Raw genomic sequence first — 72,089 nt, forward strand, 5'->3', positions numbered from 1 at the left:
GCATTATCAGTCGGTCAAACAGAAGGGTTACTAGCTTCATTTCAAGTATGTCCTACGCTCGTAGAAGACATTCTACGTGAACAGTTAAAGGATTCTAATCTTCAGAAGTTAGCTGAAGAAGTGGATAAAGGATTGAGGACGGATTATCAATTAAGAGCTGACTAAGTGCTACTAAATGAGGGTAGAATATGCGTACCTAAAAATCTACCCAGGAAGGTAAGTGTGAATTTAAGTTATTCTCATTTAGTATTTAAGATACAAATGTTTATGTGGTAGATAGTTTGGTTCAACATCTAGCTTAGAGATAGCTAGGTGAGGTATCATTGGATAAACTAAGGAATTGATATCAGAGTAGCACAGTGGAAGCGTGGTAATAGACAAGGTTATAGGAGGTTACAACAGTGGTTGTTGTGAAACCTTAAACCAGAGTTAGTTCGAGTAAATTTCGAGGACGAAATTTTCTTAAGGGGGAAGTAAATGTGAAACCCGGATTTCTATTTTCCTTACTTAAGGAAGTGATAAAAGGAATTAACTAAGTGAAAGTTAAATCCTAAGTTAAAGGAGGGAAATTTCTAAGTGTTAAGTAGATTTTCCTTGAATAAATTAAGTTGAGCTTTAATTGGTAAAATCGTGATGAAATTTGTATAATAAGTAGGTTGATGAGAAAGTTAGTGTGAAATGGTGAAGAAGAAATGAGGATTTGAAAAGAAAAATATGGAATTGAGTTGGGAAAGTTGGGGGAAAATAATAAGTAGGTTGAGCTAGTGTGGAATAATATGGAAATTAAGTTTGGAAAATTTGGGGAAATTTTGGCTAAGTATAGAGAAGTTATGTGAAATGCGTTATGGCTGAAGGACCGAGAAAAATATGGAAGTTATGTGTAATGTGTGTTGTGCACAAAGCAGTGGAAGGCAAGTGACTAGTGGCACAATCGTGTAGAAATTGCATGGAGACAAACAATGTTCGCAATAGCTAAGAGCGAGATCGTTGAGAGTGAGATCAGTGAGATCGTTGAGAGCGAGATCATTGAGATCGAGACCAACGAGATCATTAAGAGCGAGATTTTGAGCGAGAAAGTGGGAGAGAGCGAGAGTGGAGAAAAGTTGGAGAGAAATCTGGAGAGAGTGAGAACGAGAGCGAGATTGAGGAGAGAGCAAGGCCAGTGAGAAAGTTGGAGAGAGCGAGACCAACGAGAAAGCTGGAGAGAACGAGAGTGGAAAGAAAAGTGGGAGAAAAAGTTGGAGAGAGCGACACTGCCGAGAGCGGAAAGAGCGAGAGCGCCTATGCGTTAGCCTTGCTTTGTCCTATTCAAACGTCACGCCCACACCTCGCCTATGCATTGAACGGCCGAGCAAGCTTCTGGGCGATGTATTTAGACGCGTTGGGGTGGATTATGCATGTAAAAACCCTAATTTGAATACAAACAAAGCTTGAAGATGTAAGGAAAAACGTCAATTAAAATTTAGGTGTTCGATTAAGAGAAATTCTTAAACCCTAAGAAACTGTGTTGGATGCGTTTGGGAAGAACACATTGAACCAAGGTGAAGTCAGCTTACGTTGATAAAGGGAGGATTAAACATTAGGCCATGCAACCAAGTAGGTGTTATCAATCCCATGAACAATTTGAATGCCTATAAATAGGGAGTTGGGATTTCATTTTCAAATCACACAAAAATCATAAATTATGTAGAGAAAGTAGAGGGCAGTGAGGGTTCAGAGGAATGTGTCAAATTTGGACGAGGAGATCTTCCAATCTACTCATGCGTTTGGAGTGATTCCAAAGTCATCTGAAAACTCTGGAAGTCTAGTTTTCAGACGAGGGCTGCTGGAGGAAAAGGCTCAAAGGAACTGGGCTGGAGGTTGAGAAGAAGGCATAAGGGTCAAACTGTCGGATCAGTCTGAGCCAGTCTTGAAGATTTTGAGATTCCGGCCAAACCACGAGAAATTCTGAGCTGAAAGTTTAGGGTAAGATTCCTAAGACATTCTAGAATAAGTTTGTGGAAGGAAGTATTTCCAAATAAGGTTCAGAACTATGAGCAATCTAAGTTGTAAATTGAATATGGATTCTAGGGGTGAAAAAGGGACCCGAGTAGCTACTAGAGTGAAAAGTTCCTAAGAGTTCGAGGTGAGTGGCTAAAATGTTTTCGAACTAAAATGTTTTTAAATTGTTTTGAATACAACATTTACAGAAAGCATGTTTGCGAAAATAATTCTCATGCCTACTAGTTTTACAAAGTGGTTTCCAAACAAGTTTGAATTGTGATTTGAACGCATGCATATTGTTGAAAAACTATTTACATATGTATATGTATTGATTTTATCCAGCATGTGTTACCATCTTTAAAGCCATGTTGTATATGTGTTATATTGTACATGCTTTAAAGAGAAAAGTTGTTTATAAATAGTTTTGGTAAAATGCGATGCCGAAGTACAAGGTGAAGGCATCCACCCAACTAGATACTGAAGTACAAGGAGAAGGTATCTATTGGTACTGAAGTACGTTTGAGAAGGTATCAAGCCAACGGGATACTAAAGTACGTTGGAGAAACTATCATAGTAGCTCGATACTGAAGTATAAGGAGAAGGTATCTGAGCAGTAGTACCTAATGTGGCCACAGGTGAATAAAGTCAGAGATTGAGCAAAAGGGTTCTCTCTGGACTAGTAGTTGGTGTTGGGATTATTTTACCAGTTATACAGTACTTTGATTTGAGAAATGATTTTACTGTTTTATGTTTAAAACAGTTTTATATACATTACGCTTGGAAATTGTTTATGCTGCATTAAATTATATTTAAGATAAAACTATCTTATGAAATTATGCATGAGAATTTACAATGTTTGGGCATAAGCTCACCCCATTTTCAAATGTTTTGTTTTTTCCCCCCATAGGTAGTGGTCAAATCCTCTGAAGACAGCTCAGTATCTACTCTGCCACTAAAGAACTAAAAGACTTATAACCATTTGCTAGGTGGTTACTGTTAATATTGTACACATGTTACTATTGTTCATATAGGAACTAGGGTTTATGGGTTTTGGGACTTGTAAATCTAGTGTTGTAATGACTCTAAACATATTATGTTTCTAAGTTAATAAATTGTGGGCCTAAAGACGTCCCGTTGCATATGAATTATAATTGGTATCAGAGTTATTCCGCAAGAGTCATTAGGCAGTAAGTGTCAGCCCAAGGGTTGGTAACTGCTGCAGTCATGCCTTTCTCTAGGCTAAGAAGGTGGTCTGGGGCGGGGTGTGATAAACCCTATGTTGAAAGCTCTGTAAATATGCAAGGTATAGAGCCAGAACCACGTATGTCAGTTCAAGCTAACCTAATAGAGCCGGAACCACGTTGGCAACAAAAGTCCTCAAGAAATTGTCATTCCAAACCATACAAGATTCTTAGTGAGGAAATTAGAAAAGTTCGCAAAGATTTGGCGAACTTGACTACCATGGTTCGTCAGATGGTAGATACATTTACTATCCAACATCATCTGATGGCCCAATAATTGAACAAAATAAATATAATGGTCCATATTCTGAATGAGGTATGCATTTCTAGATGATAAGTTAAATATTCTTTAACGATCGTTTAGATCATATTAAACGATCGTTTTGATAGTCTTAAACGACCATTTAGATTTTTTAGACGATCGCTTTGATTTTCTAGACAATCCTTTAGATTTTATAGACGATCATTTAAGTTTTCTAGACGATCGTTTACATATTCTTAAACGATCGATTAACTTCCTTGGCAGAATAGTTCGTTTGATTTGTTCAAGATAGTAATAATACAAGGACTCATCATGATGAGTGGTACAATAATGACGGACCTCATAATGATAATAATGGTGATGGTAAAAATAATGAGGGACCTCGTAATAGTGATAATCCCCCTCGTACCCCCTAAGAAATCCACAGTGTAGAAGATCCCCCTTAAACCGATGCAAAAGAACATGTCAGTGAACATGTCAGTGAACAACTAGTCAATGAACAACTAGTTGGGACGATCAGTGAAGTCAATGAACTCCCCACTTAAGCGTTCAGCCTTAGGGGTCATTTCATTGCGGATTCAACCAAGGTTGTGGAGACGTCAACTCAGAAGGATGCTACTGGAGTCGAGGTATGACTATTGCATGAATTAGTCTTCTTAATATTGTACTATCACTAATTTATAGTTTAAATATAGGGGGGAAAATGATCGAGAGCGTCGGAAAAGGAAAAAACCAGTCAAGTTCACACCCGAGTTGGTGAAAATGGGGAAGAAGGGAGATTCTCAGCCCCAGTAGGCCAAAATCAATCCCAACCCCTTGGTCCCTGTACCTGACTTTCTTATAAGGACCGTTAGTTCTTATGACCCATGCTTCCCAATACCAGATGTTTCGTGGAATGCATACAAAAGATGGAAAAGCCATCATTAAACCAAAAACGAGGAGCGGACAGTCGTATATACCTTCAAGACCAATGATTTCTTCAAAACGCTTGAACATAACACATGAGTGCTTGGAGACGTGAGGAGTTCTATTTATTCATTAACCAAGATCGACCGTTCATAAGTTTCTTGAGCTATCACACAGACAACTTATACTTTTCTTTGTTGGACCAGACTATGGATCTTCTTTTGATGCACGTGCATCAGAAGTTGCACTCGAAACATGACCTATGCACGTATCGATTCACTGTGATTGACTCGTATACATGCCAGAGTTTCATTGACTGAGTTAAAGAGATTTTTTTCCCTAAGAATCAGAAAACTTTGATAAAGATTGAGGATAAGGGGGGAAGCCCCTAAATTGAAGGCTTCGCTCGCTCACTTTAACGTCGTTTATACGACAATGAAGCTTCACGGTATGGAAATTTTACTTGTTTGTTGAAACTACTCTTCACTCAACCATGTATTTACATCTTGCCTGTCCCAGGATGCTTTGATGGAGTTAGAGAGTATTGCTTCTAAGATCCGGTCAGGAGGTATTGAAATGGAGGGTGGCAAAGTGGCAAGCTGGTTGGATCATGAAGCACACCTGAGGTTTTGGGCAGACTCTCACTTCTTTATTGACTACGTGCTTGGATAGTATAAAGAATACAAGCCAGCGTGGATGGATGTTGACTTCGAATTTGGGCTGATCAACATCAAACAACATTGGCTTTGCTGGCCATCAATTTAGAGAGGTGCACAATCTTTGTATTTGACTCAATGCCGAACTACATCAATAGCGACATACTTGATGGTTATCTCAAGTAGCAAGCACACACTCAACGGTAAACCATTTTGCACGTAATATTTGAACATTAATGTTTCTAAGGGTTATTGTTGATATTGCTTGGGAGCACAGGATCTCGATGCAATTAAACTCCATAAAAGTACATGTCCGTTAACGAAGATCAACCAACCCCCCCAAATATCCATTGTCTACATTAATTATATGTTATCTACCAGGAAAACACGATATGTTCTAGACATCAATTTAGATTTCTTAAGAACATCATTGCGTAATCAGTTATAATGTTTGTGCATACCATTGCATGTATACGTTGGACATAAAACCAACCTTGTAACCACTCGCGGATATGCTCTAATAGCTTCATGATTGGTAGTTCTCGTGCATCTTTCAATACTCCATTGAGGCATTCTACTATATTTTTCGTCATCTTGTCATACCTACAATTGACTTGATATACCCTTGCCCACTGTTGTAATCCAACCTCCTCAAGATAGGCCGTCACACCCAAATATTGATGGAGCTTAGCCTAATACATCTTAAACTCAGACATTCTATAAACTTTTGTTGCTAGGTAGAAGTGTGGGATTGTGTCCTTATTTCTGAATTTGTCAACCAAATTGTTCTGAATATGGTATATACATAGAGCATGAAATGCATCAGGGAATATACTTGCAACAGCCTTTGCAATTGAGATGTGGCGATATGATATAATCACTCAATTCAGAACATCTCTTATTGAAGCCTTCAAATGAGTAATGAACCAAATCTAGGATACATCGTTCTCACCATCTACAATACTGAAGGCGATAGGATATATGTTATTATTGCCATCGATACACGTTCTTATTAACAATACACCTTTGTATTTCTCGTGCAAATGGGTCTCATCGACAACGATTACCGGGCGGATGTAGTTAAAAAAACCCCTGATACACGGACCAAGTGTCATGAAGACGTACTTAAAGTATTGCCCAACCTCTACTTCAACCTCAAATATCGTACCTGGATTTGCAAGCTTAAGTGCCTCGCCATATGCCCTAAAATTAGCATATGATCCTTCCAACAACCCTCGTGTGAACACCAATTTGTACTTTTTAGTGCGATAAGCCTGCCTGTAACTTATGTTCACTCCGTAATCTCGTCGGACGTCCTTAATTATATCCCTCAGATGGTATGTTCGACCAACTTATTCGTATTTGGACTTGATTAAGTGTCCAATAACCCAACTTTTTGCTTGTCGATGATTACCCATTCTTATTTCAAGAGAACATGTATGTTCGCTTGGATATTTCGTCACTTTGAAGGAATCACTTTCTTTCATTTTTTTCCACACGGACCCTCCACTTGCATTCCTCCACCGAACACTGGATAGTTAGCTAGCTCTTTGTTGATTTTTTTACACAATAGTCAAAGTTCTTTCTTATTGCAAACATCAATAATTTAACTGACAAATCATATTTTGAAAATAAATTTTGACCAACCTTTATATCCTCGTCATTCAAACAGTCATGAGGTATTGTGATGAGGTCGTCATACGATGGGACCTTTGATGGTCTGGGTATATCTACAAATGGTTGGGTTGGAATGGTGGAATGCATTTAAATCGAAGGCATCACAACTTGTGGGATGAAAGTAGGTGGGGTTGGAACATGGATGTAAGGTGTTGGAGAAGTTTATGGTCCTAAAGTTGTCCATATCCATGTTCGGTATCGAATTGTGAAGTACACCTGGGTTCATTGTTGTGACTAAACCAAGTTTCACTTCGGTCACCTCCAAAGTTACATGGTTCAATATGACCATCCAATGAAGACATGGTGTGAATATTACGTGTTGAAATGGTTGCAAATCCACAGTTTTGATTGGTGGAAATGGGTTGATTGGCTGGATTGCAATGCTGGTACACATTGTCTGTGTGTACTCAATGACTTTCATAAGGTATAACTGATACAAATAACGACATCTGGGATGCATCACTGCCTTCTAAAAAAAAGCTAAGGTCTTCATCGCTGATCATGTCGATTGGGGGAGCTGGGACCAATAAATTGTAACAATATTTGATGTGTATATCAAACATATTTAGATCGATATTTAGTTGTTGGTGCATCATACTCATTAATTCACTTACTGTTATATCATTTATGACTTTCAGATCTTTCATATGACCTCCAACATAATTCCTCCCGGACTCATCCTAATCCCCACCAAATTGTACAAAGATGTGAAGTAGTGTCATCGATCTACAATAGGATAAGCAAATCTTAAGCAAATATTGTAATTTATGACCACCGTTTATATATATATATATACACAATCGTATACTAAGTTATAATCGATCATATACTAAGTTATAAACAATCATGTAGTAATAAACTTTCGTGTAGTACTGTATAGACGATCTTTCAGAAATTTTATTTCTTAAAAGGATTTAAATACAGTACTACACGATCGTTTATAAATTATTACAAGATCGTTTATAACTTAGTATACGATCGTCTAGTAATTTATGACCGACCGTTTATATTGTAATGAATGATTGTGTATATATTACTATATGATTGTTCATTTAATGTTAAACAATACTTATTATGAAAGCGATTTGGGAAAAGAAATATTGTAGAATATCACTTACATTCTCTCCTTTCTGAATCTGACGATGAAAGCAATCAACAAAGATGTTAGACTAAAACTTTGAGAGAACACTCTGAAAGAACAATGGGAGAATTTCGTGGGGAGTTCAATAGAAAGTGAATACTAAGAGTACCTTCTATTCTGTTCATACTAATGTATTGTTATTTAATGCTATTGGTAGAATATTAACAGGAAATAAATACTTTGGTAGAATATTGGTGAATACACATTTAATTATTGAAAGAATATGGAAGACTTTGATCTAAAGGCTTTTTTAAATTGGAGTAATTTTGGAATTTCGCTGGAGTAAAATGTCAGCTATAGAAAAGAGTTTTTAGGAAGAGTTTTTGGTTTTGGCCCTTTTGTGAATTTTTAAGGTTGAAGGGAAACTCCAATATCCATAGCCGTCTTGGTGGGTGGCTTCTCGCGTTCATAAATCGAACAGCTGCTGGAGTTTGAAGGCCGACGAGTCTCCTGCCGAAGGAGGGCAAATAGCGGCAAAGCACTAGATTCAGCAGCCAATCTTCATCTGCTCAAGAGCCCCACTCAATTTTGGGTTCTCGAGATGGCGGAGGTGGCGAGCTCAGTGGTGCACGAGGTCCTTGGACACAGAACACAGGACGTGGATCAGCCCATCATCGACTACATCGTCAATGTTCTAGCGGATGAGGATTTCGAGTTCGGCGAGGATGGCGAAGGAGCTTTTGACGCTCTTGGTGAGCTCCTTGTTGGTGCCGGCTGCGTTTCCGACTTTGCCGAGTGCCGCACGGTTAGTTGAGCAGTGGTTTGTTTGATCAAGCAATTACCTTGTCCATAGAACGAAGGAAAAGTGAGATAAATATGTTCAAAATTCTAATGCATTTTGGATTATGTGGTTGAAGGAAACACTTCATCTATAAAGGTTAATTAAGAATTCAATATAGCTATCTGCCTTGAGATAATAATTTCCACCAAATAATGGTTACTTCGATGGTTATCATGTTGGTAACTTGAAACGTTTGTATCTTTGAAAATATATATTGATCTGACACCTGGGAATTATGCAGGTTTGTAGTAAAATCTCAGAAAAGTTTGGGAAGCATGGACTGGTCAAGACTAAACCAACCGTGCGCAGTCTTGTAACACCCATGAGAATGAATGAAGGAATGGATGAAGAGGAGGTTCCAAAGAAGAAGCCTGAAGTTACTGATGGTCCTGTACTGACTGAGCGTGACCGATTAAAACTAGAGAGGAGAAAGAGGAAGGAGGAACGTCAAAGAGAGGTGAAGAATTACTGATGTTTTATGGTTACCTTTTCAAATATGTTATTGCTACTTTTTAAAGAATATTATGTCATTACTACTCTGAAATATTTGCTAGCCATGGGCAACACAGATTGATTTATTCATTATACTGCCAGATGAGAAAATAATAAAAATAAAAACAAAAGGGTGTAGAACCTTTTCACTTGGACTGGATTTTCTAAATGGTCGAATAGATTGATTCCTTAACTAGCTTCCAATGCTTTCTTTCTTTCATCAGGCGCAATACCAAATGCATTTAGCTGAAATGGAAGCAGCCAGGGCAGGAATGCCTGTAGTATGTGTTAATCACAACAGTGGCTCTGGACCTGCAGTCAAAGATATTCATATGGAGAATTTCAATATTTCTGTTGGTGGTCGTGATCTCATTGTGGATGGTACAGTCACACTATCATTTGGAAGGCATTATGGTGAGTTTAGTTTTTCCACTCTGTTTGGTTGGATATATATGTAACGCCAAAAGGTAGAAAAGTTACTTGAAAGAAATTTCTGCATCTCAACTGCTGTTAAATAAACACGTGAAAAACAAAACCAAAATGAAAACAAAAATTTCAGATTTTTTAGAAAACAAGGACAGGGAGAACTGAGAATTTTAAAAAGCTGGACATACTAGTTGCTTCGATGTGGTTTGGTTTCATTTCTCAGGTTTTTTGCACACACACACTAAAGAACAGGCCCTTTGAATAAGACAGGATCTTAAGCCCATTAACACCCATGATGTTACACCACTAAAGGCCTTGTCACCCTTACCATCTTTGCTGCAATCAGATTTCTCATAGATGATGGTGGGTTGCAAGTTGATTGGCTCTCTCTGATGCCTTAGGTTGATCACTTTTTTTTTTTTTTTTTTTTTTTTTTTTTGTGGTATAAGATAGTTTGATCACTTTGTGGTTCCTACGTTTGCCCTTTTAGTGGGTTGGAATGATGCATAAGTCCATAACTTCAACAATGAAGAGATGCTTTATAGATTAATGCTACTCACCAACCTGTTTTTCTTAGTAGGATCTTCATTATCTAGAAAGGAGGCTTTGTTTGGGGGAGGATTAAGATATTGGGAAAGGAGGTTTTCCTTAAAGGAAATCATTTCTTACCCTGATTGGCATTTGGTTTTGGGGTATTGGTATTAAGCCACTTCTGATGATATTTTGTCTACTCGAAAGATGTAAATGTAAGCTTCACTTTTAGATTATTTAAAAATTTTGTCGTTGAGGGGAGGAATGATACTGTAGCTGTCAAGCAAGCAAGCTCCAACATATGTGAAAGCAGAAAGAGTTTTATTTAATGGTTTTGGTTATCCTAGCTCTACTACCTCTTTCAATGGTAAAAGGATTTCTTTTCAACATAGCAGATTAATGGTTGTTTCCATTTTCAGAAAAAAAACATACTAATGGTTGTAGTTCATGCCATTGAAGGGAGGGGACGATCAAGTGTTGGTGGCATGGAGAACTGGGAGGGAGGCATGTGGTGAGATTTCAGTTGAGGATGAGGTAGATGCCAGTGTTGAGGGTGGGGAGAAGAGGCGAGAGGGGGAGCATCATTAGAAAAGAGAAAAATGTTATCTGACCAAGAAAGTTGAAAACCTACAAATTCACCAGTAATTTAAATGCAAGCATTATTTGCACATACACACTCACTCAAATCATTTGTAATTAGTAACTATCTTGGAGGATATTAATGTACTAGAATCCACGGTCTCTGAGTGCAGGTCTTATAGGCAGAAATGGTACAGGGAAAACGACTTTTCTTAGGTATATGGCTATGCATGCCATTGATGGTATTCCTAAGAATTGCCAGATATTACATGTAGAGCAGGAAGTTGTTGGTGATGATACTTCAGCATTGCAATGTGTTTTAAATTCAGATATTGAAAGAACCCAACTTTTGGGAGAGGAAGCTCGTCTTCTAGCCCTACAGGTTAATAAATATCTCTTTTGAGTGTTGGGTTTTGCTTTTATGGTTCCCTCCATTTTCTTTCAATGGATTGATGTAATTAAATTCTAATTTTTTGAAGAGAGAGGTGGAGTTTGATGATGGAAAAAGCAATGCAGCTATTGACAAAGATGGGATTGCTCAAAGACTTGAAGAGATATACAAAAGACTTGAGTTTATTGATGCCTACTCTGCAGAGGCACGTGCTGCTTCCATTCTTGCGGTGAGTGCAAGACATTTGCCTTTATGCGTCCCTCAAGGAACTTCTCATCAATTGGACCATTCCCCCACCTTGGTTGAGTGCATAGATCAGCTCCTGTGCACCTGTTAATAAATTCAAGAAAAGATTTTCTGTACCAACGTGATTAAGGCTACTCTTTTGTTGATTTGATTGAAATAAAACGAAGAATGTTCGATGATAGTTGTAGAGATTGGGTCATTTCTTTCCTCATGCTAGGTTCCGTGCTTCTTCAACTTGTTATGTAACCATAGCCCTTTTTCAACTATTTCTAGCTGTAGTAGTTGTTCTAAGCTTGGCGTCTGGGCTATTTTATGCAATTAATTCTTGGTGGAAAGGTTTGCTGTAAATCACCTTTGTATCTTCTTCTTCTTTTCTTCTCTCTCTCTCCTTTTTTCTTTTTCTTTTTATTGTCTTGTATGTTCTAATTATATATTTAGGGCTTCCTGTCTTTGACTTACTTGCTTCCTTGTACAGTGATACACTGTGCGTGTAAATTTGCATATTTGTCTTAACTGATGCATCTTTTGAATCCTTTTAAGGGCCTGAGTTTCTCCCCAGAAATGCAGCGGAAAGCAACCAAAACGTTTTCCGGAGGTTGGAGAATGCGTATTGCTCTTGCACGTGCATTGTTCATAGAGCCGGATTTGTTGCTACTTGATGAACCCACAGTATGTGGTGCATCTTAATTTTCAATGTGGAAGCAACCCCTCCGAACCTTTTTTCAATGTTTCAATTATTTTGTCATCTTTTCCTTGCACAGAACCATCTTGATCTTCATGCTGTTCTTTGGTTGGAATCCTACCTTGTGAAATGGCCTAAAACATTCATAGTTGTTTCTCATGCTAGAGAATTTTTGAACACGGTAAAGTTGTTCCTTTACCTTATTTCTTGCTTTACATCTTAAAACACTACTTTTGGTTTTCAATATTACTTGCTTTCAGATAACCAACCAACCAACCTTATTTTTTATATATTTTTTCTTTTTTAGGTAGTCACAGACATCCTTCATCTTCAAGGGCAAAAATTAACGACCTATAAAGGTAACTATGATACATTTGAGAGAACAAGAGAAGAGCAACTTAAGAACCAACAGAAAGCATTTGAGGCAAACGAACGGACACGATCGCATATGCAGGTCCCATAGACATGACAGCTCGATTGACTCTCTTCTATCTCTTGATATTTTTTAATTTTCTACAATTGCGATGGTTTCTAACTGCATGGCTATATGGATAGCTTATGTCGTTAAAAGTCTGCTTATTTCTAATTTACCACATAATGCTGCTTTGAACAAACTTCCGTGTGCAAGCATGCTTCTTTCTCTCTGTGTGTAACAATTGATGAAAAACAACTTCTATTGAGAAAAATAAAGGATGCACAGGCATAAAAAGAAACTAAACCTATAAAAGGGAGCACCCTAAAGGAAGGGGCTCTAATCAAGCAAATTAAGTCCTAACGAACAATTACAGGAGAAATTCATCATTGGTACCCCAAGAGAAACATATAACCTAATTAAGGACCCAACATCATTAGTATCCCTCTCCACTCCTCTTCGTGAATTCTAATTCAATAATACATTTTTTTTAAACTCTAAAGGTAGTTTCTTAGTTTGCTGTTACTTTATATCAATAAAATCTTAAAAGGTAAAAGGCTATTGAGGTTAACCACATAAAAACTTCCGGTGGTTGAGTTCTAACCTAGATATATATGTGTGTGTGTATTTAAAAAATTAATATTTAAAATAAACAATGATTCAGAGAATGTTATAGGGGAATATAGAAATTTGGATCTTATTATGCCAGACACCAGTCGTCATAAGATGAGATTTGCTTTGCCTGATAGTGTTTTCCATCTCTGTGGACCCAGTTTTTGTTCATTGCTTTTGCTCACCACTTCATCTTTTCATACGAATTTCTTGATCTGGCTTTTTTTGTTTGTTTGTTCGTTTATTATTTAGACTTTTTCATTTTTTTTAAAGAAGGATGTGATAGCGGCTATCTTCTTCCATTATTAAATAGAGGCCTGCTTGAATTGAATGAATTTTGTGCTAAACTGATTCATTTACTTGGTTCTTTCAGCTAATGTTCTTCCTTTTTCAATCGATTCTTCACTTTGTCGGCTTGTCTTAACATTGTGTTCAAAGATTTGTGCATGGTACCCGGAAATGAATGTGTTGAATTATGAACTTTTCTTGACCTTATTTACTCTGTTTGACCACCTACTAAAATATACTTCTTTTTTCTTTTTCTCATTTATGACTCGTGAGATGTCTGCTCTGCCGATTGTTTGAAGAATGATATTAACCTTTGTAATTCCTGAATGTATATTTTACACTGCAGTCGTTTATCGATAAGTTCAGATACAATGCAAAGAGGGCATCTCTTGTTCAATCAAGGATCAAGGTACTCTACCTTTGAATTTGAAGGGTTTAATGTGAGATCATCACTACTTCGTTTATTACTTTTTAGGTTCATGACCTCCGAAGGTGGACTGTTATGCATTGATTTACCAATAAACTTTATCATTTTAAAATTCCGAGGAATTCTTATGGTATATTGAAGTTAACAACATCTCGTGCTTTAATAGTTTCTGACTCTAATCTCTCTCAGGCTTTAGAGCGAATTGGTCATGTGGATGAAGTTATAAATGATCCAGAGTACGTATTAATTTCAATTAGCGATCAACTTACTAGAGCAATGAATTTTTTTCTCTCTTTTTAACGATGGCCGTAATGTAAGTAACCGACTTTCTGAACTCCAGCTACAAATTTGAGTTCCCAACTCCAGATGACAGGCCAGGCCCTCCTATAATAAGTTTCAGGTCAGATAGTTTATGCTGCCTATTGTTGACCTTTGACATTAATTTGTCAAGTTATGGCACTGTTAAACTGCATCCATTTATTATTCTTGTTCAATGTACCAATCGAAAGCATTACACTATTACTTTTGATTATATTTCTAGATGACTCTTATGTGTTGGCTACATCTTCACTCTCAGAAGGAGGAAGGATTATATTTAAAGTTGATTTTGAGAAAGCCTGAAAGGCTTTGGGTGGAAATAGTGATCTTGGATATGGAACTATATAGGTCAGTTAATTTATCTATATTAGTTACAAGGAGATTGGGAGGTAAGATTTTGCTATCTAGAGGCCTTAGGCAAGTAGACCCTCTCTCTCTCGCTCTTCCATTTCCATTTTCTTCGAGTAATCTATGATTGGAATTTCTTCTAGTTGCCCTTTTTTTTTAGGGAATAATACCTTTTTGGTCTCTAGGTTTTATCTCTAGTTTCTATTTCATCCTTAGGTTTTAAAATGTACACATTTAGTCCTTAGGTTTTGGGGTTTTGTTTCAATTTAGTCCCTTAGTTTCAAAATTCTACAATTTTACCCTTGAGATTTGAGTTTTGTTTCAATTTGGTCACTGGTTTTCAAGATTTTACATTTTTAATCTTAATTTTTCATTAAATACTCACTCTCAATAATTGACATCGATTTCTATTAATTAATTAAAAATAATCATGAAGTGAAATTTTAAATTTAATTTTATAAGTGATAAAAGTAGTGAAACTTAATTATAATTCTTTTGACAGTTTTAAATTTATTAACATAAATTAACTCTAAAGACGGAAAGTGGGTATTTAGTGAAAAAGTCGAGGTTAAAAGTGTAAATCTTGAAACACAGGGACCAAATTGAAGCAAAACTCAAATGTCAAAGGTAAAATTGTAGCATTTTGAAACTTAGGGACTAAATTGAAACCAAACTCAAAACTTAAGGACTAAATGTGTAACATTTTGAAACCTTGGGACTAAATAGAAATTAGACCCAAAACCTAGGGACCAAAAAGGTATTTTTCCCTTTTTATATTTATTATTATTGATATTAGTTTTGAAATATTTTGCTGGAGAAAGCTCACAGGTTTCTGAGAGGACTGGTGGGTTGGGGAATCTTCCTTGTGTGCTTTATTTTCTTGTCTCTATCACATTTTTGATAAGATATTTCATTCAGTTACTCCTTCTTCAGATCCCATTTATGTGCTTTTTGGCCTTCCGTTGGGATCCTTTTGAGAGAGAGACCTCGAATGTGTTGTCCTTGCCTAGCATTATGTCCTCCATAACGATCAGCTTAGTTTGGGGAGAAGAAGTGTTAAGGTTTGGACTCCTAGTTGTGTTACCGACTCCATTTGGATGCACCTACTTTTTTCCCTCTTTGGAAGAGTAAAATTCCTAACAAAACCAAATTCTTGGGGCAGGTTTTACTTGGTAGAATTAATTCCTTGAACTGTATTTACAGAAAATCTCCAAGGTCTCCTTTACTGTTAGGCCCACAATGGTTTTTTTTTAGGAGGCATGAGGAGGGTTATCGATCACTTGTTGTGGGGATGCCAATTTGCTCATGCTTCGTGGAGGAAATGCATGATTTTGTTTGGGTTATGATTGGCTTGACTCCTGAGGCAAGGGTTGCGATGTACTGATGAGGAGGCGCTCCTTAATCCCTTCTTTGGAGATCACAGAACTTTGTGGCAGTCGTGTTTCTCTACTATGTTCTCAGAAGTTTGGCTAGAGAAAAATAGTAGAATTTTTAGGTGGGGTTGAGAGATCGTGGAGGTGGTCTAAGAGATTGCTAGGTTTAAAATGTCCTTATGAGCTTCTGTTATCCGGCCTTTTTGTAGTTATGAGCTTGATTTGATTCTCTTCGGTTAGAGACATTTTCTGTGGTTAATGGGTAGACTCCTCTCTTTGTGGGCTATGTTTGCTTTATGCCCTTATAGATTCTTTCTTTTTTCTCAATGAAACTTGGTGTCTTACTGGAGAAAAATCTTTACTATACTCTATAGGAGTCCTGCAGAGGAACATGTTAGTCTGTGGAAGTTCCATTTAATTAAATGGAAAATGAAGTCCCGCACTTGAATGCTAAAAATATAAACAGTTAGGTACTGTTGGTGGTTGAACTTGAAAATTTTCAAAATTCTGATTGTATCTGCTACTGGAGTCAATCTAATACCCAATCCTAGAAATGTGATTGAATTCTTGAACCTGTGTATGGTTATTTCCCCTCATGCATCTTAGAAGATTAGAAAATTATAGAAGAGGAATCAATAACAGGCCGGGTGTTGGGTATTAGATATTAGGGTACCCAACATTTCTAGTTGTCCGGGGCCCGGATGCTCGTGACCTTTGAAATTTGACATCCTTGGTCAATTATGTTTGTTTTGCAAGAAATTTAATGAGGATGCTCGGGAGTGCTGGTATAACTATGTTTGTTTTGAGAATTTCTGCATATGAGACATTAAAATTACATGCAATGACAAAATGTTCGAACGCTTGTGTGATCTTATGCAGCTTAATGAGATATGAGATGGTGTAATTATCCTTGCTTAGAAAATTGTTGCATATAAGTAAATATTTTTTAAAATCCTTTTAATGTCTCTTCTTCGTGACTGCAGTGATGCATCATTTGGCTATCCAGGTGGACCCATATTGTTTAAGAATCTGAATTTTGGGATTGATCTTGATAGTCGAATAGCAAGTAAGGGAATCTGAATTTTAGATTGTTTCACATGTCTAGGACTTTTGGGTTGTTCAGTATTTAAAGCTGTTGAAATTCTGCTTCTGTGTCTTTGCTTTCATGTTCCTATTATTTATATGCCCCTGTTATTTTAAATTCTAGCATTTGATATGTTCTATATCATAGCTGCACCAAACTTCTCATTAGTTTTCCAAATTCTTCTGCAGTGGTTGGTCCAAATGGCATTGGTAAATCTACCATACTCAAATTAATTGCAGGGGAACTTCAACCTACCTCTGGAACGGTTTTTCGTTCAGCTAAGGTACTTTTTCCTTGGGTTTCAGTGGTGGCTGCTATTGAAAAGAGTAAATGTTGATGCTTTTAAGTGAAATAATTAACTTTGATGCTTCTATGTCATATTTAAATACCACCCTGCCCTTTGATTTTTATTGGAGACTTTAGATAAGATTCTACTCTTTTATTGATGTTTACTCAATTTCATACTCGAGTATTCTTCTAGCGGAAGAAGCATCTATATACTGATAATGCATAAGTCTCCAACTTGTCTAGATAAGATAGCCTTACAACTCAGATGTTTTTTGTGTGTGTGCACAGATGCACGCATATGCGTTCTGTTTTCTTGTGTGTTTATACTTCCATTTTCAAATTTTTGAAAACTTTCTTGGCCTCGAGTGCTAATTTAATCATTTAAAATTTTAATAGAACGGAATGGGGCTTTGATATTTCAACTTTTATGGTAATGGAACTATGGTATAATTCATTTATACATTTTTTCGTCATTAATGTTTGGACATTACAGGGCTGTTCTTTTACCCTAAATTATTCTTAAATAAGTTACTTTACGCACTCATTTATTTTCAATGCACCCCAAATGGTGTCATTTTTCTGTCACTTCTCCCCTTAAGGTGATAGAGTGCTTGTCACTTTTGTGTGCCTCCGACAAAAATAGGTTAAATTACAAGTTTAATCTCTGATTTTTAGCTTCGTGTCTATTCGGTCCAGCAACTTTAAAAAGTGTTTAATACGTTTTAGAACTTTCAATATTGTTGTCCTGAACTTTAAAAGTGTGTAATGAGTTCTTAAACTCACAATTTTGTGTCCAATAGATCCTTAAGTTTTTAATTTTGTGTCAAATAGGTTCTTGACCTATCCAACATTTTTTAAAATTCATGGACAAATTAGGCACAAAACGAAAAATTTAAGACCGAAAAGTTTAGGGTCTTATTAGAAATGAAATTCAATTTTATATTGATTAAATCAATAAATGTATTAAAATTTTGAATATATCAATGACTTATTGGACATTCTTAAATTTGGAGTCTTGTTAAACACAAAATAATAAGTACAAGGATCAATTGGACATTTTTTAATGTACAAAGAGCAAATAAAATACAAACTCCTAAAAATATCGATAAAAATTATAAGATAAAGTTATTTATAATGTTTTCAAGATGGTTGCATGTCATCAATAATGATGTGCAAGAGCCATCTATATTAGTGCTGCGGTATCATTGCACTCTTTTCCATTCTTTGGCTTTTGGATCTGCAGTAATGACTTTTGAGTTTTGAGGATTAAGTTAAAAATGCAGAGAAAATTATATATATAGTTTGTTTCGAAAATGTTATAAATTTCATGGATATGTGTTGACTAATTTATTGTCTACAGGTTCGAATAGCTGTCTTTAGTCAGCACCATGTTGATGGGTTAGACTTGTCTTCAAATCCACTTCTGTACATGATGCGTTGCTTCCCAGTGAGTTCATTTCTCACGTCTATCTTATTTTCTATTGGTTGTTTTTCTTTTTATACAGACAATATTTTAAGTAACATTTATATCATGAAAAGGTTTGATTACAAATTAGTAAATTTGATGTACTATATTCAGTATTGATTCTAGCTTCCTGATGGACTTTGACCTTCTTGATACTTTTCTCTATAAAAAAAAAATTGGTCATGCTCCAGCACCCTCTATTCTCTATGTATAATGGTTTAAGCATTGTGAGAAATAGCTATACTACAAATTTGCTTGGCAAATTTCCTAGTCATCCCTTTTCCTGGAGCTGAAACCTTGCTTTTGGTGATATTCGACTCATTTAGTTTGCAATGTAAACCATTCTTGAAAATATCATCATTGCTGGATGTGAACAATGCTTGTAAGTAATAATGATTATATCATCATTGATTGATGTTTCAACGGCCTGACAGAAATGCTTACACTCAAATACCTTTGAGGATGAGGGTTTAAATTATGGTGTCTAACTACTCCAGATATTATCTTATTGTTTATATTATGACATTAACTATTATTTGATAGTTGTCTGCAAGATTAGTTGAGATACTATGGTCATCCATGGTCATTAAAAGAAAAATAAATAAAAATAATAATATAAGGACTAGTATGGAGACTGAATGACCATGCTGGAGAGATATTGGGACGTTTTCTTTTTAATACTTAATTCATCTGGTTTGCAAGGGAAGTGATTTAACTAATTCATCATATCTTCTTGCAGGGCGTGCCAGAACAGAAGCTTCGAGCTCACTTAGGTTCATTTGGTGTAACCGGAAATCTTGCTCTTCAGCCTATGTACACGCTATCTGGTATTTTCCTTGACAATTGGATGTAGTACATTCTAGCCTCGAAGCTTCTATTGCTTAGAAACCCAAAATTATTCTTGGTACTTGAGCAAGTTCAATTTTCTTGGGGGAAAATTAGTAACTCTACAATCTAGATGCCATGGAATATTCATGTATCATAACAAATCATGTAGGTGGTCAGAAAAGCAGAGTTGCTTTTGCGAAGATCACATTCAAGAAGCCACACATAATATTACTTGACGAGCCATCCAATCATCTGGTGACTTCTCGTTCTCTTTTCTTTTTGCATGCTGATTATTCGTTTGTATGAAAGTTTGTAACTTGCGATTGTTGATACATAAAAAATATACTAGGTGACATCTAGTAAGAAAAAAAATTTCCCCACCATTATTTTGTTAAATGTTGTCATGATGTGTAGGATCTGGATGCGGTGGAGGCTCTGATTCAAGGCCTTGTTTTGTTCCAAGGAGGCATTCTCATGGTATGTTCGTTTCCCCTTCCTTGCCCTTCTTATCCATGATCGGTTCATTTCAGTCGATCTAAGTTATCTAACCACAAAACTCGACATTGAGACCTTAAGGTCATATCTCTATTTTAACTTTATATCGATCGATATCTGTTTACAGGTTAGTCATGATGAGCATCTGATATCGGGAAGTGTTGAGGAGTTGTGGGCAGTATCAGAAGGTAAAGTAAATCCATTCCGTGGCACATTCCAAGATTACAAGAAGATACTGCAGTCTTCGTAGAGGAACTTAGTGGTTGGTTTTAAAATGAATTGAGTTCCATCTGGTTGTGAGAGAGTTTTAATATATAATCCGTGCGCTTGAAGAGTTCCAACAGTTTTGGAATTTTATATATGTATAAAAAATTCAGGCATGAAATTTTCCGGGAAAAAATGCCATTTTGAAAGTGTAACTGAAACAGGCATGAAATTTTACTCATTTTTGGCAATTCAATACATAATCATTCTGACTGTTTTCATTTCGATTATTGGAGGTATAGGGATTTGAACCTCCAACATCAAAGAAAGGAGCATATACCAAACATCGGTTCAAATATGCTCACTTTAAATTGATATTTGATATGAGAAGTAACATTACTGTTTCTTATATTTCTCAAGTATAATAATAATTTCTATTTAAAGTTGCATTAACCTATGTCAGAGGAGATAATGTCAGAGGAAGTTTATCTCATATTATTGTTACTACAGAAAATGTTGTATTTTAGCTCTTCAGAAGGTTTGTTTCTTTTTTATTATAGTCTTGAAGTAGCTTGATGCTCTCGTCTCCATCCTTTTCATTTTGATTCACGATTGAATGGGGAAAGTGAATGTTTTTAATATTTATATAAAGTTTCAATTATATTTTGGAAGTTTTAATTTAAAATGTATAAAACGAATAAAACAAAGTAAAAGGGTTAAACAATCACAAATTAAAATTATGTTATAAATTTACTTCATTCATTGTAATATGATAAATGATTCATTTTTATTACATTGTCTCATAGTATTTATGTGTAGAACTAAAGTATAGTTCAAACTCATTAACGTTTCTATAAATCTAAGGTACATTTAACAACTATTTAGTTTTTTATTCTTTGCTTTTAAAAATTAAGTTTAACGAGGGTTTTTTTATCTCTTTCTATCTAGCTCTAAGTATTAAAAAAAAAAAAAAAAAGAGAAAGAAAAAGAAAAGAAAAGGAAGGAATTAAAAAGGTTAAACTACACATTTAAGTCATGAATTTTGGTATTTTTTACATTTCACACATTTAATAAAAACAAAAATGAAAATTCAGGGTAACATTAGGCATAAAATTCAAATATGCATATATCCAATAGAACAATTTAATTTTAAAAATTTCAAATGTGTCAAAAATCTAGACATAAAAATGAAAGTTTAAGGATTAATTAATCATTAAAGCGAAAACTTAGAGACATATAGACACGTTTGAAAATTTAGGGACAAAAAAATCACAACCCTCAAACTTAAATATTCATAAACTAAACTTGAGCTTAACTTTTAAACAACTTGTTTTTGTTTTGTTTTGTTTTTGTTTTTTTTTTTTTTTTTTTTTTTTTTTTTTTTTTTTTAGTTAAGATTTAAAAAGTTTCGTGAAGACTACAAAGTTAAAAAAAAAAAAAAAAAAAATAATTGAATACAATTTTTAATAATAGGAAACTAAAAATGAAATTGCTATCCAAAATAAAATCATCACTTTCAAATCCATAATACATGCACACCTAACTAGGATGGATCTCTATTTGGTTTGTTAGTTTAGTAGTTAGTCTTACTCTATAAACCCCTAGAATTTGAAAATGTCTTATCCTTTTTGGGGCTGAAACTTAGAAAGTAAAATAAAAATAAAAAAATCCAAAGAGTTGGGAAGTGGAGGGAACCAGAAGCGAAGTATATATTTGATTTTAGCTACGAAAGATGCCATTTTTGCTAATTGTGGCGGGAGAATGCCGTAAGAGTCCCTCCTCTTCCAAACCCATTTCCATTACTATCCCTCTCTCTCTCCTCGGAGAAAAAATCTCTCCCTCAATCGATTCTTTTTGTTCTGTGCTTCAATTTGATCGCCTTCAGGTCTCTCAAAACTCCATATGAGGTACTTTTCTTCTCTGCAAGTTTGGTGGGATCGCACCCTTTTGTTCTAGGGCATCATCCACCGCTGTTTTTGGGCATTTTCGTAAAGGGGTTTTTAGTGTAACTTCTGTTTTTTGGTCTTTTGTTCTTCAGATTTGGATTCTGAGAACTGGGTTTGGACTATCAGAAGTGGAGTGTTGTTCGAAGTTACTACAGGGTTTGATTTGTAATGGCTGAAGTTTTCGATGATGAAACTGAACAGACAATTTCTATTCAGGAGTATCTGAAGGAAGTTGAGGAACAGGAGCTGGTAATTCTCTCTCTCTCTCTCTTTCCCTCTTTGAATTAGGGTGTCTGATTATTGGTTGGCTTTCCAGAAATCTAGCGATATAATGGCCTGGTAACGTACTGGGGTTTCTATAATTAGGGTTCATGGTTCGTTCATGGCCGCAAAACTTATCAAAATTCTTTAAATCGATTGGAGCGTTCGGTTTGTGTGTGTCCGTAGTGTTAGTAGGGGATGTAGTTACGTACTCGAAAGTCAGAACACGTGTAATCTTTACTGTTCTAAAGTTTGCAATTATCGAAAATCATTCTAGCTTTGTACACGGTACACAGAATATGATACATCTCTAATGTCTTCTTTTCTTGTTTCTGTATCTTCTTTTTGCGTGGACGCTATCTGATTATTATTATTATTTTATTAATCAAGGAAGCGGATTTAGTTTTGGGAGGTGACGAAGGAAAGGAATGTACTTACAGCAAGGGTTATATGAAGAGACAAGCCATTTTCTCATGTCTAACTTGTACCCCTGATGGAAATGCTGGAGTTTGCACAGCTTGTAGCTTGTCATGCCATGATGGACATGAGGTATACATGTTATGAGAAAGAACTCTGTTTAGAGTACGCAGCGATTTAAGTTTCTTTGTTCAATGTATGGTGCTGATTTATTTATGACACAGGATACAGCTCGGATTGCTTTTGAGCTGTATAATCCTAAGGATATAAAAGATGAAGTTTTTCACCATATTTAACTGAACCCTTTTTGGACAAGTATTTGGAGAAGATCCAGCTTGTTGTGTGTGGTTCATGTTGTAAATCTAGGTTATTGATTCATGAACATACCATTTACTCACTGATTGTTGATATTTCTAAGTTGCATAAATGAATATTGTAATTTCTTTCGATTGTTTTCTTCATTCCAATTATGTTAAACTCTCCAAGTACTTTGCTTTCTAATCCCCACTATCTGATTATGATCATTGTTCTCTTGGGCAAGATTGTGGAACTATGGACCAAAAGGAACTTCAGGTGCGACTGTGGAAATTCAAAATTTGGAGACTTTGTCTGCAAGCTGTTCTCAAACAAAGATGTAGAAAATTCCAACAATTCGTATAATCATAATTTTAAAGGATCATACTGCATATGCAATCGCCCTTATCCTGATCCAGATGTTGAAGAGCAGGTGGAGATGATTCAGTGCTGTATGTGTGAGGATTGGTTTCATGAGGAACATCTTGGTCTCAGTACCATAGATGAGGTGTGTTATCACACAAGCCTTTCATGGGTTTTCAAGATTTCTCATTTCTCCATTTTTATTGTTATACAATGATTTGTTGCTCATCATGATTTAGTGAATCTTGCAATAACCTGGATAATTAAACAAAGTTTGCAAATAGTAATCTCTTAAATGTAAAGTGAGTAAAGTTTTATCTTCACAACATAATTACCTTGCCTTTTGTCTATGACGGTGGAACTTTCTTCCAGCATATTTTATCATACCACTTGTTAATGGTTATTGAACTTGCATCATATCATGTACTTGTTTGCTCTGCAGATTCCAAGAGACGAAGAAGGGGAGCCCCTATACGAGGACTTCATATGCTCAGCATGTTCAGCAGTTTGTTCTTTTCTGAGTCAATATCCTTTGTCTATTTGGTCTGTGGGAAGGCAGTCTGATATCTCCTTGGATGCTAGCAACAAAAATGATGCTCCAGAACACACACTTCCAGCTAGTACATCTGTGAAGCATGATGATGTTAATCCTCACGATTCTGCCAATGTGGATTTTACAGTAGCTACTGACAAATCTGCAGGAAAAGACAGCATGCTTAGCGAACTTCCTGAGCACAATTCTAGTTCTAGCGAATCAATTAAAGATAACAATCAAACTGATAGTTGTGTGCTTGGAACTTCTTCATCTGCTTCCATAATCGTTGAAAACAAGCCAATGTTTCTTTTAAAGAATTGGAGGGGTGCCTTGTGCAGATGTGAAAAATGCATCAATAATTACAAGCTGAAGAATATTAGTTTCCTGCTAGATGAAGAGGACTCCATTGCTGAGTATGAGAAAATGGCAAAACAGAAGAGGGAAGAGAAATTACTGCAACAAGAGGGTGCCGAGTCAAAGTTATTTGATAACCTTGGCCATGTGGAGAAAATTGAGATTCTAAATGGCATTGCAGATATGAAGAATGAGATTCATACATTCCTGGTATTTTCGTGTCTATAACAAATAATACGTGTCATTGTATGTTTGTTTGTTTTCCTATTTAGTTCGGTTGTATATATGTTTTGTTCTTCTTTACAGGAATCATTCGATTCGTCGAAGCCTATTACATCTGCAGATATACACCAGGTTTTTGAGAATCTAGCTAAAAAGAGACGTCGTACTGAATGAATTCTCTTAGAAGCTTCAATATATTTCAGGATATATAAAGGGAGTAATCTGCCGCTGGTCTAGGAGTTCTGAAGTTGTGCTGACTACTGAATATACGTATTTGGGGTGGTTTCTTTTAGAATTCTGTATGGTAAAACTGTTAACTATGAAACTTAATTTTCTTTGAGATCTAGATTATGCTTTCAGAAACGACTTGTTTTCGGAAACCTTGTTAACTACCGGAGGTGCCGACCCCTGTGGTTTAAGCTGTAAAATTAACTTAGTTTCAGACCTTTTTCTAATATATGTCAGACCTGTTTCTGATGTATTGTATTGTGTCCCTTACTCTCTAGCCATATCTGATCTTTTTTCCAATTGAGCAATACTTGGGTGGTGCAGTGTGGACTGCATTCATTTCTATGCCTACCTTTCAATCACAGAGGGGAAAAAATCTAAAAAATATATCTTTTAAGAAAGAAAAGTTTGCTATGTGTTAACCTGAAATTGGGTACTTGAGTGTGATTCACAAAGATAGGTGTAATTTGGGATGTATTCAAGCATTTTTTATTTTGATTTTAGTGATTGCTTCGCTATTTGTGAATGTTATCACGAGTGTCTTTACGTGTACAGTGCACGTTCAAAAAATTTGAGAAGTTAATTTGTAGATGACTATCATTGAGCTGGTCGAGAGAGTTGGACGAGTTAAATTTAATGGGGTAAAAATTTCCATCAAATTTTGTGGAGATTATGTGGGAATTCCTTGTGAATTAGGTTTCTTGTGGGGATTTTTTTCCCTATTTACTAAATATTCTTTTAAATGATTTTTTATGAGGAAAATTTGTAATTCATTAGACAGGTGTTTAGTTCTAATGTTGACGATCTAATAATTATTTTGCATTTCAGTCCAAATATCTCACAGAAAATTTGTCAATGAACTGAAACTCAAGTGTCTTAAATATCAAATTATTAATACAAGTAAATCCAAACTGTAAACATCACGACAATGTAGTCCTTTTCAAATTTCAAATTCTTATTTTATTCCTTTGTTTTATTTTTGTTTCTTTTAAGAAAATTATCAACACTTGAAAAAACTTCCCTATATCCCAGGCTTTTTCTTAGCCTTTCTTAAGGCATTAAATATAACTTATGCAAAAGTTAATCCAAATAATTCCATAATTTTTTAAGTGATATGTACTTAAAATGCTTGTAACATTTTGTTTGTATTTTACTCCCTCTATGTGTAGATATTTCATTACTAATCATAAACAGAAATTAGAATACTATGTTTTATGTTTTATGTGCACTATAAAATATCAGATATATTGACAAATTATTTCAATCCTTGCTTAACGAATGAAATTAAATAAGACATTTTAGAATGCATCTCTCTCAAGTGAAGAATTATTCTAAAAACAACTTCAAGAAAATGGAATTTCCAACCAAACAAAGTAGTTAAAACAGAAATGTCGAGAATTGGATGGCAATACAATGCTGAAAGCTCGGGGAATGTACGAGGATTGAGGGTTCATATTCGACACCATAGTCCTCATAATTCATTCAAATAAGTTCCATGAAACCAAATTAATATTTGGTTTTATACTCTAACCTAATTTTTATATCATCAAAATCGATTATAAACGAACCGATAAAATAATCAGTTTGGTAACCACTACTCTGTCAAATTCATCAAAGCATTGTCAAGTGATTATTCGATATTTTCTTTAGTTTATAATGGCATCACATTCATATCAAAAAATAAACATTTGCAATATCTTTTTCTTTTTCTCTCTTTTGAGCTCAACGATATGCAAACATTTGAAGAAATATGTTTTGCGTTAGTTGATGCTCACGTTGATATTTGCAACATCTCCATTAGTCTCCTCAAAAAAGATTTCAAATTAAGCCCAATCATACTATATACTATACAATTCAGTATCTTCAAGCCACAGCTGCTTAATCAACAAGCTGATCACAAGTTCGTCACATTATTATTAAACAAAACCACTGATTTTCAGGGTTTCCAATTTATTTTAATTGCTTATGAATGACCTCAGAGCTTGAAAGGAAAGACCTCCAACAATTTAAATTCTACATTCAGAAATCGACCGACCTAATTACTAAATCTGCATTCTTCTTAGACTTCATTATGAGCTCGGCATTGGGTCGGTCATTGTACTCAATCTGTTGTTTGTATGAATGTTAGTTCAGGGATATGCTAACAAGAAACAGCAAATTGTAAACAGAGAAGAAAAACAAAGCTAAGAATGAGGAGGAACTTACACGCCATTTGGCAACGTCGGGAGGTTTTCCTATAATTGATTCGATCATGCACGAATGAGTAGTATAACATGTTAATTTACAAATATAGTTATTTCTCAGTTGAATTATAAAAAATACCAATATCTGAACCATGAAGTTGGTTTCAACTATACTCCTAAGCTTTTAAAAGTTTCACTTTAACCCTTGAATTTTGAAATTTGTTTTGAAACAACCCAATTGTGCAAGTAAATTCATATTTTATACACAAAAATGTTTGTACCGACCTATGCGAACAATTATTTTCAATCCTTCGTCGCCAAATTTCTATTCTTCTGTTTATGATTTTTTCGCTAATTTAATCCCAAATTTACTTTTCGCAGCATGTGTTTAGATTTGTTTACTTAAGCAACACATAAAAAACCACAAACTTTTCCGTCCATGAATTTAACGGCAAAAACATTAAAAAAATTTCAAACTTCATGGGTTAAAATAGAACTTTTAAAAGTTCGTGGGTATAATTGAAACCAACCTTTATTCAAAGGTATTTTTTATAATTTAAACTTATTTCTTCAACAAATGTGGTTGAGAAGGTTTAAGGTGAGCAAGTTTACCAACCATCAACATAGACCATCTCCCAGTTTTTTCATTTTATTTTTTCAAAAGGATAAAAGGGAATGGCCGGACACCATACCTGTTGAAATATGTCTTTTGAGAACTCGTTCCATCGATTTGTCAATATCTATTTCTACGAACCTGGACAATCAATACCATTAGAATAATCATCAACAAGAATGAAAAAGAGACTTCCAGTGTAAAAAGAACAAAAAGTTGCATTATCTTCTTTTCTGATTAGATTAGATAACATGGAATTCCATCTCAAAACTAACATGAGAAGATTAGCTCATTTATCTTATAAAATTATTAGACCCCTTCATTTTTCTAAGGTAGAATTCTCAACAAATATCAAGCTAGTAAGCAAAGAAGATAATCAATACCATAAGATTAACAACAATTGAAATTCCTTCACCATCGTTTTAAGCCTACAAAATCAATCCCGAGTCAATATTAACTCTCGGGAACTTGTTTAATGGGTGAAATTAAAATACCCTTCAATAATTGAGTTTTATATCTTCTTTCTTTTTGGTGAAGATGTGCATAATTGTGGTTCAATTTGTGGCGGGACGGGTATTTTCGTAGGTACTAGTTCTTCTACTGGAGCTGATTGTTTTATAACCAGGTTCAGGCATGTTAGTGTTCAGTTTGGGGCTGTTTAAAAATGCTTAAAATTATGGCAAGGTTTTATGTATTTTTGTAGTTGGGCAAGAATGTGGTTGGATTGATTAGAGAAAAAAAGTTTTTTAAAAAAGTCATTTTTATTTAGACTCTGTTTAAAATACACTTTGAAAGTGTTTCAAAATCTAATTTGAGTGATTGTCAAACACATCATTCTTTTTCCAAATGACATATTTTCAAAATTAAACACTTGAAAAGTTAAACTAAATATACCATAAATTATAGAGGAAAAACCAATTTTTATTTTTCTTTCACACGTCTAATGATGTGAGAAATCAAGTTAGATGAGACCCAACAATACATACACACACATAGATGTAAACACGTGTAGCTAAAGAGAAAAAACTACAAATTGTTTGGTAAAAGATGTGGAGCTTGTACCTAAATGGTAAAAGAGGTGAGCCATAAAACTAAATTACCTGAGAATTTTGGAATTATGGTTTCAAATTTCATACTCTGGTTGTTGGTTCGCAATAGAGATTGAGGAGGAGCTTTTATTTCATCCGCCCTTTAGTGACAAGGGACATGCCTTAAATTTAATACCACTCTATAGGCGTATGTGTCTAAGATTTTTGTGTAGGTCTTATCATCTTAGATTGGAGGATATTTTATCACAATAGGTTTAATGAATTCTTTAATTAATTATTGTAGGACAAAATGAGGGTTCAATTTCATGCAGTGCTGTGCTCGTCCAGCCAAGTTCCGTCTTAGGGATCAACAACTAACAAACGTGTAATAAACAACCACAATATTATTTTACAACCAAGTGTCTTTCTTGTCCGTTTATATTTCCATCTTTACCTTAAACTAGACACACACACACACACACAAAATAAAATAACATAAAATAATTGTCTCGTAATCTTTTAAAATATACCAATGATTAAACCATAGCAAGCAAGAAAAAGTAAATCTCATCACCAAATGACAAAGTGGTAGCAAAAATTGAACCATCTCAATTGAACACAAGAATAGAAGCCTAAGGTAATGTATACTTACCATTTCTCATTGAACATCGATGAGATCTCTTTCCAAACTCCATCGTCCAGTAATAAATAATTTCCTTCTACTATAACAACCTTGTGCCTGAAAGTAAAAGAATATAAGTATATAAATATACTTTGTAATATAATGAAATAAAACCGTTTTCAGAACCAGTTCGCATGGGGAAAATTGAATCTCCAAATTAAAGATAGATTGATTTTCCAACCAAGATCGAAGCAATAAAGCAGAAAACCCCATGAATGTTTTTGAAAAACCTTCACATTACTTTGAAGAAATTAGACAGATCAAATCTTGAAATTCTAAACTTCAGACAGCCAATTGATACAAGCTTTCAACCTAGTTCAACAGATTAGTTGAGACTGGTATCAGCTTTCCATCTCCTGGCTTTTACATTTATTGGATTTTATAGCTTTCCTACGTATGATAGCCAGACAGGTGTATCCAAAAGAATTTCCATTGGTTATAATAATATCAGCAAGGGAAACGTTTGTAGTCTGCCAAATTATGTGAACGATTGACGAAAACATTAGTATCCAGGTAAATAAAAAATCACTTACCGAAGGCTCACGAAGATATCATCCTCAACTGGATCACCGACACCATGATCAAATGATGGTGCATATACAGATCCCTAGAAAAGCCATCATTTCAAATTGAACTTTAAGAAAGCGCTTGAAGATAAGCACATCTTGCTAAAGTACGGCAAGCTCAAACAGGAAAGAAAATAGGGATAGCAAAAGAAAGATCTTTTTGACACAGAGAAGTTCGTTATGGTCGCAACTCCACAATTTTCAGCACCAATATACAATATTCTTTCATCCTCACTCCTCAGTAACTAAATTACCTGACTTTTTAGTGTCTTGAGGCATGTAAGGAGCAGCTGAGGATTGAATGTCCAAGGAGCTGATTCATCAATTAGAAATCAACCCACCTGCTGCTTGCAAGGAATAAAATCAACAATAAAATTAACTAAAGATCTCACCTCCCCGTCTTGCATGTGCTTCTTCCGGATTCTATTGACATGAGAACACAACGTTTACAGTTAGGAGTAAGTAAAAAAACATACATGATAGAAAGATTTACCGGAAAATAGGTGCTTTAGTTAGCTGAATCCCTACTCAGATCATGCACATTAAAAGATACACTCACAGATAGGAAGCTTTGAATGAACGTGGTAAAAGATGGCTGGAATGGACTACCGGCAGAATACAAAATCTTAGCAATTATTTCACGTACTTCATATCTCAAGGAAATGGAGCTGGATAAAAAACAATTAAATCTCCACTTGTAATCTATCAACCTATAAGTTAAAGGCTTAAAGCAATCTGATGGTTTTCATATAATATGAAAATTGTTCAAACAAAAGAGGCAGGGTGAACTCCGGGAAAATCAACATAGAGCTCACCTCCATTGCATCAAGCTGAGAACGATAAAGATGGAAACCGTCCATAGGGAGAACTGCAGCAACATCAGCAGGCTTTACTTGAGAATCCATTGAAGAAGCTTTCTGGGGCCATAACTTATTCAAACGTTGCACCACTTCAGATGCTATAGTGGTTTTGCCAGCACCAGGAGGACCAGCCAAACCTACAATATATCTGCACGATCAGGTAAATTTTGTTAAAAAAATGTGAATATTATGGCGGATTGACATAGGTATCAAATATAGTAATGAAAATTGAAAGAGGGGAAACAAAGAGGCTGCCAGTGCCAGGTATTCTGAAATTTATAAGAAAATAAGCTGGCTCTATTCACCACACTCGAATATAAATGGACAATATGATTTTTTATTATTTCCAAGTATAATAATGCATTTTCGATTAAGCCTTATACAATGTAACATTTCAGTTTGGTTGCCATTTTTTCTATCTGACAATACCTCCAGAGTCATTCATGTTTGAGTTCACAGGTAGATTAAATATGAAGAGCTTTATAAACATCTCAGTTAAAGGTGATCAACCTCTTCCATATATAAAGTTGCAAAGCTCATATATACTCGAATGCGCATCAGTAATTCTTGACTGAAATATGGAATTACATGTGTTTTTACATAGAATAAAGGGCTTTGACACCCTCCCTGGTGCGATCAAGGGGCAATAGAAATGAGTGAATAGCGAAGATGAAAAAATAGATGTCCTATTGGAGATTCAAGGGTTTTTTCATTTTTCTTTCCTTTCTTTCAATTTTTTTTTTGGAAGATACCAAACTTTCATTGAAAAGAATGAAAGAATACAAGGGTAACAAGCCCCAAAAGAACAGAGCCCAAAAATCTGAAAAGGCACTATGCTTGGCATTAACAGATGATCATTGAAATTCTAAAGAGAAGATTTTTCTGTCTATTAAAATAATGGCCTAGACTTAAGTAATAATATTTAAATGTTTCTGATGGGGCAATACAATTAACAATACAAGATGGATAATAAATGAGACTTAGTTGACAACAATGTTGTAAAGCTTTTTTTTTTTTTTGGTGTGTGTAAAAAAATTAACTTTTTCCTGCCCCGACCCCCTCTTTTTACAGCCTTGGAAGGTGTACTTACTTAAGATCAGGATCTGAAGCTGCTGCTGCCATTGGAAGAAGACGCCTTGCTAAATCATCATATATGTCATCTATACAACTTGAGAGACAATAGAAAGAAGGTCAAAATAGACACAAGAAAAGTGGAAATAGAAAAATTATTAGTTATTAATATGGATAGAAAAACAAATATATAACTATGTTTAAAATTCAAAAACCATTCTTTTAAATCATGTGTAGAACACATTTTTCATAACGTGACCCCTCTTAGGACCAAAAGGAGCATGTGAAATTCTCATTAAAAAAAAATAAAAATAATAAAAATTAAAATTAAAATTAAAAAAACCCCATCTACGACTAGTGCAATATTTGAGAATTGTGAAAAGAATGCCACCAAACAATTTGATTAGTAATTTCTACTTATCTTCTGTCCATGGTCTGTTAGTCGATTAAAATTTGCAGTGTCCTAAACTTAATAATGGTTAAGACTGCCAAATATCATGCATTCTAAATTTAAAATACTAAATAAATTAATAAATCTATATTTATTAAGTTTGGTTGGAAATGCAACCAAAATACTAGTGAGGGACAATATCTCAATTGATATGAGGCTTTTTTTGGTGAAACCAAAAGTAAAATCACGAGGGTTTGTGTCCAAAGTGGATGTATCATACAATTGTAGAGGATTATTGTCCCTAACAATTAAATCTTAGAGCTATGCCCTGATTTTGATGTCAGTAGAATCCTCAAGTGCAAAACAAAGAAATGATGAGTTTCGAAAGATGGTTGTGGGGTGATATGTGGTTGAGCTTTATCAGATAAGTGGTATGCTCTTGTGAAAAGGAATTAGTTGGATAAAGAGTTCGATGGATAGATGACTATTTGAGGGACGACTCAGTGGTCCGTTGTTCGAGGGGAGGATTGTTGAGAATGTAACCCAAATCCCGCATTGGCTAGATAAGGAGAAGATCATGGATATATTAGTGAAGAACAATATCTTCATTGTTACGAGGCCTTTTGCAAACGTAAAACCATGCAGGCGGCTTATGCCCAAAGTAGACAATATTACACCGTCGTAGAGATATGGAAGACCCTGTTGTCCCTATCAAAGCCCTATTCTTTTCTCACACTTTTCAAATCATGGAAATCAGTTGAAATACAAATATGGTCACTAAATATAGTTTGTTAGCGTACCTGCCCTCTACAAAAGAAAATTCTTTCTTTTGGCTGCAAAAGACCTGGAAAAGGGAAGATTCAACAGTGACATTTCAGAGTTCATATAAAAAGAATCGAAAGCAATTATTGAGACCGCAAGAGAGAAAGAAAGAGAACTTACCGTCACACACCTATTCTTCCTGTAGAAACCTTTAGTCTGACCATAGTGCAGTGATCGACATTTATAGGCTGGATTGAATGACAGAAAGTTATAGTCTCTTGGTACAGGTTTTTCCTTCACGAAAGACACCAATCCTGCAGATAAATTTATTCTTGAAATGAAAATACAACAAGACATTTCAGTTGACTAACTATTAAGAATACTGATGAACAATACTATTTTCCGTGAGAAAAAAATTATATCCATCACCAGAACAGCCATATCAAAAAACCACATGAACACAAATCCTCTACACAGTTACCTAATTACATCAACAATCGACTTGAGGATTAAATTTTACGAGGAAAATTATTAAGAATAAATGCAACTGTGATGCAAGAATCATCAATCGAGAGCGAATTGAAGCTCCTCTATTCTACTAACTTGAACGTAATTAGTTTTCTAGATATTCAATTACATCAAGAATTTGAGAGAATATTTATCAGTTGTATCATCGGAGGGAAGAAACCTGGTGAAGAAGAAGAACAGAGATGCATTATGAAAAGAAGAAAAATGATTACAGTCTACAGACCTTTTGAGGCAGCAAGAGAAGGGGAAGCTTCCATGGCGGAATTATGAAGAACAGGAGAATGTTAAGTTCATGAAAATGTTCAAATCGAAACTTAAAACTCCATGAAAACTGATTAATTCAAGAGAGATTCAAATGCTCGAAGCACCAAATCACTCCTCCAAAATTGCCCATATCCATGATTTTCACTGTCTTTCACGGCGTTCTGAATCGAAGACAGAGATGACGGGTCGACTCAACCGAACCGTGATATTGCGAACCGATTGACACCGTCGAAACAGTGACGTGCCTCGTGTCGCTCAATGAAAAATTCATGATCTGATACTTTATATGGGCCTCATTTATGGGCTTATCATCTATTCTTTAACATTGTGAGTAGGCCCATTAGAGGATACCTTCACAAGAATGGGCCTCATGCATGTTTTTGGTTGGGAATTGCAATGGTTAGCGCTTGGGGTTAATAATGAAGTGTAAGCAACTTTCTTAAAAAAATTACAAATATAATAAAATTTATTCTTAATGGTGATAGACTCTATCGCTGATGAACTCATATTAACGATATGGTCTATCACTGATAAATTCGAAGAGTTGATCTAGATTTTGGTATATTTGCAAATTTTTTGCATTGTATTATATCTTCAATTACTTTAGTCTGATTGTTATTTTTGCAGTTGTCCCTTCTTTCTAAAAAGAAATATTTTTTAAGACCTTGACCTGAAGAATGCATTCAACCTATGAATTTTTAAAATGCATATTTTGTCCTTGAATGTTTAATAACTGTATTGGGTTTCTGAGTTTTAAAATATATTTTTTTTAGTCTTCAAATTTTTAAAAATAGGTTTAAAATGTCCTTAAAGTAATTGTTTTATTTGAACTAATTATATGACACTTGAAATTAGAAAAATTAATTTAGGGAGGAGACAATCTTCTAAAATTATTTTTTCTAATCTAAAATGGTGTGTAATTATTTAAAAGAATAATAAAAATTACTTCAAGGACCTTTTAATTCTTTAAAAAAAAAAAAAAAAAAAAAAAAAAAAAAAAAAAAAAACAATAACCAAAAATGTAAATTTTAAAAATCAGTGGACCAAACACATTCTTTAGAACTTAGGGGCTAAAATGTAATTTTTCCTTCTTCTTTTTCTAATTCTTAATCAACCTTGTTCTCAATTTCTTGTTTCTCTTTGCTTAGAGAGCAATGATCAATTCTTAATTCAAGTGATATTCTATTAAACATTTGTGTTTTTTCCTAAAGATGGAAACCTTTTTGTTCTATGACCTCTTGGATCATGCATGGAGAATTTCTTTGAGCTTGTCATATGATTTTTAATCACTTATTGAATTCTATTTAATTATTTTAGAGAAGCATATTTGTGTAAATAATAAAGATGCATACATCTTGGCTCATACTTTTGTTTATCGAGTGAGAAATTTAGTAGTTGCTAGTCCTACACTAATCCAAGGCTTACAACATAGTTACATGTCAATTTATTTTTTGGCTAAGTTTTTAGTATATTGTCATTTTTTTTCTTTTTTAAAAAATATATTAATAATATTAGTAACAAAACTTAGAAACACAATTCAAGCTTAACTTAATTATTAAACTAGTTTTTTTTAAAAAAATAAATATCTATAATAGAGTTAGATGAACCCTAGTTTGACCAATCACAATTATTTGATCTTATCATATTTAATAATTTATATTTTAGGTAAGTGACCACTCATAATTTAAATCTATGTCTTCAAAGAGGTCTTTTTTTTAAAACTAAGGCCACATGTGAGTAGGTCCTATGTTTTGATCAAAACCCCAAAAATAAAGTCTTTTATTTTTCAATTATTAAAAATAAGTATAAAAAATAATCCCACCCACATGAAAAACTGCCACCAACCTACCCCACATTCCCCAAAGTCCAAAGATACAATACGCCGTCGTTTTCCTATTCTATACATAAACAAAAGCATGGGTCTATCAAATAATTGGAATGGAATACTAACCATTTGCATCATTTTAATTATTTTACTTTTTTTAAAATAAAAAAAAACCACCTTTTTCTTGCTTTAAATCTGACCCTAGAATCATAGTATCATGATGATTAAATGATCTTACACACAGCCAAATCCTCCAATACTTTTGATGGGTCCAATGATTTAATGAAAGTGTAAAGAGAGCACTTAACTTGGTTCATATGTGACAACCCAAAATTAAAAAAAAAAACTATAGATTATACACATGAAATAAAGCTAACTATTTGATTGATTATATATATCCATTACCATATTCTAAAAAGCAAAAAAAAAAAAAAAAAAAAAAAAAAAAATATATTATATTTGTTTAAATATATATATTCCTTTCCCCCACTACCTAGCTAGCTTCTTGCTTTTTGTCTACCTACCATCTATTAATATATATTTTATACTTGATTTTGGACTAAGATTCTCTCTCTCCAAACCAAATATGTCACATCTTTTTTTTTTTTTAATTTTTAATAGAAAGTAAATTAGTCCAAGGCATTGTTTGGATCGAAAACGAGTTTTGAGTTTGCGTTGACCATAATCTCGGAGGCGGACCAGAGACGGGCGGCTTCCGTCGGACTAGCGGCGAGTTTGGACGGCGAGGACTCGTTGCAGTCGGCGAAATACTTGCCGGTGACGTGGCTTAGCCTCGGGTTTGTCGCCACGTAGCATGTCGTTGCCGCCGCCTGTGGAAGAAGGAAAATCAGATTGGCCTGTGTGTCAGTTCTATTACTATATAGCCTTTTTTCTGTTTTTTCTATTTTTTTCTCGGGAAACAAACGGAAAACGTAGACTTCAAAGTAAATAAATAAATATATTTTTTTAAAAAAATTCTTGTTTTTATATCTAGAACAATATTGAATTTAAAATAGATTAAATTACAAATTTAATCCAATCGCGTAAAACAGAAAGGATGAATGTTAGACCGCTAACTTTCAAGAGGGAGTGCATTTCACTTGCTTAACTAAATTTTGGCTATTAATCTCGTAATCTAACCTTCAAAATATATGTAGTTAAATCATCAACCGATCTAAAAGCAATAATGTATAAAATTGGAAGAACCAACCATCAAAACTCTAACTGAGAGTGAAGGAAAGAACTGTGAGAGGAAAGGCTTATTTTCCAAACTTGAAGAAGCTTAAGTTGCTAGATTATTGAGCAACTTTGTTCTCCTCCAAACGGCTGAGCAGATGGATTATGATAAATTTACTTCTATCAACATTTAAATAAAATTAAATACAACTCCTATTGCACTTTTGGGAGTGATACTGAAATACTTTTCAGGTGCAATATAACAATTAGTTCCAAAGAATTAGTAAATATAACACAACACAAATAAAATTTGTAGAAATAGCAAAATTTAAATTAACTCTCAGAGTTTATCAATGACAAACTATATTAGAGTTTATTACGCATGAATTTTGTTATATTTGTAATTCTTTAAAAATGTTGCTTTATACTTGATTATTAACCTTAGGAGTGCTAGCTATTTCAATTACCCCACTTAAAATGGGTATTTATAACATTTGCAATCACACTCTTTTATCATTCAAAATAATTTGATATTTATATACTTTTAAACGATACCATTAAACGTATCGTAAGTGATTTTAACAATTTTCAAATGTATAATTTAATAAATGAATTAATGAGAGGTTTGGCTGGTTTACCTGAGGGATTGTCTTTAACAGCTTGGAAGCCATAAAGAACACCAAATCTGCAGTAATTTTTTGAAATTACTTTTAATTTTGATATATACTGAAGTTAAAAGAAAAAGGGAAATTAAAGAAATTTCATACCTGTAATGAAACCTTCACGATCTCTAGTAAGTCGAGTTCTGACGATTCCCGGATGAACACAGTTCACAGTAACATTAGCTCCCATTTGCTAAATCAAAAGAAAAAAAAAAAAACAATAATTATAATTTTTAATGCAAATTAGAAATTATTGAGAAAAAAAAAAGGAATTAAAGAATTAATTTTTTTTAAAAAAGTAAAGAGAATATTATAATGTAAAGAACCTTCAATCGGCGACCAAGTTCGTGGGTATGCAGAACGTTAGCAAGCTTAGAGAGCGCGTAAGCACGTGTCGCATCGTAATTCCTGCTGGGAATCCACCCACATTAAACTGTATTAGATTAATTTATACAATACTCTACCAAGTCAAATCCCTTTTATTTTTTAAATTATTTATTTTTTGTCTTTCAATTTTATTTTTATTCATTTTAGTCTTTTATACTGTTAAAAGTGATTACATCTAAAATAGTCATTTTCTAATGGCTTTACTGGCTCAAGAAAATGAATCAAAGTCTCGTAGAGGCTAAAATAAATCAAAGCCGACCAAAGTAGAATTTAAAACGAAATTTCATACAAAATAGATACTTTGATTTCAAATGAATTATTTGATACGGCAAGAAAGAGAACAATTTGATATCTTGTTTTTATGTACTAATAAAATCTAACTAGAAATTTGCAGGATCTAGAGTGAATAAAATAAAAATTATTCAAATTATTTCCAACTTTCTTTTTTTCATTTTAAACGGAGAGTTAATGAAAGGACCAAAATGGTAAGCTTTTCAAACTAGAGTGAGACGTTTTGAAATACAAGGATGAAAATGAACTATAGAAATCAAAATAATATTTATACTAAGAAATTAAAAAGAAAACCATTTAATATTTAAATTTACCTTTTATTTCGGCTTATCTGACCGAGGTATTTAATGATGTCGCCGGAAAACCAGCCGTGAATGCTCGACGACACGTTCACAATCCGCCCCTCAACCCCCGTCGCTTTCGCCGTCTCCACCATCTTATTCACCAACAATTTCGTCAACAGAAAATGACCTGATATTATTTTTATTACATTAATTTCCCCTTTTTTTTTCTATAAACTTCACAAAAAAACAATTTATTATTATTATTAAAAAAAATAAAATTACCCAAATAATTAGTAGCAAAGGTCATCTCGATCCCGTCCTCCGAAATTGCATGCTCATGCGAGAATTTTCCAGCGTTATTTCTAAAATTCAAAAAAATCAAAATCAAAATCAAAATCAAAATGCCATTAAAAAGGAAAAAAAATGTTTAAATTACAAATTTGGAGTTAGAAATTAGGCGGCACTTAACAAAATATATATATATATATTGAGGGGATTGGAGAATTTACATGAGGAGATTAAGCGGGAGATTGAGGGATTCAAATTGGGCAACGAACGTTCTAACAGAAGACAAAGAGCTCAAATCAAGCGACATAACAATGATTTCCGAATCAGAGCATTCAGACTCGATCCGAGCCTTAGTTTCCTCAGCGGCTTTAAGGTTCCGCGATGGAAGTATCAAACGAGCCCCACGTTTGGCAAGAACCCGAGCCGTCTCAGCTCCAATACCCGAGGTGGCACCTGAGAGAGAAATGGTTAAAATCATTTTGATCGTTCTAGTGGATAATGGAAGAAAAGAAGAAGTTAGAAGTTAGTTAGTTAGGGGGGCTCACCGGTGATGATGGCGGTGAAGGAAGGGAGGAGGAAGGGGGCGGAGGAGGTGACGTGTTCGGCGGTGGATTTGGAGCCGAAGCCGGAGGGGCCGGGGGAGCCGGAGAGGTAGTTGAGGGAAAGGAGCATATTTGGAAGAGTAATGGAATGGGAAAATATGGATGTATGTCAGAAATGGCAGGCCACGCCGCTCTTCATGTGTCAATTTCAGCGAGGAGAATGGATTGAAAGAAGAGAAGGGTGTTTGGACTATAATTTATAATAGGGGAAGAGAGAGAGAAATGGTGGAATAACATATTTGTCATTTCAGTAGTACTTAGAGATTTGTTTAATTCATATGGGGTAATTGGGAGCTTCCATTCATTTATTACTATTTTTTTCTGCGATGTAATTATAGATGCATTTTAGTAGATCTCTCCTTATCTTTTTCTTTTCAACTTTATTATTAACAAATCATTAAATACTTCATGGGTTAAACATTAGTTCAATTGACATTAAATATATCCGTACATTCTAGACTATAAGATCAAAAATTCGAATCTTCTTATAAAATTTATTGTACTAAAACAAATCATAGTTTAATTATATTATTTTATAGGAATATGAATAATTCTTATTGCATTATCTCCATACATCCCTTCAATCAACAAACTAATATATATATATATATATATATATATAAAAGATATCAGTTTGAAAGGGAAAAAAGTTTGCCCACTTGATAATTCGTGATTGTGCACTTGGATTGCCAATATAAAAATGGGTGCAAACTCAAATGCACCCAATTTATTTTCTATTTGGATACATAATAGATTACACTTATCTTTTTATGGCTACTCCGATCACATACACCACTAAATTTTCAAAAATACTTTTAGAAAACGTAAAAGAAAAGTTTGTCACTTGATAAATCATTGTTGGATTGACAATTAAGTGGACTACTAAAAGATAAGTGTGAGATGTACTCAATTTTTCTACTATTTATTATAGTTCTTATATTATATTGAAAATGTTTAATTTACTTTCTATATTGATAAAATATTTATCGTATGCAACTTAACTCATAGTGACACATTTGTTTTGGTGTATTGAGGTCCTCACTCTTAAGTCACGAGTTTGCATAGTCAAGTTTAGTGATTTTATCTATTTATGTTGTAACTCTTAAAACGTAACTTTTAGTCCTTTTAATTTTCAAACGTGATGATTTGAGCTCAGAATATTCAATAATTTTTTAAAATATAGTTATAAACTTGTATTAAATAGAATAATTGTATTGGAGTGATTATATGGTGTGTAGCATTTAAGTTAGAATTTTGCAAATAAGAATCACGAGAGAGTTGTTTGTTCACAAGTAATGTGGGTAAAGCAACTTTTCAAAAAGAAAAGTACATAAACCAAACCACAATATGAATAAAAGTCAGAAAATAGAAATATCAAAATAGATTATGCATAAAACAAGAGTATATATGATCAATAATTAATATGAAATTATTTCCTTGAATCTAGAAGTTCAAATGTCTGTAATCTAATTTGTTAAACTCAAAATAGACATTTTTGAAAGAAGAGAGTCATACACTCATAATGTTACTTCTTTTTTTCTTTTCTTTTTTTTTTTTTTCCTGAAGACAGTATATATATTTTTTTTTTTTAATAAATCACATCACATATCTAATCATTTAACCTTTTTTTTTTCTTCTGAAAAGATAACATATATTCAGTTGGCAAGTTATGCAATGGATGATTGAAACAATTCCTAAATTTATAATTCAGATTTCAGAGTTAAAACTATCTTAAATCAGCTATTAACCCAAAAAAAATTCTAAAAATATATTATAATTAAAATATGGGAGAATCCAACCTCAAACCAAGAGCTTGGTAGTATAAACACTAGACCAATTGAGTTACGTTTTTGTTAGCTATTAATCCAAAAGTTTAAGCCAATAGATGAAAATATATTTAATTATTGTCCCTCGTTTATGGACTTGAAAGATTTGAAAAGCCCAACAAGTGGAATTTAATATTAATTAAGGAGAAAACAATAATGCAGAGATTTGAATACACCACCTCTAATACCGTCTTAAACCATTGACTAACTTAATAATCTAGTGAATGAAGGTGAATTTAATTATATCATCTAACACTCTCTTACTTGTGTGCTTGAAATATGAAGAAGACCTAACAACTAGAAGTCAATATTAATTAGGGAGGAAACAATAATGGTTGGGTTTAAACTCGAGATTTTCTGAACCAACCTGCTCTGATAATATCTTAAATCATAAATTAATCCAAAAGTTTAAGTTGAGGGGTGAATGTAGATTTAATTATATCTTACTTAACAAATTATTAAAAAAATTATAAAATAAATAGATATGAATTTATAATTAAAACAAATTGAAGATGCTTTATGGACACTTGAATCGACTTTGATATTTTGAAAATAGAACTACATTTATTCGAAACAGAACACTAAAATTTAATTTAATTTATATCTTGAAAAAAAAGTTTCTTACGCAAACTTTTTTTGTTAATTTTTTTAATAACGTTAGATAATGTGGAATTACGAAAGGTGACACATGGCCACTCTCTTTTTCTTATTTTTTATTTTTTAATGTTGAAAAATCTCAAGAGCTTTTTTGGGTATATCTAGCTAAGAAACGACGACGTTCCAAATCACTTTGACCCAATTAAAGCTTGTTATTTCTCTCTCACACACACTTTTTTTTTTTTTTTTTTTTTTTTTATATATATATATCTCTTTACTTTCTTTAATTGAGTGCTTTTATCATATGTGATTTTAATAAATGTCACTTTTATAAATGAATCCCAGCTTGATTAACCATTAAAGAAAAGCTAAGGACATTACAAATGTTTTCCCATATTTCAAAACCATAGATTTAAAGATGTACAATCGCTTTACAATCATTCACTTTTTTCTTTTAATTCTATGGTGATCTTAAAGGATTTGGTTCACTAAAGTAGATGTTTTATGTTGAGTCTCTTGTTTATGATAGGTTTGTACTAACTAATACTATTAAGCTTTAATTTTTGTACTTCTAAAAATGTTTTATTTTATATTTGAAAATGTAAAATGTTGTATTTTCACTCTCAAACTATTAAATAATATTCACGATTAGTCGAAAAATTCCCTGAAAATAATTTGGATCATTGGATCTTACACTTTGTTCAAAATCAAATTGTGGTCATTAGAGACTTCCCAAGTTGTCCAAGATTGATTTGTGACTCTTAAATTATTCACATCGATCAAGGTGAATTATGAGTCATTAAATTTGCTGTCAAGTTTCTCTGTGCTATAAATAGGTGGAAACCCAAAGTTGCCAAACTATCCCAAAATCTCAAACTAAGTGAGTTGTGAGATAAAATAGAGAGTTTACTACTCTTCTATAAGAAATAAAGTTTGTAACTCCTATTTTAAATAGTTGAATTCTTCTATATTGTCCGTGGTTTTTACCTAATTTGTTTAGAGGTTTCCCACGTAAAATCACGGCGTATTATTCTCTCCCTTATTCTTCTTTATTATTGTTATTCCTAATTTTTTTTTGTTGTAATCTTACTCTACTCGATTTCAATCCTTTCACGATACTAACCTCAAAGTTCATTATAATTTGATCTTTAAACTTTAAAATGTATATTTTAAACTATAAGGCCATGTTTACGAAACCATAATGAAAATTGGTTTAATCAAAATGAGATTTGATTGATAGATTAATCATAATGGACTACAATCGCAAACAAAAATGGATTGTTTTTTACCGCGTTTATTGGAATCTATCACATTTTACTGTTACTGTTTGACTCTAACGATAACAGTAACGATAATGATAAAGGTAACAATAGTGTAGCAAATACATAATTTTCATATTGTTACAAGACTAATATTTATAACAATAATGGTAAAAGTAGTAGATCCCACATAATTTTCAACCACAATCAGATTAAATACCTTTTATTCCTAAATCAGGTTACCCTACTTGATTACAAATTTCATAGTGAGTCCCACATCTCATTACGACTCCGAAAAGTAGGTAAACAACAATAAAAGTAATCAACTGAGATCCACTTTTTACATTATCATCGATGAATCTCTTTTCAACCAGTGTAAACGTGGCCTAAATTATGTATATTCAACTCTCATTGTTTTGCAAATAATTTGTCTCGACTTTATTTGTATAACTAGCCTTTGGTTTTATATACGTGGAATCCCTTTTGACTTCCATGACATAACCCTTTTACTCAAATAAATAATCTTAAAGTATTTATTGGCGTCAGGTTTATTAGTACAACAAATCTTGATATTGAATTTGAAACTCTAATCTCAAATATGTAAATTACTCTCGAATTATACTCGTATAATTTGCAACACATCAATTAGTTAATGTGAGTATATTGAGTATACAAATTTCATGCAATAGCAAAATAATACATATAAATTATTACATATTTTTATTTAAAATGAAACAAAATAGTTGTTTTTTTAAGTATAATTTAATTAGAAACGAAAATAATATTTAGATTTTTTTTAAAACTTTTGTAAATAAACCAATCAAATCTTATCAAATTTACATCAACACACACGATAATTAATCAATTGAAACTAAGAACACCAGTCCATATACCATACAAAATAATTGTGGGGAAAAAGGTCATCTTCAAAGCTTTTTTCTTTTGTTGGTTAAGATAATATTCAAAAGATTTCTCACTTCTATATTTTCTTTTTTATTCGACGAATTTCACTCTATTATTCTAAAAATATTTTATAGATTATGTACATAATATATCTTTATGTCATAATTATTAAGTACACAACAACGTGTTAAATTTTCATTAATGTTTTAACGAAAAATTGTTGGAACCAAGTAATTAAAAGAAAAAAAAAAAGGAAAATTTTTTTTTGGTCTCGCAGTTTTGGATATGGTTTCCATTTGATCTTAAATTTCAAACTGTACATTATTATTTTAAAAAATTTGGATGTGTTCTAACTTTGATTTCTAAATTTTAAAATATTACATTTTCACTCTTGAATTTCTATGTGTTGATTTTCTAATAACTAATTAAAAAACATACCAGTTATAATGAAAATAGTTTTTGTTAATTTTTAGTCACTAATAAAATTAATTTTAAAAGTCCACATCATAATAACTTCAATAATTAAATGAAAGTAAATATCAAGAGAAAAAACATTAATTATTCAAAATTAAAATTGCAAAATTTATAAATCTAAGAATGGAATAAAAACTAAATTCAAAACAAGAATGTAATAATTTAAAAATTAAGAACCAAATGAAAACTAAACTCTAAATTTAAGAATTAAAATGTAATGATTTAAGATATGAAGGCCAAATCAAAATCATACTCAACATTTTGTATTAAAGATATAATTTTTCCTAATTTTTTTTCATCAACAAAAATACATATTAATCACTTAGTATGTATCATATGAGTAGGTTTGATTCCGATGTTTTCTCTTTTGTACTCTGTTTTTGTAATGTTCTAGTTGATTTCGTTGCCAAATTTGCAAAGAATGATCATGGAAATTGTTCGTGGATGAATAATTTTCCATCTATTTTACTTTGAATTGCATCGAAGATTTGTAAATTTTTTGTCCATTGCCACTTAATAATACGTGGTAGTATTTTTTTTTTTAAAAAAAAAAATTCACTTAGTAGGCATAAGTACGAACGAATTAAATATATATTAAGAATTGGAAAAAATGTGAATAAATTATAAGCTAATCTTTCTTAAAAAAAGAAGAAGAAGAGGAAGAAGAAAAAAAGAAAAAAAAAAAAAAGAAGCTAATCAAAATCTAAGAGGGGGAGAATTAGTACTGAGAAATGAATAGCGTCATATAAATCGAAAAAAGAAAAACAGAGAATGAAAAAGGCTTACCTTCAATTTTGTCCCTGAAAATTTTGTTATATTTTGGTATTTAAACTTTCAAAATATCCATTTTAATTCATAAATTTTCAAAAAGTGTCAATTTTTATTGATTTAGATGAGTAAGTGTGTTGTCGAATAAATGAGTTGGTATTAGATGGAAAATTAGAATTTCCATTTGGACAATATTCAATAAAAAGATAGCGTAATTGCAATGGTTAACATTTTTAGGCTAATAATCAAGCGTACAACAATATTTTAAAGAATTGTAAATATAGTAAAATTTATTAATGATGGGACTCTATCAACGTAATAGTCTATCACTTATGGAATTCTCTTAGCGATAGTCGATATGGTTTATCACTAATAGACTATGAAAATTGAATTTAAATTTTACTGTATTTATAATTTTTTTTATATTATACTACCTTTGTTAATATTTTAGACTTGAATGCTGCATATGCAGTTGGCTCTTAAAATTTAAAAGTTAAGAAATTAAAACCAAGGTTTAAAAAGGTTTTGATATTAAAATAGAATAAAATTGAAAGTTTGTGAAACTAAAATATGATTTAAATGAAAGAAAAATAAATGAAATAAAAGGGGAAAAATGGAGAATTATGAGAAGTTGATTGGTGAAGGAGAAGTCGGCGATTAATTTAAACGATAGAAAAAGTGTGGAGGGAGTGCACGTGAGGGTTTGTTTGGATCGGCTGGAATAGTCAATTCCACGGCCTCGATTCCCTAAAACTACATACCGGGAGAAGGAAAATGCCAGCTGGCTAATCATTAATCGTCAAAAAGGCATCTTTTAATTTTTAGTTAAATATTTTTCATTATTTTTTTGGTATTATTATTATTGTCCAAGAGAGATATTACAACTACAATACAACCACATGGTTTGAGATTAATTGTACTCCTCGATGAAACTAGTTGTCATCCCAAGATAAAATAAAATAAAAAGAGGCAAATTTCGAAGTTTCTTTCACTCTCTTAATAAACATGGTTCAACTAACGGGGAGTTTCTTAAACAAACTCACCCAATCATATTAATCATTTTTTTATTTTTCATATAAAGATGCTTTTGCTCGAGGTTACTTACTTACGATGAATATTTGGTTTTTGAAAGCACAAAATATATTTTTGGTCTATAAAATTTAATGGAAGTGTCTATTTAGTCACTAAGATTTCAAAATGGACAATTTAATCCATGAGGTTTGAATAAAGATTTAAATGGTCCCTAAATCCATTTTACCATTAGTTCGTTTAACATATTGTTGATTGGAATGTTAAATGATGAGGTAGATTTGCTTACATTTTTTAAGAAAATTGTTAGGTTAAGTTTAAAATATTTAAAAAGTAAAAAAAAAAATTGTTTTTGGGAGAATCCAAACCGACAAATTCTTTGTTTCGTATCGGGCTCAAAGAAAATTTTGTGTGGTTTGCAACCTCTTTCGATCTCTGGATTTAGCCATGGCGTGACAAATTTTTATGAGTTGGGCTTAAGTTCATGCAGACAAATTCATAAAAATGCAGCAGCATCCACAAAAAAAAATTGTCAAAAGATTTTTTTTTCCTTTTTATTAATTGAATTATCATATTATAATAAAAATTAGTAAACAAAAGTTTAAAAGAAAAATATGAAATTGACCATGGAAGATAAAATTTCAGCGAATCATTTAGAGGAAGTAAATGGATAAACTTGTTATGGCATAGGTCTAACCATCACCAAAATTTGTTTCAAACTTTGAGTGCATGTTGAGATTTTTCCAAACCGATATGATGGAAAGAAACCAACATTCTATTGGTCTATTTTCTCAAAAATAAAAGATTTATTCTTTTTTACTTTTAAAATAATTTAAATTTAATCCAACCATTTTCTAATTTAGATAGAAATAGATAAGTCCACCTCATCATTTAACAATCTAGTGAATAATCTGTTAGGTCAACTAATGGTAAAATATGTTTAGGGAGTATTTAAAATCATTATCAGGGATAAATAGACACTTACTTCCAACTTTAGGAACCAAAAATGTATTTTACTCTTTTTAAAAATTAAGTTTATGATTTTACCTCTATTTATTGATTGTTCAGATTGATTCTCTATATTTTAGAAGTTTTCAAAATCCAGCTTTGAGAATTAATTTTTTTTTAAAAAAAATTTAATTTATCATTCAAATGTTTACTTAGAAAATATGAAAATCATTTTATGAGAAAATAGGTTCGATTTTAAAAAACCAAAGATCAAATGAAGGTTTAAGTCTATTTGATAAAAATTTAGTTTTAAAAAATTTGTGCTTGTTTTCACCCAAAATCTTTAAAATAAGTTTCACAATTTCTAAAACAAACATGTGAATTGTCAATCAAATTCCAAATTCAAAATACAAGTCTTTTGAAAGTTTTTTTTAGAAATATTTTTGGTATTGTTTCTTTAAAACATTTACACATGGTATATTACATGAAAAGGAAACTCATAGATACAAGTATTGTTTATAAGCTTTTTTTTTTTTAAAAAAAAAAAAAAACTAAATGGTTATCGGAACCTTAGTCTGTGGTTTCTAGTTTATAAATGCCACTTGTACTTATAATTTTTTTTTCTTATTTTTTTTGTGTTATATTAATTTTTCAAAAACTAAGTAAAGTTTTAAAAACTAAAAATACAAACTTATAACTTATTTTTCTTTTTTAAAATTTAATTAAAATTCAAATATTTTTAGTTTTTTAAAAATTGAAAGTTATTTCAAGAAAAGTTTAGTGGAAATCAGCATAAATTTAAAAACAGAAACAGTATTCAACATGCCTTAGGTTTAAAAGTTTTGTTTTTAATTTATGGATTTTGAGGTAAATTTAACTTATTTGTCATTATCATGTTGATTGTGTTTTTACTTGGTGTGTTTCCTTTAAACTTATGGTAAAACAAAATTGATAACTTAACACTCTTAATTGATCATGGGATCATAGGATAAGAATAAAATAATAATAATAATAAAAGTTTGGAACAAATGTAATTATATCATTTGGTAAGGGAAGTATTAGATTACATATAAATTCTTATAATGTTGCTCTTTTATAATTAAAATATTGATAATTAAGAGTAATTAATTATAAACTCACATGTAACCTTCTGACTACAACATTGTCAAATTTATAAGCCAAAATTTCTTACCACAAATACCCCTAAGTTATTATCTTCAAAAAGAAAAAAGAAAAAAGAAAAAAAAAGCTATTGCAAACCTTCAAATTGCTTTTTATTTATTTAAAACTATTAAAATCTTAGGATATTATAGTTTCTTTGCCTCTACTTGCATTATTTTAAAAGCAAAAGTCTACTTGCATTATGCATCATTATTGTTCTATGATTGAAAAACATTGGTATATTGATGGGTCTTCTAAGTTTCATAACATATATCTATGGGACCTTATTTACTTTAAAAAATGAAATTGAGATCTATAGTTCTCTTTTTTTAAGTTAGTATTTTGAACTTACATTTATATTGTAAAGGCCTTGTATATCATAATATTATGTTTTAAGTATTTGAAAAGTTAAGCCGGCTAATATATATATTTCGATTTTTTTTTTCTCAAATTTAATTAAACTTTTAAAGAATAAAAAAAATTTGAAAATAACTTTATGTTCACTTATGAATTTTGAAAAAAACAATAGAGCTAACTTGGCTCTACCATAAAGGAAAGTAGATAGACGAAAAATATATATAATAAATCTGTTATCAAATATTTATTTATTTATTTGTTTATTTGTTATCAAACATAAAAATATAATATTTTTCACATAGGCATATTTTAAGTATTTGAAATGTTGTTTAGCTAATTATGTACCATTTACCTTTCATTCTAATATTGATATATATTTCTAGAAATATTATATACTTTCTTTAATATATTTATATTTATTTTGTAGAAGTTATATATATTCTATCTAATAAAATTCAATAAATGAAAAGAATGATATTATTTCATGTTTAAATTATAACATTTTAAAGTTCTAAAATTGATTTATACTTTACTTGTTTTCTTGTATATTTGATCTTGAAGTAGAAGACGTTCAAACTATTCATGAATAGATTTCTTGAAAAGGGCTTCCACTTGATGCCAAAAATTCATCATGGAAAAAAGGACTCACTGAGCTGAGTTCACTAAGTAATATATACTAATCTAATATAAATATAATAGAAAAGAATCGTTTTTTTTTCATACTTTCCTCGATTATGCTGCTACCGCAAACTCTATGCAATCAATCGAATCATATGTATATGTCTTTAACACAATATAAGTCAATCAAAAAGATCTCGGAGATCTACCAAAATACGAAAGTCAGAACCTTTCACAAAATTGGATTCCTATTTAAAGAGTACATAACCGCATAGATATATAAGCCCACACTAATCCTTTGAGAATTTTTTAGAAGATTATATATATAAATGAACCATAATTTCACCGTATAATTCAAATTTTGAAAGGAAATTTCCATTCTTATATATTGTTAAAACATAATTGAAATAAAAAAATTCTGAAAAATAAACAATAAAAGAGGAGGCAACAATGAATTATTAATTGCAACATGTCACATGTCGTATGTCACGTGGGCATGCATGTGTCACAATCTAGTAGCCTTCAACTTCATTCTTTCATTTCACTCTATTAGGTTTTACGTCCTAAAATCCAAAATTGTGGAAGGTGTTTTTCGTAATTACACATTTTTTTTTTTTTTTTTTGGAGAAAACTATTTTCCGCTTGAAACTTTTCTCAATAAATTATTAGTTATATTTTTCCCATGATGTACATGGATTGGATTGAATTAGATCGTGGCATTTCTTAATTGATAGTCCAAATAATCCAAACACGGTCTCTAACCTAATCCAATCCAAAATTTGGGTTGAATTGGATTGGATTGTCGAGTTATTATTATCTTTTTCTTCTGGATTCAAAATACTTAAATTTATCTATAACACATCTAATAACTAAAATCTCATAAAACTAAATTCTTACCTACCAAATATCTATAATATTTATTACGAACTTTATATAAAAACATATATTTTTTAAAAAAAAAAAACATAAAAATTCACGAATTCATCAATTTTAAAAAAATATATATATTTTTATCAATATATATGTAATGCATGTTGAGTTGGGTCACTCAATTTGTTTTTATTCAATCTTAGACCCAACCCAACCCAAGAAAAATAGAAAAAATCAACCCAACCCAAAAACAAAACTAATCAAATTCAACCCTTATAGTTTAAGTTAGGTAGTCGGGATTGTTCGAGTTGTTAGATCATTTGAACACTCATACCAAATAATAATAAATTATTATTATTAAATAAAAAAACTAAAAATTCATTTTTCAGTGAATTAAGAAAGTGATTGCATACTACATATTCTTAGATTAAGATATAATTAAAATTAATAAATATAAGTCATATTTGGAAGAAGAAGTTAATTTTAATTAAAGTTGCATCAACTTTAATCATAAACTTTCAGTTTTATCAAATTACACCTCAAATTTTAACAAGTCATAAAATTTTAGAGAAAACAGTATTAGAACTAATTTTCAATTCAAATTTGTGATTATTTGTACGATTATTTAATGGTTAGCTTGCATACTTATTTTGGTACAAATCTTTATTTTAATAAAATTAATGAGTTGATGAAGATTTTGTCACGATTTTCTGTTAAAATTAGCAATGTAATTTACAAAATTTAAATCAAGGTGAAAACTAGTCTTTGATCTAAATGGATACAATCTAAACAAGTTTACAATTAAAATTGTTTTTTTTTTACCTTTTCAAAAGCATGATCAATATTTTTTTTATGATCTAGATTTTAATCTAAGATTTTCCTTTTGGGTGGAGTGGTAGGGGCCTTTTTGAAAAAGAAGAATTAAATTATTTAATTTTTATGGCAAACCAAAAGTTGGAATTAAAAAAGAAAAAAGAAAAAAGAAAAAAAAATCAGCTTTTTGGAGCACTTCCCTCACGAACCCGTGCCCTAAGGAGGGGACCCTGTGACATCATATTCTCTACTCCATAATCCCTTTATCTTATTCTCCACCGGGCTATGATATCATTACCTGCTCCTCCTCTCACTTTCGTACAACCTTATCTCCTAAATGCCACGTGTTCCATCGTAACTTCTGTTTGTTTTTTGTCTTTTCCGTTTTCCCCCTTGCTTTCAGTTATGTACTTAACGATACTTTCCGATCCTACTTTCAAGTTTCAATTCAAATATAAAGTAGTTTAATAAATAAGTTGAGGGATTTTTAATTTTTTTTTTTAAATTTTATATTTTTTCAAATAAAAAAACTATCTAATTAAGATGAGTGATTGAACCATGATATGAAAGTTGATAATACAAGTTTTATGCTAATTAAATGGTACTCATTTTGGCTCTAATAATTTGAGATTTAAAACACAGTCGACTAATGATTATGACGTTTTTTAATCTCCTAATTGTATATTTAAAATATGGAAAAAGATGCATTTTTTATCCCTAGATTTTGGGTTTAATTTCCATTTGGTTCGTAGGTCTTAAAATGATATTTACTATTAAATTTTGAATTTAATTTTAATTTGGTTACTAAATTTCACAATGTTACAATTTTACACTTGATTTTTTAGATTTGAGCCATGTTTACCGAGTAAAGAGTATGTCTTATTTCATTACATTTGTTGTTGTTTACCTGTATTTCATAATCGTAATGAAATGTGATACTCACTTTCAAGTCTATAATCGAATAACATAATCCAATTTAGGGATATAAGTTAATCAATCCAATTGCATTTTAAAACTATGTGGAGTCTAATAGCTGATATTGTTACTGTTACCATTATGGTTACCGTTATTGCTATTGTTACAATATTAGAAGTATTAGATGTATAAATTTATTATTGTTTGATCATAAACAATAAGTAACAATAAATGTCATAAATATAAGTAAATGTGATAAAAAAACAATTCAATTAAATTTGTAATGGTAGTCCATTACAATTGATCCAACAATGAAATCCCATTACGATTATACCAATTTTCATTACGGATTGGTAAACGTGACATTGTTTCAATTTGATTTATAGGGCTTCAAGATGTGTGCTTTTAACCTTGATTTTTCACAAATATTCAATTTCAATTACTGGTGATAAGTCTATTAAATCAACTAATTGAAAGATACTATCAAATATAAAGAGAACATTAGTAAAAAATCAAGAGTAAAAGTGTAACATATTGAAACCTCAAGACCAAATATAAACTAAATTCACAACTCTAGAGTAACACTATAACATTTTAAAACGTAGAAAACAAATAAAGACTAAATTGAAAATCTAAACAAAAGTTATTTCCCCTCAAACCTTTAATTCTATTACAATGTAATGTTATCGATTAATATTCTTTTATTATATTTTATTTTTACTAAAGAGTTATATTACTTTCATCTAATTCATTTGTGGAATTAGATTCTTAAGATGGTATCCATTTTGGGTTTACCACCATGTTTAATAGTTTTGAGTTTCATCTTAAAATCAATTGACAATGGAAGGAGTAATTTATTTATATTATAAAAAAAATGTGAAGTTCCGTAATTTTTCCAATGTTTGCTGACACTCTTAAACCTTGAAATTTATATTCGTTTATTTTTTCTTTTTCATTTTGTGTTTTGTTGAAAGTTAATAGAAGTAAATGATGAAAAGTTGGAATTTTCATGTTGGTCATGTAATTCACTTACTAATATTGGAATTTTATGTCACTAGCGTTGCTTCTTATAAATTTCTTTGAATCTGAAAAGATTAACATGATACTAAACTTGATAATCATCAAATTATATATATGATCATGAGAATTAATAATTGACCAATCATGTGCCTAAAATAAAGCATAGTCTACAAATCAAGCCAGCTAGAATATATCTTGGAAATAGCTCTAAATCAAGATATTTGACTTTGCAAACTTGGTGGAAGATAAATGAGAAGTGGTTGAACAAAGCAAATTATTATTGAGTCTATATATATATATATATTTATATATATTTAAAAGTCTAATAATATATTTTCATCAGTCAAAAGATACTCAATAAATTAAATTAATTACATATTAAGCGTCTTCGGATTTAAAAACAAAATTCAAACTAAATATATTTTCCCTCGTTACCTTAGATGTAGAGGTTTGAACCTTCCGTCTCAACAAAAAGATCGTTGACTTAAATGTAGTTTAGTAATCGACACATCGTTTATTTTCTTTTTAATACAACTTTTTTGAAATAGTTATATGTTCAAAGGTTTACTCTAAATTTGGAATGAAATATTTAAAAAGAAAAGGAAAAAAAAATCAAACTTACAATGAAATTAAATGACATTAATATCCAAAATTCAAATATGTAAGATCCATTTTATAATGATTTTAGTCCGTTTGGTAACCATTTTATTTTTTATTATTTTTATTTTTTTTAAATTAAACCCATTTTCTTTACATTTCTTACCATGATTTTCGTCTTTATCAAGTACATTGATTGAATTCTTAGTCAAATTTCAAAAACAAAAACAAATTTTTAAAAGTTATCTTTTTAGTTTTCAAAATTTGGTTTGATTTTTAAAACTAATGGTAAATGGTAGATAACTAAGGAAAAAATTTGAAAAAAGAAGAAATGTCTATGAGCTTAATTTTCAAAAGCAAAAATAAAAAATAAAATAGTTACCAAACGGACCTTCATTTTTAATTTTTTTTCTTATTTTCTCTCTTTTTTCTGTTATGAACCTTTACCTTTCTTAAAGGAACAACTAAAGAACTATTTTTCTTTTAGTTTTTAAACATAAACTTAGTTTTTTTAAAACATTGAAGGTAGTGTTTACAAAATTAAATTTAAAAAACTAAATGGTTATTAAATGAAATCTTTAAATCGTAATCAATTTAGTTTTTAGTTCTTAATTTTTTTAAAAAGAAAATTATGTTTGTTTTTTTTAGAACTTCTTTTCTATGGCATTCCATTTTTTCTAACAATATATTTGTATTCTTAGAAATTTTTTTTAAAAAAATACTTTGCAAGTATCTTGGATTATACCAATCTTTTGCCGCCCTAGCTTAATAGTCCAACCATAGGTTGCCATGTGGTGAACTCTTATTTTTATCTATTTTCTTTTTTGAAAATTTATCTACTGTGTGGTTGAGGTAGGCTACAAGATTACGAATGCATCATAGAATAGTATCCTCAAAACAAACACTACAAAAAAATATGGGCTTTGATGTCGGTTGAAAAAACTAAAAATGGATGTATAATGTCGGTTTCTTAAAAAAAAGCGAAAATGTCAATTTAAAACAAACATTAAAGATTTTTTTTAAAATAATTTTTTTAATTTTTAAATAAAGGAATTAGATAGAATTATATATATGTATATATAAGGATTGGGGTGAGGAGGAAAAACGCGTGCGTACAAACCCTCACCCCAGCCGCCTCAGCTTTTCCATAACCTCATACCCAACCACTTCAACCGTTGCTCGTCGACCACCTCCAACATTGCCGACCGCCGTGATTACACATCTCCAGGAAAATATAATTCACAAACGTGATTATCGGTAAGTTCTTTATTGTTGAATTGTTCATCTTTGAAAGTTTCTTCATCATAATCGTTCTCGTAATCTTCGTAACTTTCTTCTCCATCGCCACAATAGAAATTACTTTCTAATTCTCCTTCTTCTTACTGTGAATCTGAAGGAAATTGGACATGAGGATTTCCATGAGCAGCGGAATGATTGTTCCAAATTTCTTTCGTATATGAATATTAACAATTACAGTACACAAACAGAAACATACAGGTTATGCATAATACGAAACTAAAGCATGCTTTACTACGATCAAGGGAAGAATTACACATACCTTTGAAGACTCATCTTCAACGCCCTTGATCACGAATGCTTGATCAATTAGTAAGACTGCAAACCAAAATGCTCGAACACTACGAGGCAACTCTGCACGATCACAACAACCATGAACGCAACGAACACCAAGATCATGAACACAGCGATCTCAACCAACGACCTCCAAAAACCTCGACTATGTCGAGTTGAGTACGACACCACCACAATGGCTACTTTGGTATTCTCGGTGTGAGAATCCAGAAGTGTGGGCTCTGTGTGGACTTGGTTAGAGGACGAGACCAAAGGAATAACAATCGTGTAAACGATTGAGCAAGTGGGAGATGACAAGGTCTATCGTATAGACGATGCCCAATCGTTTAGAAGAAGCTCCACGATCGTTTAGCAAAAGCTGCACGATTGTTTAGCAAATTGGCCAGCTGAGTGACTATCATATAGAAACACTCCACGATTGTCTGGTCTCTCTTCAACTGTCGTTTAGTAAATCTCATTTACTTGACAGCCACCGTGAGTAATTTTCGAGAATGGCAAATCTCACAACCATTAAAATTAGGAAAACATTTTTCCTTCTATCTCACGGTTACCATGAAACTACCAATAACCCCCCATTCAATTGGTTATTAGAGAAAAAGAGATAATTATCCAATCATTAATATTATTATAAATATATATGATAACTAACTTACCATACAATATTTATAACCTATAGTTTTAATATTTCATCTCATGAAACATATAAACCATAACTCTTTTTCTATTTCATGGTCCTTAATGTAAATCTCATTTACATTAGACCTCCACTTGATGTATCTCATACACCACACCGATCATATCATATATAATCGAATTACCTTTTGTCAATTTGAAAATTTCAAATCAACACCAAGATCTGATCCTCAATTTAAATCCATTGAGCTATTAAGGGGACCTTATGGACCTATAGCTCAAAGCTTCAACGGTACGTGAATAACTGACTAAAATCTTTAGTCACAGAATCTACCATCCGTTAACTGTCATGCACTCTAGTAAAGACCGACAGCTGAACTCTCTTTACTATAGATATATTATGTGTCCATATCAACCAATCAACAGTGCGATAACCTTTCACAGATCGCCCATAAGTACACCTGGGCCAATAACCATTATGCCCTTGTAGTTACATCTAACTTATTAAGTACCACTGATCCCTCTAATGAATATAAGTCATAATCCTACAATGACCGAGTCCTCTCTTCCAAAGAGAAGCTGTGACCACTATGTTTAAACCCCGGAATTAGCCCTTAAGGGAGTAATCTATCTACTTACCCCTGTTTCGGGGAAGGAGTGAATTCCATATTCTATAATTGAGTTCCCAGCTCCCAAATAAGATAAGTCCCCAAAAAGATAGGCATGTTGAGTTGGCAATCTGGTCACTCTTACCCATACTAATCAAAAGACCGCCTTCAAAGGCGGAGTTTCCAAAACACTCAAGATTGAGGTCATGTCACCTATGGTTATTTAGGTGAGATGTAAGTCTCCAATATCAACAGCGTTATATACGGAGACGAATCATCTCATGGTCCTGTTTTATACAAACTCTTTGTATAGGACACCCCTACTCGCATGTCTCCACATGAATGGTCAGGATCTACCATCTGTAGTAGTTCACAACACTTGCAAACCTCTACAAATCGGGTCGTATCCGTAGTGTCACCAGGATCAAGTATCCCTTCTTAGTCCTTATACTACAGACCTATTTAGGTTACCACTTAAGGCATGATCCACTTGTATATCTCATATACATGCTTAAGTTTACATATTATAACCATAGAGCTTTGTTTATTGAATATGAGTAAATGTCAGATAAAATAACTCTTATTTTATTCATAACAATGTGTATAAATTACAAACTACGAGCCACCGGGAGAATTAGGACACCAATCTCAACAATCTCCCACTTGTTCTAATGCCTCGGGAGACTAATGTATAATACAAGATAAAGACATGTACAATATACAATAAACTAGGGCATACCCTAATATCATCTCCGACTTACACTAGACAAGTTGTCGCATGTCCCGCAAACCCAGACTCTCTAGGTGACCCTCGAACACTTTAGCTGTGAGAGCCATTGTATATGGATAAGCAACGTTGTGCTTCGTCGCGATCTTCGTGACAATCACATCACCGCGATGCAAAATCTCCCTGATCAAGTGGTATTTCCGCTCTATATGCTTGCCTCGGCGATGACTTCGAGATTTTTTTGAATTTGCCACAGCCCCGCTGTTATCATAATAAATAGTGATCGGCAAATCAATATTTGGAATAACTTCCAAATCTGTAAGGAATTTCCTCAGCCAAACAACCTTCTTAGCTGCTTCACAAGTGGCTACGTATTCAGCTTCCATGGAGTCCGTGATGCATCTTTGCTTGATGCTTCACCACACTACAGCCCCTCCATTCAGAGTAAACATTGACCTCAATGTCGATTTGCAAGAATCTTTATCAGTCTGGAAGTCAAAGTCTGTGTATCCTGTAAGGATCGGATCCTTATCTCCATACATGAACATGCAGTCCCTTGTTCTCTGAAGATACTTGACGATCGTCTTGACCCCCGTCCAGTGATCAAATCCTGGATTGAACTGATACAGACTGATAATCCTTACAGAATAGCAAATGTCAGGTCTGGTACACAATATTATATACATTAAGCTTCCTACAGCTGAAGCATAGGGAATCTGTCTCATCTCCTCAATTTCTTGAGGGATCTTAGGATATTAATCCTTAGACAAAGTGATTCCATGCTTGAAGGGTAACAAACCCCTCTTGGAATCCTGTATCCTGTATCTGATCAATATTTGATCGTTGTACGATACCTGAGACAAGGCTAACCTCTTCTTCTTATGATCCTGAATAATCTGGATCCTTAGAATATACTGAGCCTCACCCAAATCTTTCATTTGTAACTGCGCAGCTAGCCATCTCTTAATGTCAGTCAGATACCCTACATCATTCCTAATGAGTAGGATATCATCCACATACAGTACCAGGAAAGCTACTGAGCTGTTGATGATCTTCTTGTAAGCCTAAGGCTTATCAACGTTCTGATCAAAGTTAAACAACTTGACTGTCTTGTCAAATCTAATGTTCTATGATCGAGACGCTTGTTTCAGTCCATAAATGGACCTATTGAGCTTGCAAACTATTTTCTCTTGATGTGAAACTGCGAATCCTTCTGGTTGAGACATGTAGATGGTCTCCTCAAGATTACCATTAAGAAAGGCAATCTTGGCGTCCATTTGCCATATCTCATAGTCATAAAATATTGCTATGGACAGGAGTATTTTGATAGACTTGAGCATGACAACATGTGAGAAACTTTCCTCATAGTCCATTCCCTCGACCTGGATATAACCTTTTGCCACGAGTCGAGCCTTAAAGGTTTGCACCTTTCCATCTACACCTCGCTTTCACTTATAGATCCACTTACATTACTCCATCGGGCAGATCCACAAGGTTCTAGACGTTATTGAAGTACATACACTTCATTTTTTGGTTCATGGCCTTAATCCATTAATCCTTGCCAACATTCTCCATTGCTTTATTAAAAGACAATGGATACTCAACCCCATCATTAGAAATGACGTTCTGGGCTTCAATCAATCCCATGTAGCGATCCAGTGGGTTCATAACCTTCCCATTACGTCGAGGAAGTCTCAACTCTTGAGCTGGTTGACTAGATGCACCAACCTCACCAATTCTTGTTGATCTGTCAGTCTGTTCAACAACTATTGTCGAACCCTCAGTAGTCTCAGTCTCAGTAGAAATCTCACATAAAAAAAGATTACTTCGTGGCTTATGACCCCTTATGTGGTCTTCTTCCAAGAAGATAGCATTTGTTGAAACAAACATTTTATTCTCACTCGGATCATAGAAGTATCACCTCTCGTTTCCCTAGGGTAGCCTACAAAGAGGAAAAGTTTTGAACGCGGTTCCAACTTCTTCGGGTTATTCCCAAGCACATGTGCCGGACACTCCCAAATCCTGAAGTAGCGTAAACTACCTTTATGGCGTCTTCATAGTTCAAAAGGTGTTTCAGAAACAGTTTTCAAGGAACGTTGTTTAGAATATAGCATGCAGTTTCCACTACAAAACCCCAAAACGTGTCTGGAAGATGAGCATAACTCATCATAGACCGAACCATGTCCATCAAGGTTCTGTTTCTCCTTTCTGATACACCATTTTGCTGAGATGTACCTGGGGCCGAGAGTTGGGACGTAATCCTATTTTTTATAATATAGTTCGGAATTGGAGGTCCATATACTCTTCACCACGATCAGATCGTAGTGTTTTTATCTTCTTACCTAATAAGTTTTCAACTTCAGCCTTATACTCCTTGAACTTGTCAAGGGCTTCAAACTTATGTTGCATTAGGTAGAGATACCCGTACCTTGAATAATAATCTATGAAAGAGATGAAATATTTATGCTCATCTCAACCCTTATCACTTATCGGACCACAGAGGTCAGAATGTACAAGCTCCAAGGCTTCCTTGACTCTGTAACCTTTTCCAGTAAAAGGTCATTTGGTCATCTTGCCTTCGAGGCATGATTCACATACCGGTAAGAAGTTTTCTTCTAAACTCTTTAGAAGTTAACTTTTCACCAACTGTTCAATCCTATTGAGGTTGATGTGACCTAACCTTAGATGCCAAAGATGGCCATTTTCCTTAGGAGAAACCTTTAGTCCTTTTAGTTGTTGTCGCTGTACCGAACATTTTAGTGTTAAACAAGGTTTTTATAACTAACGACCTTAGTGCATATAAGTTACTTTCCATCAAACCAAAACCAATCTCCATTCTATTCTTTAAAATAAACACTTTATTCTCAGAAAAGAAGACGGTATAACCTTGTTTAGTGAGACAAAAAACCAAGATTGGGTTCCTCTTGATATGAAAAACTATAAAAACATTATCCAGTAACTGATAACATTTCTTGACCAAAAATAACTTTAGCCTGCTTACAGCAACAGTTGAAACGGCCTTACTAGTACCGACTCGAAGAGTCATCTCTCTTTGTGGCAACGTTTTTCAGGAACTAACTCCTTGGTAAGAGGAACTGAAGTGATTAGTAGCACCTGAATCTAGAATCCAGGCAGAATTATCATTCTCTACCAAACAGGCTCCAAGACCAATAAATCAGATTTACTATCTTTAGACATCCTTCTCTTTTGGAGAGCATTTGGATCAGTATCAGAATCTAAATAAGCTCTAAGTTCCATGTCAAAGAACATTTCTCTTCTATGAACCTCAACAGAGTCAACAACATTTGCTTCCTCTTCTTGAAGTTTAACTTGGGAACTAATACTACTGGTTTTGTCATTCATCCCTCCTTGCTTGAAAAGTAACAACTGATGTTCAAACAAATCTTGCAACGAGTCCCTGATCTTGCATGCAATGACCATGTTCTCAACCTTTTTGGCCAAAACATTAGGTATGCTAGCCAAAATGTGAAGTTCGACCAATGAATTAGCCTTCATCCACACCTCATATGCATTACGAATGCTTCGCGGTGCATCAAGGGTCGGGACTTGACGACACTCCTCAACCATGATAAATTCGAGGTCGTTTACCATGAAATACATTTTACAAGACTTTTTCCACTGTATATAATTGGTCAAATTTGAGGCATTAAATGGAAATACTAACACGTTGCTGAAAATAAAAAACACATTGACCTATGTAAGGTTTTAAGCAAATATCCGTTAAAAAAACATACAACATCCATTAAGGTTTAGCAAAACTAACATGACCCCGTGTGACATCTAATTTCACAATGACGCTTCAAAGAACAAAAGCCGTCGAAGGGAGGTCAATTATCCCTCCTCTGAATTAAGAAAGTCTTAACCAGTCATTAATATCAGAACAACTCTTTCTCTTATAAAGACTAGCCACCATTGATTTGGTCAAGAGATCATTAACTTACTTAACAATCTCCCGTAAGTGTGACCCGCCATTTTAGGCCCTAAAGATCTGCCCCAAGCAGCCAATCTGAAGAAAAAAAATTCGATTGGGGCAAAACCTAAAGTGACCCTATCCATTTCTGGAGTTCATTTTGATCTTGACCAACTACATAAAACTCATCCGAAGGGGGACGCTCTCAGAGTGCCATGAGGGAGTACAAAATGATCTCACGATGCGAACTAATGATAGAGACCGTAGGACGTGTTGACGCACACCTTTCATCCATTTACTATAAACACTCTCTCCGTCCACCTTGATATTGACTCATGCAAACACCATCCGAAGGGGGATGCTCCCAGGGCACCACGAGTGTGAAACCCGGATTTTCATTTTTCTTACTTAAGCAGGTGTTAAAAGGAATTAACTAAGTGAAAGTTAAATCCTATGTTGAAGTGAAGGAAATTTCTAAGTGTTGAATAGATTTTCCTTGAGTAGTTTTGAGTTAAGCATTAATTATTGAAATATTGGTTAAGTTTAAGGTAAAAAAGGACCCATGCGTAAACGGTTAGGAGACATTAACGCATAAGTTGAGAAAGCAACCTTGCATTTTAAGGTTGGACGCATGATTGGCTAAAATATTGGCAAGAGGCATTGCCAAGAGTTTTCATGTGTTGGAAGCCAAGGAGAAAAATGTCCATGTGTTGGACAATGCGTTAATGTGGTTCCATGCGTTGGCCATAAAGTTTTGAGAGGTTACTTGGGCATGGAGAGAGATTGAAGTAGGGCCAAGAATAATGCATGCGGCAGCCACTGCTTTTGGAGGTTAGATCAACGCATGAGGTGCGACGACTGCGATGGTAGATTGTGTTGGTGCGAGGGCATGCGGTGCAAGGGCATACGGTGATGCGAGGGCATGCGATGATGCGGTGCGAGGCATGCATCGATGGATGTCATGTGGTGATAGAGGCATGCGGTAATAGAGGCAGACGAGGCATGTGTCTATGCGGCCGAAGGAGATGCGTTGGTAGATTGCATTGGTGCGAGGGCATGCGGCGATGCGAGGGCATGCGATGACGTGGTGTGAGGCATGCGTCGATGGATGGCATGCGACGATAGAGGCATGTGGCGATGGAGGCGGACGCGATGGATGCATTGGGCGCGAGAGTATGTGGCCGAAAAGATGCGTTGATGACATGTGCGCGCTGCTATGCGTTGATGTCATGCAATAGTGCTATGTGTTGGTGGTCTATGACGACCTTGCTACGGGAGAGTGTGCGGTGATGCATCCTATGGTATGCAGCCAAAGGAATGCGTTGGTAGTATGTGATGGAGGCAGCAACCTAAGAAATGCATTGGAGACATGCGACCAAAAAAATGCGATGGAGGCATGCAGCTGAAGGAATGTGTTGGTAGTATACGATGGAGGCATGCGGCGATAGATGCAGCAGCCTTTCTAAGGTATGAGCTATGCGATGGAACGAGCTAAGGTGGACACACGATGATTTTCCCTTGCGTTGTTAAGGCTTGCGGTAACAAGGTAAATGAGGAGGGTTGCGTTGGTTATAAGAGATGTGTTAGCAAGAACCTAGGCGATGGTGAGCTATGCCTTGAGGTGTTGAGTTGAGAACCAAGTCGACCCAAAGGTTGCTATGCATTGGTGATGTGTTATGCGTTGGACATCCGAGAGCATGTGGGCGCATAGGACAAGGACAGTTGAAGGAATGTTGGTCCTTATCCTAGTTGAACGCATATGAAGTTGGATGAATGCATATGAAGGATGAATGCATATAAAGGATGGACGCATTCAAGGACGTCATCCGGACATGTGGCTTGTTGGGAAGAAATCTTAAGCCTTAAGAAAATGAAGTGAATGCATAAAAAGACATGCAAAGTTGAGGGCTATGCGTTGGTAAAAGGAGAACAAGATACATTGGGTTGCACTGATGCAAGATTGTGTTGATAGTGTAAGGAAAAGACAGTTGGACATGCGACCAAGTAGGAGGTTTCGACCTTAGAGAAATCTTGGACGCCTATAAATAGGGCCAAGAACTTCAGATGAGAACTCAAATTCTCTTCAAAGGACATAAAGAAGAGGGTATGAGGTCTAGTTGGGAGGAGACTATGCGTTGGTGGCAAGACCATGCATTGGTCAAGAGGTTCTTAGAGGGGAGATGCTGTCGGACATAAAGGACAGGAAGTAGCATCAACTTAGGACGAGAAGTTCCCCTAGAATACTCGTGCGTTTGGAGTGATTTTAAAGCCATCTGAAAGCTAAAAGAGTCTAGTTTTCAGGGTAGGGCTGCCGGAGGAGAAGCTCCAAGGAATCGGGTTGGAGAATGAGGAAAAGACAGAGAGGTTGAGCTGTCAGGTAAGCTGGGCAGTCTTGATTTTTTTATGTTTCCGGCCAAACCACGAGAAGTTCTAAGCTAAGATTTTGAGGTAAGTTTTATGAGACATTTAGAGCATATTTATAGAAGAACGTATCTCGAGGTAAAGCTTAGAACTATGAGTAATCTGAGCTTTAATTTGAATCTGGATCATAGGGTTCAAAAGGGAGCCCGAGGTGACTAAGGAACTTTTAGAGAGGAAAGTTCCGAAACAATCAAGGTGAGTGACTAAAATATTTTCAATGTTTTAAGAAACTATGTGCTAAAGAAAGATGTTTTAGATAAAGACATGTTTTCTAAGTTTTATTAAAGAAAGTCATTGTATGACTAATTTTATTTGAAACTCGATACCGAAGGACGGTTGAGAAGGTATCCAAGTAGCTCGATTTTGAAGGACACAGTTGAGAATGTATCTGAGCAAAAGTACCCAAGTATGGGGTAGCTCTTTTGATAAGAATCAGTTTTCTGGTCACTCACTAGGCTAGCAAGCTCATCCCATTTTTCAAATGTTTTCCTTTCCCCAGATAGGGAAAGGTGACGAGTTCCAGGGTGCTGCTAAGGTCAAGGTCTGCCACAAGCCACAATTACACTTCTAGAGGGTTTTACAGTTGTTATTGTAAACTTTGTAGTTAAGTCTTGGAGTTGTATAAATATTACATTGTTGTAATATAAAATGAGCCTACTTAATCAGTTGTTGTTTGCCTTCTTGACTTAATCAATTGATTGTTGAATTTGTTCATTGGTATCAGAGTTATTAGGCAGTAAGTGTCAACAAAAGGGTTGATAACTGCTGCAGTCACATCCTTTCCTAGGCTCAGAGGGTAGTCTGGGGCGAGGTGTGACAACGGGGCTATGCATGAATCTCACGACATGAACATTCAGGGAGAAACGTGAGTGGGACATATCAGATACATCTTTTTCTCCCACTGAGTATTTTATATCCTAGGGTTTAGTTTACTTAGAAAAAAAACACGGCTAAGGATTTTAACTAAATGGTTTTTAGGTTTGCCAAAGAGTAACATTTACCTTGGATAGTTGAATAACTTTTGATCAACATCCATTAAACTCTTTAACGGACTCTTTGACCAACTGTCGCATGCTTGCAGAAATTCTATCTAATTCACCTTTCCAGGTAGGTTCCCAGGTAGGGGTGTTCCGTTTCCGTCGGCTTAAGTACCGCAGTTGAGACAGAACCCGCCTTAGACAAAAGGTCCCTTATAGATAGATTTAATACAATTTGAATCTTTTATGCCAATCAATTTAATCCTATTAAATCGATTTAAAAAGATTAAAACTAGGTTACTAATCCCATTAGAACCTTGAACTTAGGTCTATCACAATCCAATTTTAAAACCCTTTTAAAAACATGAGTTCACCCTTAGTCCGCATGCAACTCTTTCTTATCGATTTTAGTTCTAATTTCTATTATAAAACTTATGACAGAAACAACCAAAACCAATCACGACGCTAAGCTAACACATACAAGGCATTCATAATGGTTATAAACTGCCTAAGTGTCATGCTCCATGCATCGTTCATTCATTGTTACCTTTTTATATAACTCTTATACAAAACAACAACGAAAATAGCAAACATACTTCCATTCACCCGTATACTATAGTGCTTATAATATAAGGATGATACATGAATATGCTTACTGCATGCACAAATATAACTCTTATATTTTCATGATGCATGTACATGCTCTCTTGTAATTTTATCATGCCATATTGTAACACTTATCATACATGATGCATGAATAATTGCACAACCTAAGGTGGGTTTTAAATATATATGTCAAACAATTTGCCATATAAACCATATACATCTCATGTATAGAAACAAATGGTGATGAACGGGAAAAATTGCCTAAAAAATCCTCAAAATAAAGCTAACTATTACAAAAACAAGGAGTCCCGATTCAAATAGGCTAACCGGGTCTTGAACCATCCGGTCGAAGTTTGCGTCTCCACTGATCGTGTACCAAAACACCCCACGATCATCTACACGAAAGAACAAACATTTTGCTCAATCATTTACCTACGGTTCCAGAGTTAAACGATCGTTTACCTTTTACTCTACAATGAAGCATGAGGTATGCGATAGTGCAGTGCGCTCCCCAAGAAAGCCTGATACGATCGTTTAAACGACTATGATGCGATGAACGACAATCGTCTAAACGATCGTTGAACGAGCGCCTTCGTATCGTATACCGTGTGATCATGTAGTCAGTAATTATGTGATGAGGCATGCTAACTACACAATCGTTTACCGCACACCTTCTTTAGAACGATGAGCATCAAATGCTCTCACTCGATCGTCTACATCCAGCGTCTTCACGATCAGGCAACAATGCTACGCGATATAGTAAACAATTTACCCCATCGTAGTGTTTAGTAAATACTACACGATCGTATAGAAAAATCAACACGATTGTTTAGTGAAATCCCAACGATCGTTTACCTGAGGCTACACGACAACGACCAACCCTTGGTCTGGTTCTTCTTTGAGAATCACATCTCCATGCTTCAAAACTTAATCATGAACGACTCGATTAACTCAAACACTTTGAATTACATACTCGATAGCATGTTAATAACGCCCAAAAGCACAGAGGCCCTTACAAATTAACACTTTGTAATTTATAGAAAGGTTTAAACAGAGGCAATTAACCCGTAAACATTTCAACGCTATCCAAAAACGCATTTAATAATTAAACACAATGCAGAAAACCCACCACGACTGTAAAAGAAATTCAAAATAGAAGTAAAATTTGGAATATCAGAACAACCTAGCTCTGATACCAATTGAAGGAAATCGGACATGAGGATTTCCATAAGCAGCGGAATGATCGTTCCAAATTTCGTTCGTATATGAACATTAAAAATTATAGTACACAAATGAAAACATACAGGCTATGCACAAGACGAAATTTCAACATGCTTTACGACAATCAAGGGAAGAATTACACATACCTTTGAAGACTCATCTTCAACACCCTTGATCGTGAACACTCGATCAATCAGCAAGACTGGAAACCTGAACGATCGAACACTGTGACTGCAACTCTACACGATCACAGCAGCCACGAACATAACGAACACCAAGATCATGAACACAACAATCTCAACGAACGACCTCTAAAAACCTCAACAATGTCTAGTTGAGTACGACACCATTACAATGGCTACCTTCGAATTCTCGGTGATAGAATCTAGAAGTGTGGGCTCTGTGTGGACTTGGTTAGAGGACAAGACCGAACGAAGAACAATCGTGTAAACGATTGAGCAAGTGGGAGATGACAAGGTCTATAGTATAGATGATGCCCAATCGTTTAGAAGAACCTCCACGATCGTTTAGCAAAAGTTGCATGATCGTTTAGCTAATCGACCAGCTGAGTGACTATGAAACACTCCACGATCATCTAGTCTTTCTTCAGCTGTCGTTTAGGAAATCTCATTTACTTGACAGCCACCGTGAGTAATTTTCAAGAATGGTAAATCTCACAACCACTAAAATTAGGAAAACATTTTTCCTTCTATCTCACGGTTACCATGAAACTACCAATAACCCCCCATTCAATTGGTTATTAGAGAAAAAGAGATAATTATCCAATAATTAATATTATTATAAATATATATGATAATTAACTTACCATACTATATTTATAACCTATAGTTTTAATATTTCATCTCATGAAACATATAAACCATAACTTTTTTTTTTTCTATTTTATGGTCCTTAATGTAAATCTTATTTACATTAATCCTCCACTTGATGTATCTCATACACCATACCGATCATATCACATATAATTGAATTACCTCTTATCAATTTGAACATTTCAAATCAACACCAAGAATTGATACTCAACTTGAATCCATTGAGCTACCAATGGGACCTTATGGACCTATAGCTCGAAGCTCTAACGGTACGTGAATAACTGAGTAAACTCTTTAGTCACGGGATCCACCATCCGTTAACTGCAAGGCACTTCATTAAAGATCGACAGCTGAACTCTTCTTGCTACAGATATATTAAGTATCCATATCAACCAATCAATAGTGTGATAACCCCTCACAGATCGCCCGTAAGTACAGCTGGGCCAATAAACGTTATGCCCCTGTAGTTACATCTAACTCCTTAAGTACCATTGATCCCTCTAATGAACATAAGTCATTGTCCTTCTATGACTGAGTTCTCTTTTCCAAAGAGAAGCTGTAGCCACTATGATCAAGCCTAGGAATCAGCCCTTAAGGGAGCAATCTATCTATTTACCTCTGCTTCGGGGAAGGAGTGAATTCTATTTTGTGTAACTGAGTTTCCAGCTCCCAAATCAGACACGTCCCCAAAAAGGTAGGCATGTTGAGTTGGCAATCTGGCCATTCTCACCTATACTAATCAAAGAACCGCCCTAAAAGGCAGAAGTTCCTAAAACACTCAGGATTGAGGTCATGTCACCTATGGTAGTTTAGGTGAGATGTAAATATCCAGTATAAACGACATTATATACACAGAAAAATCATCTCGTGGTTCAGTCTTATACAAACTCTTTGTATAGGACAACCCTGCTCGCATGTTTCCACATGAATGGTCAGGTCTACCATCTGTAGTAGTTCACAACACTTGCAAACCTCTACAAAGCGGGCCGTATCCGTAGTGTCACCAGGATCAGGTATCCCTTCTTAATCCTTATACTGCAGACCTATTTAGGTTATCATTTAAGGCATGATTCACTTGTATATCTCATATACATACTTAAGTTTACATACGATAACCATAGAGCGTTGTTTATTGGATATGAGTAAACGCCAGATAAAATAACTCATATTTTATTCATAACAATATGTATTGATTATAAAATATGAGACTCTAGGAGAATTAGGACACCAATCCTGAGAGAATCTTCATTAGATATTTCATTCATTGGACTAAAAACTAATTTGATGAGATAATCACAGTTATCTTGAGAGAAATATATATTGAAAACACGTTCGCCATGTTCGTTCTCTTGGCCGCCGAGGACTTCGACATCAACTTTAGGCGAATAATAAAGGCATTGCTTCTTAGAAGCGGCAACATTGGAAGGTTTATTTTTAGCGAGAATATGTCTGTAATGTAAACACATATTTGGTGATTTGGATTTTTCTGTTCCCCTTCCGATCGCACCAGCGAGAAACTTCTCGAAACGTATTGTAACCCTTCTTTTAAAGCCTCATGAGCGACTCAAAACTTAAACGAATACAAACTCGATTGCAATTTATTGCCCAAAAACGCAGAGGCCCTTACAAACTAACTTTGTAAAGTAAACAGAAAGCCATAAACAAAGATTTCAACCCCGAAACATCCATCAACAACCATCCATAAACATTCATCATATAAATGCAATGCAGAAATTAAAACCCACCAATACTACAAAACAATTCCATATAGAAATGGAGTTTGGAATCAGAATTACAACTTGTCTCTAATACCAATTAAAGGAACTCATTTTTTAAGAGATCCTTAAGCGGAAGCGGATCATCCAAATTCCATTTTTATTGAAAACTAAATTTATAGTAAACATACAAGATGTGCATTCACAATAAATCACAACATACTAGAGAGAAAAAAAGAGTTCAAAAGATATCACTTTTGAAGAACCTTTCTTCGTGTACATCCCTCGAATGATCACGAGCCTCGAACTTAGGAACTTCTTGAAGACCTTTTTCAAGAACTTCACGAATCAAACAGTGAGGACACTACCATAGTGAACCTTTGGTATTCTCAGGTGAAAACCTAGGAGTGTGGGCTTTGACTATTTTGGTTAGGAGGAATTGTTTGAGTTTTGGAGGAAGAAGATTGAGAGAAAGCACAAAACAGTTCTACAAAAATCCAATCGTATAACAATGCCAATCAATCGTGTAGAAGTTGATTCGTGTAGGAAGAAGAAGAAAACTATTTTTTCTTTTATTCCTTTTTGTCACAAAATTGAATAACCACCCACTATGGTGGTTGGAGAGAAAAATGAAATTATTATTCAAAATAATGAAATAATATAAATAAGTATATAACTAACTTATCATATTATATTTTATATTAAACTATATGTTTTATCAAATATAACTCATAAACTATAGTTTTAATATTATATGATATACAATATAAACTATAGTTTGTTTTCTCTATTTTATGGCATTTAACATAAATCATGTTTATATTAAATTTAACAACTATGAATCATTTTCATAAAAAATGTATTTGAATCTCATTCAAATATTTATTTCCTCCAGTAGAAACAATAATGAATCAAATACATTATAACAATTATATCATATATAACCGAATCATTTAATTATATCAATATAATTAAATTCCCTCTTATTAATTTGAACAAGTTAAATTAATCCAAAAATTGATTCTCAACTAAATCCATTTGAGCTATCAAGGGGACCTTATGAACATGTAGTTTTAAGTTCCAACGGTATGTCAATAATTGAATAAACTCTTTAATTACATTATCCACCATCCGTTAACTGTCGGACACTCCACTAAAGACCGACAGCTGCACTTTTCGCACTAAAGATATATTTATGTGTCCATTGGATATAACTAATCAACAGTTTGGTGACCCTTCTCAAATTGCTCGTAAGTACAGCTAGGTTAAATTATCGTTTTTCCTCTGCAGTTACATCTAACCCTTTAAGTACCATTGATCCCTCTAATAAACAGTCCCACTATGACTAAACTCCTCGCAGACCAGGAGAGGGTGTGGCGTCACATTGATCAAGACCCAGAATTAGCCTTTAAGGGAGCAATTTATCTACTTACCCTTGCTTTGGGGAAGGAGTGAATTCCATCTTATGTAGCCATGTTCCCAGTGCCCCAATCAGACGAATCTCCAAAATCATAGGCTTGTTGAGTCACCGATCTGGTCACTCTCACCCATACAAATCAACGAACCACCCTTATAGGCAGGATTTCATAACTCACTCAGGATTTAGGTCATGTTACCTATGGTCATCCTTGTGAAATGAAAGTTTCTATTATGAATGGTGTTATATAATGAGAGTAAACATTTCGTGGTCTGATCTTATACAAATTCCTTTGTATAGCATATTTCCGCTCGCATTGTCTAATACATGAATGATCAAGATCAGATCATTTGACACTTTACAACATTTATAACACCTACAAAGTGGGCCATACTCGTAGTGTCACCAGGATAAGGTACCCAGCCTTATCCATCTACTATAGACCATTTAGATTCTCACTTAAACATGATCCACCTGTATGTCTCCACATACATGTTTAAGTTATAACGATAACCTTGGATGTTAGTTTATTGGTTTGTGGTTAATGCAACTAAAATATCATATATTTTATAGACAAAGTGAACAAAAATATCATATATTATTAATCACATAAGAGTTTGTTCATACAATGTTTAGAACCTATAGGACCCTATGAGATTTAAGGCATCAACCTCGACACCTATGATAAGATTTGAAGATTTGTAGTGCTTTTTTGGTTTATATTGTAGATTAATTGAGTTGTGTGGTAAAAAATTAAACGCAAAGCTGTTGATAAAAGAATCGCCTCCACTGAGAGATGTTGGTCATCGACGTTTCCTCACTTTCAGTGTTGATAGTTCTAAACTTGCTACTGGTGAGGTGGTAAGGACAAATTTGTTATCTAGTTCATGGAATTCATTCTTCTGTTTATTCTCTTCTTTCTAAAAAACACGGTGGATCAGTTGACATTCTTTGATTACTATAAGAACTACATAAATAAGCTTAAAACATCAATGAAATGTGTTATCTATGACTCTGATTATGGTGGACAAAATTTTGCAATTATTTGTTGGCTAAAACTAAAATTATTGGAGAAGATCTGGAATTTTTTCTTCCATCGTATATGAACAACACAATTACAATTACAATATGGAAACAACAGGCTATGCGGTAAACCAAAATTACAACATGTTTTTTTAAAGATCAAGGGAAGAATTCACATACCTATGAAGACTGATCTTCAACACCCTTGATCATGAACGCTCGTTCATATCAACAAAACAACACAAGAATGCTCGTACACCACGACCGCTACACTGTATGATCAACACGAACTCGAACACAACGATCTCCAAGATCACGAACACCCCGAACTCCATGAACGACCACCACAGAACCTCGACTAGTGTCGAGTTGAGTATGACACCACCACAAACGTTACCTTGATATTCTTGGTATGAGAATCCAGAGTGTGGGCTCTGTGTGGACTTGGTTAGAGGATGAGACCGGAGGAGAACAATCGTGTAAAGGATTGAGCAAGTGGGAGATTCGTTTAACAAAAGCTATGCAATCGTCTAGCTAAAGCCATGTGATCGTTTAGCTAATCGGCCAATTGAGTATCTATTGTATAGAAACACACCACGATCATTTAGTCTCTCCAAGCTGTCGTTTAGTAAATCTAATTTACTTGTCAACCTTTTCGTGAGTAATTTCAGAGAATGGAATTCTCAATTCAACAACTTTTGCAAATCTTACTAAATTTAGGAAAACATTTTTCCTTTTTCTCACGGTTAACATGAAATCACCAATAACCTCCCACTCAATTAGTTATTAGAGAAAAAGAGATAATTATCCAATAATTAATATTATTATAAATATATATGATAACTAACTTACCCTACTATATTTATAACCTATAGTTTTAATATTTCATCTAATGAAACATATAAACCATAGCACTTTTTCTATTACATGGCATTTAATGTAAATCTCAATTACATTAATCCTCCACTAGATGTATCTCATACATCAAACTGATCATATCATATATAATCGAA

The 72,089-nt window shown here is 33.6% G+C and overlaps 4 protein-coding genes across 5 annotated transcripts; 2 read left to right on the forward strand and 2 right to left on the reverse strand.

Moving 5' to 3' along the window:
• Positions 1 to 8,142: 8,142 nt before the first annotated feature.
• ABCF3 (general control non-repressible 3) lies at positions 8,143 to 20,417 on the forward strand. Its single transcript, XM_039051164.2, has 18 exons — positions 8,143 to 8,611; positions 8,889 to 9,104; positions 9,364 to 9,553; positions 10,849 to 11,057; positions 11,155 to 11,295; positions 11,853 to 11,981; positions 12,074 to 12,175; positions 12,302 to 12,448; positions 13,653 to 13,715; positions 13,923 to 13,969; positions 14,074 to 14,133; positions 16,756 to 16,838; positions 17,045 to 17,139; positions 18,505 to 18,591; positions 19,349 to 19,436; positions 19,607 to 19,692; positions 19,852 to 19,914; positions 20,060 to 20,417. Exons 1-18 carry the CDS (start codon positions 8,408 to 8,410, stop codon positions 20,180 to 20,182), a joined length of 2,133 nt encoding a protein of 710 aa, XP_038907092.1. The 5' UTR covers positions 8,143 to 8,407; the 3' UTR covers positions 20,183 to 20,417.
• A 1,269-nt stretch (positions 20,418 to 21,686) lies between these two features.
• Positions 21,687 to 25,009, forward strand: LOC120068525 (PHD finger protein-like protein). Its single transcript, XM_039020329.2, has 6 exons — positions 21,687 to 22,043; positions 22,175 to 22,331; positions 22,734 to 22,892; positions 23,302 to 23,562; positions 23,860 to 24,516; positions 24,613 to 25,009. The coding sequence occupies exons 2-6, from the start codon at positions 22,251 to 22,253 to the stop codon at positions 24,700 to 24,702; spliced, it is 1,248 nt and encodes a 415-aa protein (XP_038876257.1). The 5' UTR covers positions 21,687 to 22,043; positions 22,175 to 22,250; the 3' UTR covers positions 24,703 to 25,009.
• Positions 25,010 to 26,553: 1,544 nt separating this feature from the next.
• Positions 26,554 to 33,961, reverse strand: LOC120067314 (P-loop containing nucleoside triphosphate hydrolases superfamily protein). The gene is made up of 12 exons (XM_039018873.2): positions 33,664 to 33,961; positions 33,093 to 33,226; positions 32,951 to 32,994; positions 31,779 to 31,856; positions 30,644 to 30,836; positions 30,221 to 30,251; positions 30,083 to 30,141; positions 29,796 to 29,869; positions 29,233 to 29,319; positions 27,632 to 27,693; positions 26,962 to 26,990; positions 26,554 to 26,862 (listed from the first exon to the last, which is right to left on the reverse strand). The coding sequence occupies exons 1-12, from the start codon at positions 33,695 to 33,697 to the stop codon at positions 26,776 to 26,778; spliced, it is 912 nt and encodes a 303-aa protein (XP_038874801.1). The 5' UTR covers positions 33,698 to 33,961; the 3' UTR covers positions 26,554 to 26,775.
• A 1,930-nt stretch (positions 33,962 to 35,891) lies between these two features.
• On the reverse strand, positions 35,892 to 39,532 carry LOC120067842 (short-chain dehydrogenase TIC 32 A, chloroplastic-like). 2 transcript variants are annotated; one of them, XM_039019438.2, is made up of 8 exons: positions 39,163 to 39,532; positions 38,839 to 39,070; positions 38,612 to 38,691; positions 38,360 to 38,516; positions 37,694 to 37,775; positions 37,473 to 37,560; positions 37,344 to 37,390; positions 35,892 to 36,359 (listed from the first exon to the last, which is right to left on the reverse strand). In XM_039019438.2, the coding sequence occupies exons 1-8, from the start codon at positions 39,287 to 39,289 to the stop codon at positions 36,159 to 36,161; spliced, it is 1,014 nt and encodes a 337-aa protein (XP_038875366.1). In that variant the 5' UTR covers positions 39,290 to 39,532; the 3' UTR covers positions 35,892 to 36,158. The 2 variants fall into 2 exon arrangements, with proteins under 2 accessions (XP_038875366.1, XP_038875365.1); XM_039019437.2 differs by having other exon boundaries at positions 37,694 to 37,778; positions 39,163 to 39,522.
• Positions 39,533 to 72,089: the final 32,557 nt, after the last annotated feature.

The sequence above is a fragment of the Benincasa hispida genome, chromosome 12, assembly GCF_027475165.1.
Source record: "Benincasa hispida cultivar pf3 chromosome 12, pf3_genome.v1.1, whole genome shotgun sequence".
Lineage (NCBI taxonomy): Eukaryota > Viridiplantae > Streptophyta > Magnoliopsida > Cucurbitales > Cucurbitaceae > Benincasa > Benincasa hispida.

What these genes read in the sequence shown, in the direction of transcription:
- ABCF3 (XM_039051164.2), top strand. Translation starts at nt 8,408, where the DNA reads ATGGCGGAGGTGGCGAGCTCAGTGGTGCACGAGGTCCTTGGACACAGA. An exon ending in GTGCTGCTTCCATTCTTGCG is followed by an intron (nt 11,296 to 11,852) that starts GTGAGTGCAAGA and finishes AATCCTTTTAAG; the next exon opens with GGCCTGAGTTTCTCCCCAGA. An exon ending in TCTTGATAGTCGAATAGCAA is followed by an intron (nt 16,839 to 17,044) that starts GTAAGGGAATCT and finishes ATTCTTCTGCAG; the next exon opens with TGGTTGGTCCAAATGGCATT.
- LOC120068525 (XM_039020329.2), top strand. Translation starts at nt 22,251, where the DNA reads ATGGCTGAAGTTTTCGATGATGAAACTGAACAGACAATTTCTATTCAG. An exon ending in CATGCCATGATGGACATGAG is followed by an intron (nt 22,893 to 23,301) that starts GTATACATGTTA and finishes CTCTTGGGCAAG; the next exon opens with ATTGTGGAACTATGGACCAA. An exon ending in GTCTCAGTACCATAGATGAG is followed by an intron (nt 23,563 to 23,859) that starts GTGTGTTATCAC and finishes TTTGCTCTGCAG; the next exon opens with ATTCCAAGAGACGAAGAAGG.
- LOC120067314 (XM_039018873.2), bottom strand. Translation starts at nt 33,697, where the DNA reads ATGGAAGCTTCCCCTTCTCTTGCTGCCTCAAAAG. An exon ending in GCTTCAGATCCTGATCTTAA is followed by an intron (nt 30,837 to 31,778) that starts GTAAGTACACCT and finishes CTGATCGTGCAG; the next exon opens with ATATATTGTAGGTTTGGCTG. An exon ending in TCGATGTTCAATGAGAAATG is followed by an intron (nt 27,694 to 29,232) that starts GTAAGTATACAT and finishes TTGATTGTCCAG; the next exon opens with GTTCGTAGAAATAGATATTG.
- LOC120067842 (XM_039019437.2), bottom strand. Translation starts at nt 39,289, where the DNA reads ATGCTCCTTTCCCTCAACTACCTCTCCGGCTCCCCCGGCCCCTCCGGC. An exon ending in CTCCCGCTTAATCTCCTCAT is followed by an intron (nt 38,692 to 38,838) that starts GTAAATTCTCCA and finishes TTTGAATTTTAG; the next exon opens with AAATAACGCTGGAAAATTCT. An exon ending in TGTTAAAGACAATCCCTCAG is followed by an intron (nt 36,360 to 37,343) that starts GTAAACCAGCCA and finishes CTTCTTCCACAG; the next exon opens with GCGGCGGCAACGACATGCTA.